Consider the following 65,425-nt stretch of genomic DNA (forward strand, 5'->3'; position numbering starts at 1 on the left):
TGTGACGAACGTTAGGTACAGTACCTACCGTGTATTAAGTCAACTCGTCATGCTCATAACATGAGTCGTACTTTCTGCAGTGACTTAACACTAAAGTCAAAGACAAGTACAGGTAGGTGTCCTACGTGGTTCACTGGAAGATACAGCAATATTCTTTTCTTTTGACATGATGTAAATAATGTGAAATAGCTCACTGCATGTTTATTTTTGTCTAACTTTATAAGTTTAATGTTGTAAATTTAAGTCGTCAAAAGCCGAATTAAGACTTTACCAAGATAATGGCAGGGCTGGCGCAGCGTTTTCAAAAGTGTGGGGGCCCATTTCCGGGTTTCATGAGCTAACAAGCAAAAAAAAAAAAAAAAAAACATGTTGGCTCATCTCTTCTCCCCGTCCACTTCCGGGTTTCTTCAGCTGACAAGCAAAAAAAAAAAAAAGAAAAAAAAAAAGGGGGGGTCTTCAGCCTATCTCTTCCGGTCCACTTCCGGGTTTCTTCAGCTGGCAAGCAAAAAAAAAAAAAAAAAAAATGGTCCTCACCTCATTCTCTCCCCTCCTACTATTTCCGGGTGTTATAAAAAAAAGGTCTTTAGAGAAAACACATAACCTTAACCCCCACGGCCCCCACGGCTGCGCCGGCCATGATATGACTGAGCGATCGAGGTAAATTCTGACCGTTCTACATCATGTACTGGTAAATTTACTAGACTATGTAGTTCTAATGTCAACACCTATTGGGTCGCCAGTTTTTGAAGGGTTTCTTAAAAATGACAAGTTCATTGTTTTACTTACATTGCAATGATATCTCCATGTGAAAATGATAATCCTTATCTTCTGTTTCCATGCAGTTTGAGAAGGAATTGTGATGGATTTTTTTTTTTTTTTTTTTTTTTGGGGGGGACCCTTCTTTTTAAATACTTCCGGCTGGCGACTCACCGAGCGTACTGCCATTGAGTCGCCACACGTGCGTGCAGTGAGCTGCACGCTTCCATGCACCCGTTTCATGCACCTGATGTACCTGTAAACACTGCCTGTGCATCATGGATGTGCCACGAGCTGAGCATTCCAGGAAAAGCTAGCCGTGAGTTGTGTAACACACACACACACACGCACACATCCCATCATGCAAAATATTACACACGTCATACTATTTCGCAATGATTAGTATAATTACAGTAGATTCGTGAACAGATTCCATTTTATCCTCCTAAGTCCTCTATTTATGATGTGTATTGGTAATGTGTTTGTATTTTTTTTGGTCAATACTTTGCTGAAAGTACAGCATAATTTCATTCTACCCATATACACTGTATTGATAACAATTGTCCTGATTTTCTAATATTTATTGTATCTTTCATTTGTTCTTTTAATTATGGAATCAAATAAAAGATCCTTGTAAACAAGCTTTGTTATTTATTGTGTTTACAGGCATGTATTGGCAAACTCAGTCTCACATTGATATGTCCGCAGCACACACACATACACACACACAAGCACATTAGAAACACATACACGCGCGCACACACACTCTCCATTGTAAGTAACGTCATGACATACCAGATGGACAAAAAAACTGCTTTTCAAGATGGAAGAATTATCTTTAACTCAGAAGTACCAGTATATTATAAGAATAAAAAACAATAATACACTGCAAATGATTGGAAGTGGCAAGCACAGAACGATGTCAGCTACATTTTGATGTCATTAGTCTGAACCACTATTCCCAAGGGGTACAATTAGGCATTACGATTGCAGGAAGAAGAAAATGACACTGATGGGGATCCCGCCCGTTCTGGATATTTAGTAAGTAAGAGGAGGAGGCATGTAGATAAACAACTGGACTGAGCTTTTCAAAATGGACTCGGATTCTGCTACGCAGGTAAGGATCAAAACACAGAAAATGTATGCTGCAAATGATTTGAAGTGGCAAGAACGATGCCAGCAACATTTTATTTCTTCAAATACAATTGTATAACAAATGTCTCAGAAATACAGATCATGAAAAATATGGACGAGCCGTTTCAAATGAAATAAAAATTGAATATTGTAAATTGAATATTTATACAGTAATTCTATTCTGCAGTTTGCACACATGTAACAATTGGCAACAAACAGGGCGATCACTCCGACAGTATATGAAATATTCAAGCTACAAATAATGCTAAAAAGTAGAGCACGATCATCTTTATGTATCAGAAATTCTCAGAATGTATTTATAAGTTGTGTGTAATATCTCTGAACTACACTGTACAATGTACAGTGCACTCCCATTACAACGAACACGGTTATAACGAAATTTCGTTATAACGAAGTAAATCTTCTGGTCCCAATATTATCACCATTAAAGACTATGGTGCAAAATTCGCTTATAACGAACACGGTTATAGCGAAATTTCCGTTATAACGAAGTCTTTTTCGAGCGCCACAGACAAAGAAAAACAAAAGAAATGTGCTCCGTTATAACGAAATACGAATTGCTTTCGAAAATACGTAGCGGAACAAGCATTTATACAGCGTCCCTGCATGGGTGAACGCTTCACATCACTGTGTGTTTGCTCCTTGTGTCACGCAGTTTCTGAGGGGAACTTGCGTTTGTTATTGTAATACAGTTATCCCATCACATTCCACATAGCTTTCCAGTGTATGATGAGTATTCAGCAAACAGAATATGATATATATACGTGGTTTCCTTGTTTTCGTTATATATTGTATTTGTTCGGTTATAACGAAATTTCGTTATAACAAAAGAAAACTGCCGGTCCCGAGCATTTCGTTATAACGGGAGTGCACTGTATATATACATTTACGCTTGTATTGTATGTATCTGTAAATTATTTGTTGGTATTCCATGATAAAGTAAAAATAAATCCATTCCTTGAAAGTACAATCACACATTTTCAACATCTCCATAAAGATCTAGAACTGCATGCCTTTTTTCAGAACATATTTACAAATGTTTGCAGTATAGATATCCACATATTATGCAACATACAAGTATACTTCCAAGTCAAATTGGATGCATCGGATAAAAGATAATTATAGGACTGTTCCTTCAATATTCCTTCAAAGTACAATCACATGTATTCATTGATCATTGATCATGATCATGTACAAATGTGCATTGTTACGTCATAATCACTAGCCACCGGACGACGCACTCTTACTTGCGCGCGTAGGCCTACCAATGGCCCAGTCTGACCGCGCCTAATATGCGTGCACTCCATATTTAAGGAAAAAATTGCCCTAACAAGATGGCGACGCAAGACAGTAATTTGGCTGCACGGTCTCGTGTATGTTGTTAATAGGGACACGCATTCCACTATGTTTTAGTTCGCTGGTTGTGGGGTGTGACTCGGATGGGTTAACTCCAAAATCTATTACAGGTATGTACTAAGAATGAAAATGTGTGATTTGTTATTCTCATGTAAAGTAGATATAGTATGAGATATAAAGGTATGAAATAATCATTTGAAAACACTTTAAATGTAGATCTGGAGGGGCTTTTTGTATAAAAACACTTAGAAAAGTAACTTCTTGACCTTTGCATTTTTACTATTTATGAATGATATAAAATGATTTGTTGACTGAATGTGTCTTTCATTAAAAAAAAGCTTTTATTGCAATTAGTCCAACACAAAAAATGGAGATGATTGAAATGAAAAAAAATGTACAATGCATAGATGAATGAAAGTAATTGAGTGTATGATAAGAATAAAAAATAACTGAAGTGTGTGGAATATTTCACATGAATCAAGAAAATATTTGAATTGCATTTAATATTTCACATGAATCAAAGAACTGCCCTTTATTGTAAAAAAACTAAAAAATAAAAATCTGCAGAAAAATCAACAGATGAACAACTACATTTAAGGACTACTAAAAATTACCCAAAATAATTCTATGCCAAAAAATAAAAATAAAAACCGTGAAAAATTAGTTACAAACATAACTGCATAAACCTACCAATGATAATTCTCAACTACACAACATAATATGCAAAAAAAAATTAAAAAATCTTTTTAAATCAATTGAAAACAGACTGAATAAAGATAACTCAATACTACACAAGATAAAAGATATAATTCTACTGTATGCCAAAAAGAGAAAAATTCTGCCGTAGAAAATAAATGAAAGAAAAACCTAATACAAAACAAAACAAAGCTCTATGCAGAAATTAAAATAAAAACAAATTTCTACCATAATATTTACAGTTATAAACAACTACTCAATACTTCCCAAACAATAATTCTACTTGCACAAAACAATAACACAAATGTGAACTATACACCGTTAAACGACACTGTCATCAAAATACATATCCCACAATTGCGTAAACTATAAAAAAATCTACAGTACTTGACAAGGGACGCCGAGGCAGCTAGTAATGATATAAAACTTATGATACATGAAATGATACACATGTGTATGGCAAGATGCATCCTGGTGTAAAAACATGTGACCATTTCCCCCCTCTATCGCTGTATCCTGTTAGATGAACTCTGAGAGAAGTTGCTGATGGCAGTAAACATATACAATGTATTGTAGTAAAGTTAAATGAGTTAAAGTACATTATGTTGTAGTTTGTAGCATGGAAAGCAATACAGAGTAGAAACAGATGGCAGTAGAACACTCTATGACTGCAGTTACACAAAATTAGATTGTTTAATACCACCATTTCATGGACATGTCTTCATAATCATGGTACATGTACAAACAACACAGAACCCAACTTCTTTGTTTAGTAAGTTAAAAAAAGACAGTTTGCATGTTGAATAATTCATTACACACGTACAGATAAATGAACACATTCATGAACCAATGTATAGTGGGAAGGATATTTTGTGCCTCAATGTCTTTTCTTTTTCTATAAAACTGCAAACATTTAGATTTTATGACTTTGTCCGAGCAGTAGATGTGTACATGTTACAGTAGTACCACTATCAGTACTCGGTGTTGGTAATATTTTATATACCAAGTCGGTGATTTGCAATATTCAACACAAATTATGAAATGTGTGGAGGGGAACAATTAAATCTGAATGTGTCTCTCAAAAGAAATAAAAATTAAAATTGTTTCTGAGTGTTTTAACTTGAATCTTTATTGGAACATTTAAATCTTCAGCAGTGGTATGCCTCTTCATTCTCTTACCAGAATGCACATTGCAGAAATAGTCCATTTCCTCTGCTTCATCTTCTTCATCATCTTCAACCTCTTCTTCGTCTTCTACCTCTTCTCCATCTTTTTCAGAGTTGACATTTACTTCAATGGGTCTCTTTTCTTGATTCTTCTTCAATTTCCCTCTTTCCTTTTTTTTCTTCTGCCTTTCGGCTTTCTTTCTCTGCTTCTCTTTGATCCTCTCTACTTCTCTCTCAAAGTCCTCCTTGGCCTCCTTGGCCGTGAGGACACAGGCCTTGCTCTTTCCTCTAGGTGCCCATTTTCTTCCGGGTGGGATCCACTCTTTTTCAGAGTTGACATTTACTTCAATGGGTCTCGTTTCTTGATTCTTCTTCAATTTCCCTCTTTCCTTTTTTTTCTTCTGTCTTTCGGCTCTCATTCTCTGCTTCTCTTTAATCCTTTCTACTTCTCTCTCATAGTCCTCCTTGGCCTCCTTGGCCGTGAGGACACGGGCCTTGCTCTTTCCTCTAGGTGCCCGTTTTCTTCCGGATGGGATCCACTCTAGTTGGGGGAGGAACACCTCAGCAACCTCTGGTGACACCACACCATACCTGACTAAAGGGTTATCCATCAATGCCTTGGAATACGATGTACTTGGCCTGTCTGGTGTCACAGCGTCTTCTGCTTCCGGCATTTCCTCAGTTTGGGGAGCCTCATGGACCTCTGCTGTTTGCTGATCTTGGGCTGTTACGGCATTGGTCCTGTCAGGCAGTGCAGCATCCTGCTCATTTGGGGGTTGGATGCTTGTCTGTGTAGCGGCATCAGCGTAGCGGTACTGTGGTGGAAGAGCCAGGTCGATATCAGTGGAAGGGATCATTCGTGATCTTACCAGTTGATGTTTGTCAATGGCGTTTGGGTCAAAGGGGTGGATTCCACATTTTCGGAAGCCTTGTTTGATGTTGTGGATTGTCATGGCTTTCTCGAACGGGGTCTTCAGTACTCGTGGGATTTCCGTCTTAGATACCCAGAGTGATCCTCTGATGGCTTGTCCTTCCTTGATATACCGGCCAATGTGGCTCTTCAGGCTCTTAAAGACGGAAACATCAAGAGGCTGACAAAGGTGTGTTGTGTGTGGAACTAACTGCAGAAGTATGACATTCTCTTGAATGGCCTCCAATATCAGCAAGGGGTCCAGATGTGACGCATGTCCGTCTTGTAGCAAGAGGACGGGGTTCTTCTCACTCCTGTCTTGGGAGCAGTACTTCAAGAAGACCTTCTTGAACCACTTTAGCATCAGCTCTCCATCTACAAATCCGCTGCTCGATTTGGAATAGAGGGCATTGTCTGGGCCTCCGACTGAATAATTCCCTCCAGGCATGCCTTTCTTGAAGATCAGGTTGGGAGGCATCACCGCCCCTGCAGCAGAAACGCAGCACAACAAGGAGATATGTTGTGAGTCCGCGACAGTGGCAGCATGGGCATGGCGCTGGTACGCAGGCACAACCACCTTCTGGGTTGATTTGTTTAGGTCAATCATAGTTTCATCTACATTGTAGATCCTGTCTGGATGATCATGAAGATTGTACCTATCCAGGACTCCTTTGAGAAGTTGAAAGTATTCTCTCAAATTGTCAACAGTCGAAGAAACTATCCTCGATCTATCGAGGCGATCTGGCCTACGGAGTTTCAGAGTCATGTCAGGATATGCCTTACGAAACCTCAGCCACCAGTTGTAGCTTGGCCCTTTCTCACCAAACTTGCTGTCTCCACATTTCCTGTCCAAGACCCACGCATACATCAGTATCTGGTTCACTGTGAGGGGCATGGCTTTAGCTGCCATATAATTGATGACAGTTAGGAGGTCCCTCTCAAGTTCTGTGGATAACTTTGTCATGGCACCAAGTTTTGCATTAAGGGGCACTTTACCATTGACACGGTCACCCAATGATCTCCTTGGCACACCATGGTCTCTGGCTGCGACGGATATTGGTACATGGTTATCTCTGACCTCATGGAACGCATTCTCCATATCCTCCTCAGACCACTGTCTGTACTTTACATTTCTTTCACCTGGCATGTCTGTAAAGTTTAAATGATATTACACCAACCAAGGGAAAATAAATCATGTAAATTATACAAAAAGGAAAGCAAAGTCTTAATATAAATATATAACAAAGAGTAATTCAAGAACAGAATACAATCATAATGAGATATGACAAACGGATTTGGGCATTTCTACGGTAAATGGGTACTTTTCAGGGGTGTCTCTTTATTTTCTATGTCCAATGTGCAGTACCTCTAAATACTATCCTATCTTCTAAAAAACTTAAGTGATAGATAACTTTGCCCTAAAATTGCTTCAAACAAGCAATTCATGAAAATTTATGCCATTGAAATGAAAAAAATTTGGGTGAGCACGTGTAATGCAGGACAGCAATTAATGTAAGTAAATGAAGCTCAAATTTTGGAAGGTCATTGAAACTTTGCACTGTTTTTCAATTGAATGGTTTAATTTTGATGAGAGAAGATAATAACAGCTGTAAGATTCTATTGAAAATTGTGTTTTATACCATTTCTAGACCTAGTGGTGAACGCATGTAAAATGGACAGACCATCTTGTCGCATTTTGGTCTGTCCTTGTTACGCGCGTTCACCACCAAGTCTAGAAATGGTATAGAACACAATTTTCAATAGAATTTTACAGCTGTTATTATCTTCTCATCAAAATTTAACCATTCAACTGAAAAACAGCAAAGTTTTTATGAGCATTCATAATTTGACCTTCATCTGTTTTAGTACCTATAGATTTCTGTCCTGCATTACAGTATTGTGTACATGCATTCACCCAAATTTTTCATTTTGGCATAAATTTTAAAAGATTGCTTGTTTGAAGCAATTTTGGAACAAAGTTATCTCTCGTTGAAGTGTTCTAGAAGATCAGATTGTATTTGGGGGTACTGCACACTAGAAACAGAAAATACAGAGACATCCCTGAAAAGTACCCATTTACTGTGGAAATGTTCATTTCAATACAGATGGATAGGTGGGAAAAGGCACAAATAAATCATAATATTCAAAACGAATTACATACCATACAAACCAAATACGTTATATACAGGGGACAAGAATGGAGAGAGAACAGGGAAGGATCTACATGTGAGTATTGAACAAGTCACATCATTTGATACTAGATTATATACAGTGTACACGTATGTATTTTTAATATTTTTAATATCTATACATACCATAAAGGCTATATTTTGAAGATTAAATTGTTTGCATGTAATAATTCTCCCACACGTTTTTTATTAACAGCTAGAGAAGAAATTAAACTTTGTTTCTTATACATGTATCACACAATTATTAAAAGACCGAGTCCTTGCAGTTCTAAGAATATTCCTTTAAGTTTAAGTGGGGCTATATCCCAGCTATACTGGGGGCTAGGATGGAGGCAAGGGGCCCGTTTATAAATATATTTGGGGGCGGATGCATATAATTCCTACTCGGACATATAGCACTTGCACGTGACTAAGACAGTACGAGTACAGGATGACCAAAAATAATGAGGTAAGGCAACAACCAGTGACCATCAAAGAAGGGAACCCTTGACGCCCCCACCCCCATTCCGCCAATATTAGTAAATAAAACTAACAAGTTAAAAGGTGAAAGTTTAAAGCAAATTTACACCAATAACAGGGCTGCCGACATTGGAAACTACGTTATACTTGTAGTTGAGAGTGAGACTCCCATGGGCTAATGCTATAATTTAGTACCGGGGTAGTCAAAATGAGTGAGATCAAGAGAAATGCAAGCAAATGATATAAAGTTTGAGAGTGAGAAAGGACCAAAATGAGCGAGTCTCACTCTCAATGAGTGAGAGTTGATTGGCAGCCCTGCAAAAAGTTGGGTGGTTCCTAAGCGTGACTCAGACAAAAGTAAGAGAAACTTTTTATCATCAATAGTATTCTTTTACTTAACAAGTCTCCGGGTCAGCGTCAGTCTACTTACCCTCCCCCCGCCGCCCCTATGCCTAGGCTATAAATACCTCCCCAGGTTGTTGACCCGTGTTGACTCCATACATCCACCCCGCATGCATTCGTGATAATGACAACAATTCAGGGCACACGCAAAAATCGTTATTTTTTTTTTTTTAAATTCCATGCCCACATGCACAGTGCACACTCTGATCGACATGAATTTTACCAGAAATAATAATGGACTGAAATGCTTCTCATTATCTCAAGGATCAAGCAGATCTTCATTTAATAGCATCTTTTTGTTCTCGTTCTTTTAACATGCTCAAACATGCAACCATTGATCATTCCAGACAATCCAGCAAGCGCTCCCATACCCATACGATACACGTACACATCGCACGCAATACACTACTCAGTATTCGCCAATACACTCGTTGAGTAGCCATCAAGCAGTCACGGTTCTATCGCGTATCGTTGAGCTGCCACTCTCACTTATTTTTTACTTTCCAAACACATCCAAGGTTCAGGCCAATGCTCTAAATTCCAAGGTTTAAACTGATACACTGTATAGTATAATCCTTCATAGTTTTAATAACTTACCGTCATAAACTCTTCTCCCCTCTACATGAAAGTCGACGATGCCATTGGTGTCGCGTGAACACCTTCAGTGCAGTAGTGTGTGTGTGTGTGTGTGTGTGTGTGTGTGTGTGTGTGTGTGTGTGTGTGTGTGTGTTGTGTGTGTGTGTGTGTGTGTGTGTGTGTGTGTGTGTGTGTGTGTGTGTGTGTGTTGTGTGTGTGTGTGTGTGTGTGTGTGTGTGTGTGTGTGTGTGTGTGTGTGTGTGTGTGTGTGTGTGTGTGTGTGTGTGTGTATGTATGTGCATGTATGTGCGTGTAATTCCTATACTTCTCACTCCATACATACAAACAACAGACATACACAAGAGTACAAGAGGAGAAAAGGGTAACAGGTTGCATGAATTTACAGGTGGCGAATCAACGATAATGGCGACTTACCGGTAGGTGACGATAGTCTTCATTCTACTGTAATATTAAAAGTTGGATTTCTTGACCTCCAATACTTTGACCCAAGTTTTAAAATATAACATTTAGAAAACCAAAAAATGGCAACTATTAAAGCATAGAACTATGTGAAAAGACAAAAACGGGCAGACAATTTCAGGTGTCTTAAAGGGATGACCGTAAGAGGACTAGCTGGCAGTAACTTGAGTAAGGGTCGTTAAGTAATTGGTTAATAGTGCAACTGCAAGGTTACAGAATGCATATGGAGCTGAGTGAATGTGCCCCCTCTTTATAGTTGGTTCAAATAAAAGAAATAATTAAAAAGGAGAAAAATGCCAATGGGGGGGGGGGGTTGCATGAACCCCCCCTTTAATTTTGCAAAGGAGCCTCCCCTTCATGGAATTCCTATGCTGTAGATCTGCCCTTGAGCTCCTTATGGAACATGAATTTTTACTGCAGGGCCAGTGGAGCGTTTTTAAAAGCGTGGGGGCCCACTTCCGGGTTTCATGAACTAACAAGCAAAAAAAAAAAAAAGAAAGGTCCTCACCTCCTCTCTCCCCTTCCATTTCCGGGTTTCTTCACCTAACAAGCAAAAAAAAAAAAAAGGTTTTCAGTGGAAAAACATAACCTTACCACGCTCACACTTCAAAATCTCTATAGGCCTATTTCTATTGAGTGCCGGTTATGTACTTCCGGGTTAAAAAAAGTGTGGGGGCCCAAAGTGATGACACCTTATGTATTTCTTTGTATCCGTGGTGCACAGCTCCGCCGGCCATGTACTGTGTTGTACAGTAGACTCCTGCTATAATGATCGAAGCAGGCCTACCGGTACTTGCGAATTGCCGTCTTATTTCGTTATATGGAAATTTTTTTATAACCCAACAAATAAAAAAAAAAAAGAGAGGATGAGGTTGCAACCTGAATTTATACTTCGTTTTAACCGGAATTTGGTTATATACTTGTTCGTTACTTAACGGGAGTGCACTGTATTGCATAGTCAATATAAAGACTTTGTCATGACCCTTTTTGACTCCAAAGACTTGTTTACATGTACCTTCTCTATTCATGTGTATTAAATGGTAATTGATATGATATGAACTGGCCTTATGGGGTTTCAAAATTTATCGTCTGAACTATGTTTTGCATATCATCCATGCCAAAAACCCAATCAAATATCGGTATAATGTATACGCCATATATCTAGCGAGGCAAAATTTTCGCAAATCTGGACTTTCCGACAATTTTGCTTGTGGTTAAATTTGCGATTGTGGAGTATTGTACTAAATGGGAAATGTAAGTGTGTCACATTCACATCGGAATCAGAATCATTATTTTCGCCTATCTTTAATTTGGTCAATAGCACCTGACTCGCAAAATTTGCGAAATATTCGGCATACGGTACTTACTAAATGACAGCACATTGACAGAGACAGGTGTCACACACAGGTGGGTGTAGGGATACATAACATCAGACTTGTCATGAAACAAACTTGTACACAGAACATTTGCTGATACCGACAGGACCATAGGATTTCTGAGGTAAAATTTACATGACTGTGGGCCAAGAAAGTCGGGGACATGAACTACGGTACAAGACCTTTAAGACCAAAGCGTGACTGCTGCTCAACAGTTTGGGACCACAGAAGCAGATCTTTATTTACAGACAGACTGGAAGCTGTACAAAACAGAGCAGCACAATTTGTTAAAGGGGGACCAACAATTTTACTCTAACAATTGATGTTACTCAAACAATAGACTATATGTCAACCTTTTTATTATTGGTACATTGTACATACACTGTAATGGATGTTACGCTAGCCATATCATGGTAACATGAGCAAAAGTTTCCCACGTATGTGAGCCCTAACCAAGTGGGCAAACTCTTTTGCTATTGTGTGATAGCGTGTATACAGTGTCTATCCAAAATCCCATTGACTTTTCTTTTAGTGGGCAAGAAACAATTATTTGGCGTGCATATTTTGTCTGTTTGTCAAAGTGGGGCAATCTATGCAAAAATTGATTGCTCTGATGTCCAAAGTAGTTTATTTTATTTTTCAGCATGTAATATACATTGGAACGTGCATTAAAAGTTGTAACTCAGCCAAGCTTGTGCTCAGTGCTCTGCTTGTGTATTGTCCTGAGACTGACTTTTTTATTTGTTTTTGCATCCCATTCTAGAAAGTTATGGTTAGTTTGTGTTCCACACTCTCTGCCATTTTTAGTAAAGAAGTAACAATGTGCAACTGATTGACAAATTGCCCTACATCAACGTATTTTTTTTTTTTTTTAAATCACATGTGGCTACTATTAAAACACTGATCAATTCAGTGAGCACTTATTTACGTCAATGTAGGGCAATTTGTCAATCAGTTGCAATGAAAACACCTTGATGGAAGAATTTCATGAATTTGAATAAGACATGACTTACCCTAAATAAGTGTCAGATCCTTATAAATTAACTTAAAGAAAAGGAGAGTACCGGTACAAAAGCCTTTGGAATTGATTGTGGCAGCAGTATTTTGTAACAATTTTAGGGATTCAGAATAGCACCCTGTGAATGAATTGATGTTGACTTACTGTATAATTGGACCATGTGACAGTAGCTTTGTCATGGAATTTAAATGAGACATTACTACACCTGCTTTGACTATTATTCTAGTCATTCTAATGGTTTGTTAAGTAGGCTATGGCATGTTTTTAATTTTTGCCTTTTTTCCCCAAGACTTCTCAGAGAACACACAAAGTGAGTGTCGTATTTATAGTGCTTTCCTAGCAAAAGTTGGTAGGTTCAATATCACTACATCGTACCAGAAGTTACACATTTTTTTTTTTTTTTTTTTGGGGGGGGGGGGGATAAATTTACTGGGTCCATGACAGGTGTACTTTTGACAATTGCTCCTATGAGATATCTGCATGCCAAACCAAACATAAAACCTACCAACAAACAAAACCCTAACCCTAAGTCCTTGGAGAAAGTAAGACTGGAGCAGTTGTTGCTTTAAGCAAATGTAGTGTCACCAAATTTACTAAACAATTCTACAGACATTACAAATTTGATGAATATTTGCCAAAGGTGAAAACAAATTTGATGATGGACTTGCAACTTAGGTGAAATACTTGGTATAATGAGAAAATGCTTCCAGTAATGCACTAGTAAACTTATATTATTGACCTGTGGGCCTTTAGACTCCAAGTTTATGATACACCCTGGGGAAAGAAAATGCTTATAAACAGAAACTACTTGTAGATTAGCAAAACTTTAGTTGCAATTATCAATCATGATGGTAATTTCCTGATTGCACATGAGTACAGCAATGTGAATCTGTTGTCTTGCTCTGCCAGTAATGATAAGCTTTGATTCATTCACATTAATTTCATCGAATAGCAAAGTGAAAATTTGTTTGATTATGTGAGTCAGCATTCACAGTACTAATCACTTTGATTCTAATATGTTTCAATACTTTCCTTTTTTATATACTTTTCCAGAACTGATCTCTAGTCTTTGAGCAGGCATTCCCAAGAATCAGCATGGCAGATAGTGGAATCTTCAACTGGAGACAGTGGAAACGGGGCCAGCCAAGACTGAGAGGGAGAGGAAGGGGGTTTGCAAGAGGTTACAGATGGAGCAGGGGCAGGGGTAGGGGTAGGGGTCAAAATCTCCAAAACGAAAAATGGGCCTCATTACATGTTGTTGGTCGTACAGATCAGAACCGTGGGGAGAAACCACCCATTCCAGCAGTCAAACAAAGTGTGCTCATGCAGCCTGATGAAGGTAGAAGTGATCACCATCATCTTCCAGATGATGCGCTAAGCCCCAGTTCTAGCTCTTCTTCCAAGCGTAGCTGTGCAGAAATTGAAGATGTCAGTGAAGATAGTGGAACTGCTCTGAAGAGGCGTTGCAGAAAGATCTTGTCAGGAAGTTTCCCTTCTTCCAGAGATGGAGACGGGATAGCGAGAGATAAACCAGTGCAGGATCTTGCTCAACCGAACCTCCAAGGGCACAGTGACAGTGTCGTCTGCAGTGAAAACTGGGATGAAGTAATCAATGATACAGAGCAGTCTACAAACGCGCGTGCTGTCAGCAGTTTAAAACAGGTCCAGGACTCATACCAGTCATGTGAAAGTACTGAAGAAGACCAAAATGACAGTGCAAGAAGGGAACAATCTAAAGTTTTGCAACCTCAGCAGCAAGAAGACAACAAACTGGTCAAGGATAATGTAGATGTGATACAACAAAGACAAAGGGATGCAGGTGTTGAACATCTTTCAAATGCCATCACAGAAAATTGTATTTGCACATCTGGTGAGGATGGAATGCGCCTTGCCTCAGAAAGGAAGACTCTGCTGTCGGTACCTGGACAGGAGCTTTCCAGTTTCAGCAGCCCAACGGCAGGATCGAGACAGCGACCTGGTATGCCAATAAAATCAAAATCAGATTCATGGATAAGTAAGGTGGATTGCTCAAAGAGAAGGGAGAAATTCAAGCGGAGACAGAGAAGTGCTGTGCTGAAGCTTGTAATGAGTAGCTCAGATGAGGACGGTGAAGTCAATGTGAAAGCTGTGAGCACTAAAGGGTCATCCCAGACGAAGCTTGGACAGACTGTAGGAACAACTGCTGCAAGTGATGGAAATGCCAATGACGGAAATGATCTAGCAAGTCCAGGCCAAATGACAAGCATTTCTAGGGAGCCCAACTGGGAAAGTGAGGAGTTTGATGGCGACGTTGATAGTAGCCCAAGCAGAGATGTACAAAGTGTAGATGACTCTCCAACAGATGATGAGCGCTGGGATTCAATTGTGCAAAAACTTTCTGCAGGAGGAGTGGATACAGAAGATGTCCCCTCTATTCAGACAAAACTCAATGAATTCAACAAAAAGAGTACTGCCGGAAAGAAAGCTGTTCCAACATCTACACTCGGGCCTCCACCCTATATCCCTGTCATCCCTCGTGAACGATACCAGTGGCAAGACCCTATGGATGCTCCTTTGCAGTTCCGTCCTGGCTTCCATGCAATGTACCCTCCGTTGCATACCTTTCCCTATCCCAAGCAGTACATGACCCCACCAGGGCAGCACTTTCCAACACCACAACACCCGTACATGTGGTCAATGAGAGATCCATATAGTTTCTATGGACATCCGCCAGGGATGAGACATCAAGAATATTTGCCTCCCTTTCCTGGAACATCACCACCACCACATTTACGGCAGCCTAATGTCTCATCAAGGTTCCAGAGATTCACAGGCACTTCCACTGATGCGATAGACACGATGGAACCTCAGAGCATGTTTCCCATGTCAAAATCTCTGTGTCCTTCTCTCGACGATACAAGTGACTGTCGCATGCATGAGGATGGACAGGGACTTGATGAAGAGAATTGGGTAGAAAGAGAAAACAGCTACCAGGGGGAAAACTGGTCTGGTGATTTTCATGTGGACAGGTACAAGGATTTGGACAGGTACGAGGGTTTGGACACTGGCACTGCAGCTGACTACACCATGGAAAACCCAGACAGTAGTATTGCAGCATCGTACTCCTCAGAGGAGGCAAAAGGCAGCTACCAGAATCATGACCAGCAGATCATTCCAGATGACCGTACAGAGGCGATGTGCCGTCCAGAGTCTGACCTTGCTCTGCATGGAGCTTTCATCCCAAGACAGGTTGCTATTAATTCATTCCGACAGCGAGGCAGTGACCAGAAGGAAGATCAGTCAGGAATGTTGCACGAGACTCTACATTTGGACAACCCAGACTGGCAACCAGCCAATGATCCTAGTAGTTCTCTATCTACCAAAGATAGTCAAATCCAGTACCTTGGGGAGACAGAAGGGGCAGAAGTACCGCAGGTGACAAGTTTTGCACCAGAACAAGATAGTGTGAGAGATCAACCTCAGCAGAACTGGTATGACGCCATGAATGTTGCTTCAGAAGAATTTGGACCCATTAGAAGGAAAAGTAAAGTCTGGGGACAGGGAGTGAAACCTCTGAAACACCAAGTTCCTAACTTGGAAGAGCAGCCCACTTCCAGGATCTCTTCTCTGAGAAGTAGTAAGGGGCCTCTTTCATATGCAGCTGTTGTGTCATCCAAGCAGCGAGCAGATGCTATGTCCATTTCTGAGAATGTTGGAAAGAGTACTCCAACATTAAATTTGTCAGCAACCAAAAGTTTTTGGCAGTGTGATACCCCTTCATTTGAGTATACTAGTCCAGCTGATGTGACGTTTGATAGGAACCAGAATACAGAGATGAGTAGACCGATGCAGGTAACAACACCACAGATGTCAGGTCCACACAGGTTTAGAAGCTGGTCTGCTGGGGCTCAAGGTTGGACCAAGAGCAGTGACATGCATGTCTTTCATCCGGACTCTGCCCCACCAAAAGCGAAGACTTTTGCAGAAGTCCTTCAACGTCCTCGACGCCTGACCCTTGAGGATGAGGTCAGAGCCGAGATGACTCCAAAACTGCCCTCATGGAGATCTTCATTAGAGTCCGATGATATTCTTGAAGTACAGTATCCATTCAGTGACGTTGACTACATCGATTCCCACTGCCATATTGATTTGTTGTACCAGAGGTACAACTACAAGGGAACCTTCAGCAAGTTCACTTCGACCAACAAGTTTCCAACAAACTTTGCGGGATGTGTTGCCATTTTCTGCTACCCTGTGAACTTTTCCAGTGGATATAATCTTGCCAATGACTTGTTAAGAGAACCCAATGTTTGGGGTTCCTTTGGATGTCATCCTCATCAAGTGAAGCACTATGATGGTGTAATGGAGCAGAGAATCATGGACTATATGAATCACCCCAAAACTGTTGCTTTAGGGGAGATCGGTCTGGATTATTCAAATAGGTGAGTTTCCTGCAAATGTTTTTCAAGCGTAGTAAAATCATGAGAGATAATCTACTCAACATTAAATTATGTTTGTATGTGACATCGTCGCTAAATTGAACAAAACATGTAACGGTACAGTTACAGTTTGCTTTCCACAATTTCAAAAATGGCGAAGACCAAAGTAGCATAGTGGTTTTTGGAATCCTGGGGTACCAAGTGAAAATCTACAGTTTTGTACAATAGTTATTAATTTATTTATTTTTGATGCTGTACCTTGGGTTGCCAAAAAATAGGTGGCAGCAATTTTAGTGCTTTATGGAGGATTGTTTTGTTGCAAAATGACCTCAGGTGTGCAGCAGCATTATAACATTAGTGCTGCACATCACACACACTACACCAATCTCTGTACTATGCATTACCAATCCACGGAAGACGTAAAAATAGTTATCATAGGACTACTCTAGTTTGGGGATTAAAATAATCTCATTCTGAATTACTTGTCATGATCGTAATAGCATATGAAAACATAAAAAGTTCATCTATTATTATCATTATTATTATCATTCTTGTCATCTTTATTCTCAGTACTGTTACTGTAAAAACTCCATTACAGGGCAGAATTGGTATTGGGATCATTATCGCTGAGTGCTAACTATTGGCCGCCATGATCGCATTGTGTAAATATACATCTTCTGAAAATGAGATGGTGCCATACAGTGCAGTGCTCAGGGGTACTGCTTGGTGCATCATTTGAACATTCAATGAACATAGTCTTCACTCTGAAATTACTGCAGCTTTTATATCCTAGTTTTGCAACATAAATTTTGCTCCCCTCCTCTCCACACTGTTCTGCCTTAGACCGATAGAGATGACGTCAGACCACGAGCTACAGAAAGTGATCTTCCGCCGCCAGCTCAGCCTAGCCCTAGAGGCAAAAAAGCCCCTAGTCATTCACTGCAGGGATGCTGAGGAAGATACACTAAGCATTATGATGGAAATGGTTCCCAGAAACCACAAAATTCATCGGCACTGCTTCACTGGTCCCCCTCAGGATGCTCTGTAAGTGGTTGTGACACGACATTTGCTCCTGCGACCATATTGCTGCGGTCTTATTTTCCCCAGGGACTGAGGTTTGGGGTTGTGAAAGGGTTTTAAGTTTAATGTGATATGAGGATTTATAGGAATATGGTTGGGGTTATGTTTGAGGGTAGAATTCAGTTTTGGCTTTGCGTGCAGATATTTCATGAGAGCAATTGTCATAGGAGCAAATGTCATTGAACCGTAAGTGGGGTAGCTTTCATCATTTCAGAAAAAAAAAAGAAGTATACAAAATTCTGAATGAATGAAGAATTGATGAAATGTTAGCTGACTTCATGATTACGTCTGCACTTCTCCTGCCAATGTTAGCATTGAATGCTAGTGAACCTCTTGTTCTGAAAGTGCTGAGTACCGGTAAGTAAATGATTCAATTATTGTCTGTCTGAAGAAAGATCTTATGATTCTGTCCGGTGAGGGAAGAACTTCCGCTTCAGCAATGATTTGATTTGCGTTGAAAGGTTGACTTGTCTTTAGGTTGTCATGATTTTGAGTATTTTTTTTTTTCAACTTCAAAGTAATCCTTCAGGTAACTACATCGTACCTGATTCATATTTAAGACATAAACTTTGAGTATTTAATCATGATAAAATACATATTCACAAACAAAAAGGATTCAGGGTAGGCAGCTCATTTTCAACGAATGTATTATTTCTTCTTGTGTTCTTTGCTCTGCTAAAGATCATAAGTTACAATCAAGATACACAAGATGAGAGTCTTTATGTTATATTTTGTGCCCTGTGCTAGGCAGTTCTATAATAGATAAATCCTTTATATGAGATAATGTGAATATAGTAGATGTAAAATGTATTTGGTATCAAATTTAGTAGAATATATATCAAACTCTTTCAGCAGTGACAACATACAATATGTCACCATCAGTTTGGCAGCAGCCAATCAAATGCATGTCTTCTAGTGGTTGTAGGTTTGTAAGGTTATTGCAATCATAGTGAGATATAGGAGCTTTTTTTATTTCTTCATCAAGATTGGACCAGTGTGACAGTGCTGCAATTTGATTGATGTTACGTTGAGGTTGCTTGTCCATGAAACATAGCCATATAGGAACTTGTCTTAATAGAACACAGCCAAAGAATGTTGGCAATGTGGTTATCTGTATGCAATATATATGTTTCTTGAGCAGATTTTCATTTGTTACAATGTAATGAAATGTTGATATTCCCATAGCACATTCCTGAAAGCATTCCCCAACTCCTTCATTGGATTGACTGCTCTCGTCACGTTTCCAACGGCAACCAACACACATCAGACAGCAAGAGCTATCCCCCTGAACCGCCTTCTTCTTGAGACAGACACACCCTACTTTGTACCCAAGAAGGTCAGTTTCTGTCATATCATCATGTTGTAAAATGTGTTTGCGTTAATCTTCAAAGCTTGTGCAGATAACATTAAGTTTATATTTCCTTGAATTGTGGTAAGGTTTTCCTTGTGGAATTATTTTTTCCCCTTTATTTTACTAGTAAAATGACACATACTTCCAGCCCTTTTTAAAGCATTAAAAGTTTACCATCATTTAAAAGCTACAGGACAGAAAAATCATTGTATTCTATACAATGAAGCAAACACTGCATGTTGGTTTTGTTTTTAGTTTTGAGATAATTTTTTAAAGTACAACAGATCCCTCATCTCTTAATGCTTTGCAGATTATGGAAATGGTCTTAATTTACATCAGTCTTCTCTAAATCAATCTCACCGGGGCCCTGTTACATAAAAGTTCAGATCAAACATAAGTCAGAAAATCAAACATAAGTCTATGAATATTCAATTTTGACTGTTTGATTGTTTGAGTTTCTGACTTTATGTTTGATTGCATCTCTTAATGCAACCGGGCCCTGAATTGGTAAATCATTTTTTCCTTTTTCCTTTTTTTTTTTAGGTGTAGACATATTTATGTGGATGAAATAATAAAAAAATTATGTTATACAATTCATAGTAAAAGGAAAAAGCAAGAGATGTGAAATTCTCTATGAATTAAATCGGGTTTTTCATTGGGCGATCCTGTTGACTTATCTTACCCATGCAGTTTTTCCTATCTCTTCCTTTTCTTCTCCATTCCCTTTTCCTGCCCTCTTGCTCTCCCTTTTGCATTTCTTTCACACTCACACCTCCTCTCCCCTCATACCCCTTCATGTCTGCCGTCTCTTTATGTATCTCTCCTTGTCACATTCTTTCTCTCAACATCAGGTACGTGGAATGAAGTGGTCTCACCCTGGCATGGCCATCCTGGTGGCAGAGCGCATCGCCCAGCTGAGGGGGATTCAGCTGGACAAAGTACTGGCAGCTGTCAGAGAGAACACCAAACTCATGTACGGCATATGAGAGAACACTGTGATTGATCTTTGGTCGTGAACACAGTATGTAATTTAAGCAGAGATGGCAGTTGCTATGGCAACATTCACTGTGCTCATACTTGTATCAATAGTTGGAACTTCATGAGTAGTGTGTGTATTAGGAACTGCTGCCATAGTGATTGGAACTATTCCAAGTTGCAGGTGGTGGAAGAGTCTCATGAAAGAAGGAGACAGACTTGCAGAGATTACAAAGCATGTGTGTTTCCAGTGATGGAGGTGCTAGCTTTTGAAGCAGCTCTTGTCCTGTAAGCTATGGTACTTGGGCCATCTCATTTGATACATGTAACCTGTCGTCATGACCTGATGTAGCTCTTAGGTCGATTTTGTAGAGATAATGTATCATACTTTGTTGAAACATACGTACTTCATTTAAACATACATACTTCATTTAAACATAGTCCACATAAAAATCACAAGTATTCAGCACTGGCACTGTCCAGAAATAAATGACTGCCAAAAGTATCTGTTAGATGAGTGATAGGCCGACAGGTATTGGTCTCGTGGGCCATCTGTAGAAGTGCTGAAATTTTTGCTGTATTATGTCCCGTATCGGCCTTTACCGGAAGCAAGAAAAGAAAAAAACAAAAACAATATTTAGACTTTATCAGGAGTAAGCAGTAATGACAACACCTAGTTATTATGTAATGCAAAAGTAGAATACTGATGAAGTTGCAGGTATTTTTGTGATGCAGAAATCTCTCCTTTGTGGATTTTTTTTTTAATGTAATGTAAGTATAAGTAGTTACCCATAAGTTGCATCATCAACACTGAACGCATTTAAAAATAAGACAACAAACAAACCAAAGAATTGAGAAATAGTGTAAATTGAACATTGCATCAAATTATTTGGAAAGACTGCACAATTTAAAGAAAAATAAACTTGTGTCAATTATTGACTTGTTGAGCATAGTATGTCATAGAATTGTTGTTTTGCATTGTGTTAGCACTTTTCCTCTAAGAACATCTGCAACATGCATGTGTAAACATTAGTGTGTGTTAGGTTGCAGTTCCAATTTTTCATCTGCACCTTTCATTCATTTTTGTTGTAATTAAAGCTCCAGAAAGATTTTTGTTAGCCTTTTAAGTCAATCCCTTCATTGAACTGCAATCCTTTCTATACTGTTAGATGGTTTGACCTGTAAATGTTGTATGTTTTACATTGTTCCAGAGTTAATAGGATTATAGTATAAAGCAGTTGGGCCTGCTTTGATGAACTGCTCATTTCAGAGAAGTATGTACTAGCTTTTACTACCTGAAATGAATTATTTGTTGTTGTTCATTTAGATACAAGTATGAGATAACAGTGATTTTAAGTGTGCATCTCAGAGCTTGGGAATCTTGTGAACAGCGCTTTTCCGTGATTCAAAGTTGTATATAACGTGGCACAGTTGTCTACCTACTTAAATTTTTGTGTGCCAAGTATGTGAAGGAATAGAATTTGATACTATTAGTTATTTTCTGCACAGTGTAGTCTTCATTCTGCAGGGAGGTCTCCTTGTGAATTGCGATCAAATAGCCCACTGCACGCACAGGTTCCAAGTTCTAAGTCCATTAATGCTTTGAGGAGTTGTGATTTTGTAAGAAGCAAGACTCCAGTGAGCCTCTGGTGCAAACCAAGATAGGCAGATGTGGTCCAATATCTCAGGAAATGTATGAATATAGCAGATCATATTTATGTTACGTATTTTGTGAGTATGCGAACTATCATTTTGGTTGTCAACTTGGCAGCTGTGTTTGATTTGATTATATCCCCTAAACAGAGTTTGGAGGATACTATGGATTTGACCTCATTTTGTAGTGTAAAGTTTTCTTCATTTTTTAAGATAGTGCCCATGAATATTCCATTGCACAATCAAAATGTCACTCCTGTGCATTTGACACATCAAAACTGAACAATGTGCAGACATACATGCATCATCTTATTGGCTATATTAAAGGTATTTACATTTACTATTCCTCTTTCTTTGCTGCAGTGATATGTACTGAGAAAGCAAGATTATCTTTTCTTCAGGAGAGGTGTACTAATGGAAGAAATTATTCATGCATTATTTTGATTATGATACTTTGACATCCATCTTTTTCAAATGTTTCTGCATTCCAGAAATTACTGCATTTCCCTTTCATACAACTGGTGTTGAGGATAGTGTGTCAACATGCTCTGTAGAGCTTCTTGATATTAATGAGGATACTACAAAGACAGGGGAAACTGGATGTAAACAAATACTGGACGCTAAAAGGAAATTCCTGCAGTCTGGACTTTTCTTCCATCCAAGTTAATGCACTATGCTAACTCTTGAAATAAGATCAGCTTCAATGAAACTACTGCTGTATCTAAACTAGCTGAATCTGTAATGCCCAAGCAGAACAGAATTGAACAGCTAACAGAACCATGTAGCAAGAAAAAAGAATATTTCTATGGCCTGCACATAATCATAACAAAGTGTTTAATAGAGTATAAGTTTTATGCCAAACATAAGAAAGATGAATTTGATTTGTCGTTATGAGCAAGACAGCTTCTGATGATTTTTTTTTTTTAATTGGTGAAAAAGTTATTTTCCAGATGTATTGTCACTTCACTGCAGACTTTATATTTTTGGCATGTCTATACATGTAATCCCATTCATATTAGCATAGATGTTTGTAAACAGTTAGTGCCCATTTATATTACAGAGTATCAACCATAACAAGGAAAATGGCTGGTTTGACGTGGTTATATTGCATTTTCCCCCGGAATGTTTAGAGTTTGATTAGTGTGTTAGTTTTGTATGGTGTGACAAGTACTATGCAACTCAAATTGAATTCAAGTGTACGAAAAGAGTAATGTTTTGTTTGACCAGTAGGGGAAAACACTGAACAAGCACACAGCTGTGGGAAGAGTACAGTAAAACTCATGTAGATTGACTTTCATGGAAGAAGAATAAATACTTTGACTTCCACAAAATGCTGACCTGTCACTCTCGTGGAGTTTGTTGCATCTCCAGTTAAATGTTGGTCAGCAATGAATATGTATGTGTGGTAGGATGACTGCTGGTGATGTCCTTGACCTTTGAGTCATCAATATTCATTTATTTATTATTTGCATCTCTTTCCCCTCTTTTTGTTTAGATAACTTTAATAGCCTTTTTTCTACACACACACACACACACACACATATTTTATATATATATATATATATATATATATATATATAACACAAAACCATATACACCACATATGTATATATTCTTATAAGTATTATATTTATTTGTATATCTTATATGTTGTGTAAAATAGAGTCTCTCACTTTTATATTTGCCATACTTGTGCACAAGCTTAAAGGCTTCAAATTAATGGAATGCTTAAATTGTTTTTATTGCAACTGATGCCCCACATCAACGTAAATGAGCACCAAATTAATCTATGTTTAGGTCTTTTGTTTGTAGCCACCCCCCCCCCATCTCTTCACTTATCCTGCCCCTGTTGTCACTCCTTTCCTACCCTTCTCCTCTTGTTTGATGTTGCCTCCCTATTCATCTTTGCTATGTAAAGTATATTTGTCGGCTCATTCGTTCACCTCATTTTTATATTTGCCACACTTGTACGCAAGCTTGAAGGCTTTCTTCAAATTAATGAAATTCTTCTGTTGAGTTCTTGCAATTGATTGACAAATTGCCCTTCATCAACGTAAATGAGCACCAAATTAATCAGTGTTTGGGGCTTTCTTTTTGTACCCCCCCCCCCCCCACACTCTTCACTTATCCTGTCCTTATGTCACCCCTTTCCTAGCCCTTCTCCATCTTGTTTGATGTTGCCTCCCTATTCATCTTCATCGTCCACAGGTTGCCTCCTATGATCCTTGGGATCATCACAAGGCCCTGCCTCTCCCTTTTGTTCACTCAGCTCTTCGCTTTAACCCCACCCCCCTTACCTCTTTGGCTCCCTGCTATTGACACCTTAACCTACCGCTTTTGTTTTCTTTTGTTTTCCCATGTCCCTAGCCCTTCCCAGAAAGTGCATGCATTGTCTGTAGTATTATGTGTCTGCTTGCCCCATTTGTTTGTTATTTTGCCTGCAAGGAAGATTCTGTTATATTACGATTGAAAGCTCAGACCACTTTTGACTCCAGATCTCCATTGCTCAGAATTTGCATAGCTAATTAAAGGGATAGTATAGTTTTGGTTGAAATGGGGGATTCAGATTTTAACTTTTCACAAGATTATTAGAAACCACTTATGAAATATTAAAGCATACGATTCAAAGAGTTATTCAAAGTTTTGATGAAAATTGGTTTGAAATGGCCGAGATATCAAAGAACAAAGAAAGACAAAGTGGTCTTTAAAGGTGAGTCTCACCTTTTCTCAGACCTTTTTGTTTCTGGATATCTCGGCCATTTCAAAACCAATTTCCATCAAATAAACTTTGAATTCCTCATAGACTTGTATGCTCTTCGTATTTTATACGAGATATCTCATTGGGGCCTATCCTACAACAAAGTTGGAAACCTGAAGCCCCATCTCGCCCAAAACTATACCATGACTTTAATGAGGTTGGCATCCTGTCCCATATGCATCCTTAAACGGGGTATCTATATATAAGAATCTGGAACGATCATATGTGTATGGTTGACTGCAGTTCATGAAGTCTGCAAATAAACTATTTTGAGCAAAACCTCTTACCACATTGCAAGGTTTTCCTTATGTTTCCATGTTCAAATAGAAATTAAGTAATACATATTTTGACAAGATAAGTAAATGGTTGAAAAAAAAGGAGATTACTCCCACATTTAATACCACATACAATGCATTGATATGCATATCAATAAATGACACAATGTCATACTTTCTTTGAACTGATTCCATCTTTGTTTTTTTCACACATTATCTTTTTCATAAAACTCGTCACATTTAGACATACAAGCTCATCTGCAATCTCAAAAAGTTCTATAGCATTCAGCATTCTGTAACTCAACGTGTCAGACCACTCCCCCACCCCCCCCCCCCCCCCCCAAAAAAAAAAAGAAGAAAAAAAGAGAGTACCTTGTTCATATCAAGTAAATCTTAATGCATTGCTGTTAACAGGAATCAATGAAATAATTTGGAAATTGAGTTACAGTTGAACCTCTCGCATCCGGACAAGTCGGGACCGGGGCTCATCCGGATATGGGATTTGGCCGGATACGGGAGACTCAATGCTTTATACATGTAATGATGTAGCCCATTGTAGTACCACATGTAGTACTGTAATGTGTATACTGCAACCTTTTCATTGTTATACTCAGTAACAGACCCCAAAATAGAGGTTCGTGTTTGCAAGAATGAAACCATTTTCTTTTATAAATTCTTGGGATGATTTACCTAAATAATTATTAAGAAATGTATCAAGTATATGTAATTCATTGTGTTTGTGTAGGAGATCTCAAGGAGTTGGGAATCCCCCTTTCCTCCCGTAATTATTAAAAAAAAAAAAAATCACGGCGAGATTGCGTCCGTTTGATAGAGAGATCCAGATAAAGGGAGGCCGGATAAGAGAGGTTCAACTGCAATTGGAGGAGACAGTTTTGTGGATTGAAATTAAAGGCATTTCTCACACTTTGGGTCAGCAATTCCTTTGCTTCCCAAGACATCAAATGTCACCAGTGACGCAAAGATATGTATCAATATACACTGCTGTATTTGCATTGTCACAATCAAGAACCAAGACTTTCATCCAGATATATCTGGCAGGAGACCACACAAAGAATAAAGAACATACCCATCATATGAGCTTAATTATGATATTACGGTGTTCATATTTTCAATATGTTTCTAGACAAGCTGAGACAAAACTAAACAAATATAATATCATTACACTGCAATTAACAAATTGTTGTGTACCAGTACACTGTGTGAAAGTTTTTTGTGCTAGTTATTTTTGCACTTGGTCAGGTTAAGATGAATTTCATTGGTTTTTAACTCTTAACGTGCCATGGTCGCCGAACGGCGACCTCAGTCCTGACGTGCCATGGTCGCCGATCGGCGACCAAAAAGAGCGAGAAAAGCATTGATCATTTAAGTTCTTGTGGTACCGTAATGTGTTACACCAAGAAACTGCCAATGATATGTTCTGGTAACTGATTAGCATAGCCATCGTTTCCACTAAAAATATGAGCATGCTTACATTGGAAAATTTTGAGCAAATACATGATTTTTCAGCTAGATGTATTTATTTCGCGTCGGGAAAATCCGCAGCGAGCGCACCCTCTGCGAGATGTGTATGGATCAAAAGTCTCATTGGTAAACCACGCGTGTGTATGCTATTGAATCTGCGTGTATTGTCTATGCCGTTCCACTCGCATTGTTCTGCTTGGATGCTGTCCTGCGGGAAGCTGCTTTCATTTTGTCCCTCAAAGAGGGTCAGCTTTCGTTTGTCGGTCAAGTCCCCACGCTAGCATAGGAACTGCGCGCGGACAAAGGCCTGCCGATTTCAATAGAGTACCTCCGCCCGCGGTCTGCTTAGACAAAAGAAGGATTAGTAGATTCTTCCTTCTCAAGTGGACAAAAGACACTCTTCCAGGGCCCGGGACAATTACTTTAGTTTCAAATACAGGATCTGGGACTAAAGGACTCAGATTTGGGAATAAATTACTGAGGCAGAAAGAGAAATTGCTAACACAAAACAAACTGCAAGTATCTTTGGAATCTTACAATTCTAGAAGGCAATTTTGTTATCATTTGAAAGAGGAAATGTTGCTCTAAAACTTTCTCACAGAGTCAAGGGAGCGTTCTATTGAAGAAAAAACACGACTGACTCCTTTTTTCCGTACTACAGAAAAATTTCTAATATTTTTTTTTTATGTATGAACTATTTCTGCAATATTTCAGGTTCAGATAGATATTATGGCAAACTGACTACATGACACGAAAGAACAGACATTTCTTGATATATGTTGTGTAGAACTCAATTCAAAACAGTCAATAGTTTCAGAGATATGGCGGTTTTAAATTTCATTGTCAGTCCAGTTTCGAAACGTTCTGGCGTTTGGTAAAAACCTCTGGCACGTTAGGGGTTTTGGGCCTGGCACATTAAGAGTTAATGTAAGATATAAATATATATAATAGTGTTCATATGACAAGCTAAAAATGCCGTACGCTTTAATTTTCATGCTTGTTTTTTTTTTGCACGAAATAATAATGATAATTAACAATACTTATATAGTGCATTATCACATAAACTCGTGTATAGATGTCTCTACGCGCTAAAAAAAAAGGAAGGTACAGAAATGCGCCAAAATTTTGACATTGCAAAAATTTCCACATACCAGTAAATATGAGTCTGACTGTCACTGCTAAAAATTTATCCTTTTCTGACGATACACAAAACAAATGAATATGCCGAAAAATGAATATACACACAATACTGAATGATTTTACATTTGGCATGATGTAACCAAAATCAAACATAACAAATGGTAAAATTCAAATGGCAGTGGTTTGGAAAATCTAAAATACATGTCTATCTAAAAATACATGCCTATCCTGATTTACTATCATTCATCACAAGATGAAATTTCACCAGACATGAAAATCTTTTCATGCATTCATGAAGGATTACTGTGTTTTACGACTCCATTACTCAGTCGGGGAAACTATCATTTCTGCTTTTTAAACGAAAGCTCTGGCCAACAATCTGACACATTTTCCACATCTGCATTACTGTGCGTAGTTTATTGCTGTAGACTTGCAATCCACACGTAAAGTGAAAAGAGTAACCAAAGGGCCTATATCACAGCAGACAGTCTGCTATTGTAAAGCTGCATTCTATAGCAGAGGTCTTTTATTTTGTGCAAGCTCTGGATTATAATATATATATATATCTATATATTTAAAAAAGATAAAACTATACATAGAATGCTTTAATAAAAGTCTTATTTTGTGATTTGTATGCAAAAAAAAAAAGAAAGAATATTGCAAGTGATCCAAGTGACATTCTGATATCGAGTTGAAAGTATAAACCCATTGAGGTGTCTAAAAGAGAAGTACAATGACAATGTATTGTTGAAGTAAAATGCGTGACATCAATATAAGACATTAAGGCACAGGCAAAATTTAAACAAAGCAGAAACATGTCGGTAATTTTTAGGTAACACAATTTTTCATACTCTACCATCTTCTTGATCTGTCATAATGGCTGGCTTCATCACTGATTTTTACAACATGATTAATAACAATAATAATGAGAAATAATCAGGTTCTCAATGCTTTTTCCTCTCCCAAATTGACAGCTGGGAGTTAATAGCACAATAAAACCTTTATTGTGCCCCCTGTAGCGACATGCATACAGTTAAGGCTTGGATGGCATGGTTCCATGACATTTGCTCCTGCGACAACTGCTTCCACAAAATATCTGCATGCTAAGCCAAACATAAAACTGACTAACAAACATAACCTTTACACTAACCCTAATCCTAACATCAAACTAAACCTAAAACCCTACCACAACCCTAACCCTAACCCTAAGTCCTTGGAGAAAATATGATCGGAGCAATTGTCGCAGGAGCAAGTGTCCTGTCACCAGATGGCACATGCATGGTGGATGCATGAATTCTCTTGAACACTTGTGAGGTGCCCTAGTGAAATTGCAAGAACAAAGTTTCAGGTGACGACCCCCTTGTTACTACTCCTCATTGCTGCTCCTTGTTACCATTCCTTTTTCCTATTTGTTAGTATTCCTTGCTTCCACTCCTTGTTCCTTTTCCTTGTCACTAATCCTTAGAACAACTTCTGGTCACCACTCCTTGTTTTCATTCCTTGCTACAATTTCTTGTTTCTACTCATTATTACTGCTCCTTTCAAACTTTCCTTGTTACAACTCCTTGTCCCTTTCCCCTTTAGAAGGAGCCTGAACTCCTTATTGCACATTGGCAATGGCCGGAATGATGGACTCATAGATGGCAATGCCTCGAAGAAAGACGTTCTCGTTGAGGAACTCGTTGTGGTCGTGAAGGAGGATCTTTGTGTTGTTGATGGGAGAGAATCCCAGGCAGGGGATGCCAAGGGCTCGGATGTAGCAGCTGTCTGTTGCCGCCGGGAAAATCTCTTTCTCAAGCTCCAGTTTTCTATAGTTGTAATTAAACAAAGAGAAATAAAATAAACAAAATACAGGTGGTCCCTGTTGTGACAAAGTCCTTGGGACCATGAGTTTTATTTACTTTATTACAATTCTGTTATAACCAAAGAAATAACATGAATAAAGATATATAGATAATAATTTTTGGGCCAGAATGTTTACTTTATTGTAACAGCAATTTTGTTATAACCAAACAAATAACAAGAATAAAGATATATAGATAATAATTTTGGGACTTGTATTTTTGTACTTCATTGTAACAGGAAGTTTGTTATAGCCATGTTCGTTATAACAAGAGTGCACTGTATAGAGAAATCTGCTTTGCTATTTCTGTAATAAAAGAAGTTCTGATGAGCAACTAGCTTTGAAGTAAAAACAGTGCGTCAGTATAACATTTTAACGCATGAGATGAGGTACATTATACACCTCATGCCATCTGATGTATCCTCCATTCTGATTGGCTGACATCGGGGGCATAACTTCAACTATCATCCTCAGCCTCATAGTTGCTAAACTGCACTGTCCATGGTGGCGCCTAAGTGTGAACTTGCTATTTGAATGTGATCACAATTGGCCTCAAACAATTTCTTTTCATTCCACTAAATTGCTATATAAAACAGATATAGACTGCTTTGTATTTGATTGCCAGCTTCATGCTATGACCCTCAGAGCAAGCCCCTCGGGTCGTAGCATGGAGTCAGAGATCCCGTGGGTGGGGCAATAATATCAACAATGTCCTGAAAAGCAGTAAATATCAGTATGATATACATGTACATTATCATGCTCTATCAACCCTGACACACTACCAGTACCTTTTTTTTTTTCAACCACAGTAGATGTCATTTCTACATAAATACTTACTCCTCATCGCATGCTTTCTTGAATGCCATCCACCAGGCATTGCTGTCTTCCAGTGGGGTTGTAAAGCACACTCCCTTCTGCAGTGGATGGAAAGCAATGTAGAAGTTATGAATTGCCCACGTCTCCTCCAATGTGCCATTTGGCCGTACCACATGTCCTTAACATCCATAACATTGATGAATCAATCAAAATTTGCTGAAAATCTAGACAAAAAGCATATTTCACAGGATCTAAAGCAAAAGGTTCTCATTAGGGCATTTGTAGATAACTCTCAAATGGTCATATTTGATCTGTGTGTCAACTGGAGTGATGCTACTAGAACTATTCCAGCACAAGGCTCTAATATACCAGGTACCTGCATTCACACCATACAGTGGATATTTGATCATCTGTAGTTTTGAGATACAAAAAAGTCTCACTTTTGAAGCTTGGTGTCAACATCTATTAACCACCCCCCCCAAAAAGAAAAAGAAAAAAAAAGAAGAACCAAACAAAAACAAACAAAAACACTTCAGAGAAATAAAAGACAACACGACAACAGGTGTGAGTTCAACAGAAATGAGGTAATAATTGCCAGCATTTCTAAAATGCTCAACCATCCAACCACTGCTGGTTTAGCAGAGTGAAAATATATCTTATGATTTATTTCAAGACAGTGATTTCATCTGTTTTCATCATTCTATATCTTACCCTGAGCCACTCGAAGCTCACGCCATCACCTCCGGCTGCCACCATCTCCTCTATCTTCTTCTCCAGGTACTGGTAGTCAACACAAAACGTAGATACAGTGGAACGTCATTATAACAGAATTGGATATAGTGAGATACCTGATATAACAGAGTTGGATATAGCAAGATACCTGATATAACAAGGTTGGATATATAGCAAGATTTCCGATATAACGAGGTTTGATATAGTGAGATACCTGATATAACACAGTTGGACATAGCGAGATACCTGATATAACGAGGTTGGACATAGCGAGATACCTGATATAACGAGGTTGGACATAGCGAGATACCTGATATAACGAGGGTGGATATATATATACAGCCCATATTTTATGAATAAGTCGAGAATAACAATTTATTGCGAAACACTGAAAATGTCAAAATAACTTGCTACAATAATTGCAAATTCAGCATTGCTAAAGGGATCGTACAATAATTGTTGAGGTGAGGCTTCAGCTGTTAATTTTTTGCAAGATATTTAGAAACCACTCCATGAAATGTTCAAGAGCAAACAATTCTAAGAGGAATTGAAAGTTATTTTGATGAAAATTGGTTTTGAAATGAATGAGATATCCAAAAACAAGGTAAAACAAAGAGATCCTAATAAAAGTTGTGGCCTGTCATATTTTACTAGGATCGCTTATTTGGATATCTCAGCCATTTCAAAACCAATTTTCATCAAATAAAATGTCAATTCCTCTACTAAAGGGTTACATGTTTTCATATTTCTCATTGTCTCACAAACACACACACACAAAATAGGTTGGAGACCCACAGCCCGATCTAAACCAACACAGCACCATCCCCTTTAAAGGTGTGCTTCAAAAAGCAGCAATGAATTCTTGACTGAACAGGTTTTGCTCTCACTCACCTCTGGTGTCTGCCAGGGGGAAAGCCTGAGGTCAAATCGCAGTCGCAGCTCTATGGGCACGACGTTGTTTGCCACACCGCCCTGAAAGCACATTTTGTGTGTATGACAAAGATATATTGAACCATGCACTCACAAGCCACCTGCTCTCAAGAATATAAACAGATGGTAACAATACAAATATTATGATGATTATTCTTCTTTTTTTTTTGGGGGGGGGGGGAGGGATTTAATCCTCCCATGGGCACAGATTGTTGGCTACACCTCCTCAAATGCAAGTGTTTGTTTGTTTGTTTTTCTCTCTCTCTCTCTTGACAAAGTACAATGCATCATGCACTTATCAGCTAATTACTCACATAAAACCTCATTCAGATGGTAACAATGCATTTTTTTTTTTTAATTTTAGTACACCTTTCTATATAAATACCCTCACAATAAACAAGTTATCAGATATATCAAATTGTCAAACATAGACAAATACCATCACATATTTTCAATTTTAACCTTAGCTGACTGCCTGATACAACTATTTCACTTTGAAAAGTGAATTTCTTAATACTCATTAGTCCTTGCAAATAATAGTATGAATTGATGAAATCAAAAAAAAAATGATATGTATGTTACATCAAGACTTTATTTTTCTATCTCTATACATAACTTTACTTCTTCACCAGGTGTGTGACATTTTTTTTTGAACACGAGTCATCTAACTTGATAAAGTATATTTTCACTTGAAGCTGAATTTGACAACAGTTAAATTACTGTAAACGTCAATATTTTCGCGCGATTAATTTTTCGCGCTGAGCGGCTCGAAAACATATTCGCGAGTTCTTGAATTCGCGCTCCGCAGCGGGTTAATACACAGTCGCTGTTTTCATCCAGCGATGCTAGCTTATGAAAGCGACGTAGCGAGCGCTAGCGGCGCGAGTGTGAGTGTACAAGCGCTCAACTACACTATGTACGTAGTACACTGTACACGTATTTTACTCGATACATGTACTGTAGTCGCGGAGATGTAGCACACCAATCGGCCATGGGCTCGGTGCGTGCGGCGCGTGCAATGATACTGCTATATGCGTAAACATGTCTGTACTACGGAGCAGTATCATCGACGAAAAAATGTGCATAGAAAATTGCGAAGATATATTCGCGCGTTTTTGAATTCGCGCTAGCCGAACGTAGCGCGAAATCCGCGAAAATTAATGTACCTCGAAAATTTCCACGTTTACAGTATTTCATTTGCATGCTACAGTACGTGTGATTTTTTTTTTTATAATAAATCATAATTATTTCATAGAGCTTTTGTTATTCATTGAATATGGTGTCTCTTTGTTTTGCTTTTTTTTTTGCAGTTAAAGTCTTCTCTCCCTTGATCAGGGGTGGTACCCCCCCCCCACCTTCCCCAGTCTAAACCCAACATGATAAAATTTGCAGAATTTGAATATTTTACAACAGAAGAACAGTGCACAACCCTAAAATGGGTAAATATTGACAAGCAATTGTCTTAAGAGTAGAAGCTCATCTGTATTGGAAATTCAACTATGACCCCCTTATCCACTAAGTGATCAAGGCGAAGGCGGGTCATTCTGCTGATGAAGGTTGTAGCATTGAGAGCTGCATACTTCGGAGGCAAATATTTTGTAGTGAGATCATAAGTAAAAAAACACTTCTCAAGTAACTGTCTTGAGGTGAAATAACTAGATATCTTAAGGGTTTTTTTCCCTGTATATTTTTTTTCTTTTGTTTATAAGGCTCTCTGGAGTGGATAGCATGCTGTTTTTATGCATCACTGCATAAATCTGACACTTACAGACATTCTTGTCAGGTTCACAGTTTGGATATCTCCCAGTTTCTCTGTTTTCAATCTGCAGTACAGAAAAATAAAACAAACAATATAACAAAATACATAATATCAATTTGCTGCTTACAAAAATAAAACCGTAGATTACAATATGTTATGTCTCCATGTTTATCTCCTTTCAATCTGCAAAGAACTAAAAGAATGCACTCGTGTGCTGCTAACAAAAACAAAAAAATAAAAGCACTCAACATTGTTATGTCTCCAAGACTGCTTTCAATCTAAAAAAAAACCCAAACAACACACAACAAAATAAAAAACAGACAAACAAACATGTCACTAATTACGAAAATGACAGACAACACTGTTATGTCTCGTAGATTCTCTGTTTTCAATCTCAATTGCTGTGCGATGCAAATTATTCTCAGCCATCTGAGCATTGATCAAAATTATGAAAAATTGATTCAGAGTTTGTTCTCAGATGTTTTATTTTGTATTCAAATGGAGAAGAGTGCAGTACTGCTTTAGCACTGTAATTTTGCTATCAAAGAGACTGACACCTCTACCAAATGATTAACAGACAGCTTAGTCATCTTTTTTCATTTTTCACGGTGAGGGGTGTCAAAAAGAAGATACTGTGATAATGCACTCACACTATGCAAAGGCAGCACTATGAACATGATTCTGTGATTGTAGATGTTTCACAAGCTCCTCTTTTCAGTAGATTACTCTATTCCATCACTATATTTACTTGTCACCATTGCATATTATGTATTGTTTCTGTCATTACATATTCATTCATTCATATATTTCATATCAAACTTCATGATTTGCATTTCTTATAAATTGTTAAAATTAAACAATATGATTTATGAAATATATACTCTGCATACAAGCACATATGAACAAGTGTATTACCTTTTGTTTGATGGAAATAAAGCACAATCGAATTGAATTGAATTGAATTGAATTAAATTGAACTGAATTGAACTGAACTGAATTGAATCAAATTAAATTGAACTGAATTAAACTGAATTGAAGTGAAGTGAACTGAATTGAACTGAATTCAATTGAACTGAACTGAATTGAATGGATTTTTACTCACCTCTTTTTCTCCTCATTTCTGAAATCAAGGAAGGCATCCATTACTCTGCGCTGAAAACCATGATGGATTTGGGATAAAGGTGAAAAAATCATGTACAACTTCAAATTAGAAACAACTACAAAAAACTGACAAACCACGGAAGCAGTGAAAGTCACTGATACAGATAAATCTTCATTCTTCATATAACTTTATGAATAAAGAATGTTAAGAAAGAAGGCAACAGTACTGATTTCACTATTACAAACATGTAGAACGAGTTTACAGTAAATGAAGCTAATCAGAATTTACACATCTTTCTATAAAAGAAATAGATATAATCAAAATTTTTGGCAGGTGGACACATAGATGTAATAACTGCCAGAGGAAATTTCAGTAGCAAGATTCTCTGCTTAAAATCTCTGATGAATAATATGCCAAACTAAAAAGTAGCTGTCCAATATAAACTGAATAAATCTTAGCTTCTGCCGTTTGAGGTGGGTAGAAATGCATATACAAGTAAAATTATACAAGTAAAATTATGCAAGAAAATTCTGGGAGTTAGACTCACAGCCTTGTCTGCAGCAGTGTTTTCAACAAACATGAGGGCATGACCAGGGTCTCCGGTGCATACAACATCAATCCCTATATTGAAACAAGAAAGTATTGTTCAAAGTCATTGTAGTCAACAAATCAATCAACAAAGGTCAACAAAGTCATCATTTATATCTTCTTGTCTATCAAGTATTCCAATCATGTGAATATTTTTTTTTAAAAATTCTAATTCATTTATCCATCACATTCTGTCTAACAATAACTGCTTTGGAAGAAAAAAAATCATGTTGGAAGCATTCATTCACACTTATAATCTAATATCAAGAAATCATTATCTGAAAGTATGAACTTTGAAACTTCACAACTACTAACTATTTATCATGAGCAGACTACAGCATGTGTAACTTGAGACAACATTTCATTGAACAATATGGTGATTGCCATGTTCTCTTCATGGTAAAGCTTGCAGCATGGCAATTTGTCACTAGTAGTCAAAAATATCCTTTCATCACACTCTATATCATGATGGATAGTATGTTTGTATGCACAAGTATGGCTGCAATTCTTTTTCAGATCTCTAATATGCAGGTAATCTCATTGTGCACCACTGGAGTTTGACTATTAGCCTACACAAAAGTATTCATAAAAGTATTCATTATAATATTTTCAAAGCAGAAATTTTTGGAGTGAGTAATTTTTGTACAATAAATTTTGTGTATTTTTGATTCTCCAGAATCAAAACATAAACTAGTATTACATACAATGAACAAAAGGTTTGCATCTTTCTATTTCTGTGTAAGATTCATGTTGCACAAAATGCATGAAAATCTCTACATCGCTAACACTTCACCATTTAAAGTTTTCCAGAAGTGATCATCAAGTCTCTCTGTGCTTAGATAAGTCCATCGAAGGAAAAGTAGATTGATGTAACAACTCATATGCATAATGAATATATTAACAAACAGCTTGTACTTTATTCAATCTCTTAATATCCCATAAAACTTCAATAGATATGTTCTTTACTTACACCAGGTAGCTCGTTCCCCATAGAATAAGGTGAACTTGTCTGTAGGATTTGCCAAACCTAACAAATGAATGAAGAATGAGTCAAGGAAGTGAGTCACAACATGACAAATAAAACAAATTGATGCAAGAATCATTAATTTGGATGAATATGCTGTATAAAGATGCACCTGAGCTCAAATCACCACAGGCACATGCCACAGCACGCTGCACAGCACATCCCTCTCCAGGACAGCATCTTCGCTTTTTGGGAGAGTACTCATTCAAGGTTTAAGGTTCAAGGTTCAAGGTTCAAGGTTCAAGGTACCTGCTGCTACAAGGGATTAGAACCATCACTGGCTATCAGGCAAAAGCTTGGTAGTCTAGTGGATATGACGCCTGACATATGATACATTGTAGATAAATACTTTAATATGTTCATACAAAAATATATGAGGTATAATCCTTAACACAGAACTTCTAAAGATTCTCATCCTTATCAAAAGCAAAATTGGTGTGCTATTCCCTCTTTTTGTGTATTATTCAAAGTAGGCAGAAACAAGAATGTTGACAGGCTAAGGGTTTCGAAAGCATCTACATGTATACATTCTCATGTTTTTTATTTTCTCATTCAATGTAAATATCAAAGTTTTTTTGGTTTTTTTTTCTGTTGCTAACCTTCATCCAAGCCAAAGCCCATATTGAGGGCTTTAAACTCCGGTGTCTTGACAAAAAGCTGCATGCCCAGGAAACCTCCAATCTCTTCATCTGCAGTGAAGTGAAAGCAAAGCTCCAGTCACCAAGTATAAAAACTCATACAAAGACACTGCATGGAGGATGTACACAAAAGTCAGTTTAAACCCCTCAAATGTGAATATTGTATTACTATAGAAGTGCTGGTACTAAAGTGCTGTATTGTGCCAATGTCATCGTGACCCAGACCCCCCCCCCCCCCCCAAACAACAGCAACGATTCCACAGAAAATAAGATCTAATTCTTAATGACTTTTTTTTCTGTAACTATTGTTATTTCTTCTTCTTCTTCTTCTTCTTCTTCTTCTTCTTCTTCTTCTTCTTCTTCTTCTTCTTCTTTTTGAAGGGGAAAGTATTCCCTTGGTCTGTCTGATTCCCTTTTCATATGTGAGACCTCTGGTTATACTTCTCTTTAAAATAATTTTCTACTGAATGAATATTGAATCTTTGTATAATAATCAAATCATAAGAGGACAACTTTTATATGATGAATTGTGTCCTGCAAGGTACAGGGGAAACTCGGTATAACGAACACTGCTATAACGAGATATCGGTTATAACGAGGAAATTTTCTCGGTCCCAAATTTCCTTCCACACAAGTCTATGTAAAATGCTACTCTTATAGCGAGATCGGCTATAACGAAATAACTGCTATAACGAGATAAATTTTGTGACTTCCAAACAAAGAAAAACATAGTAAATCAAACCTGCTATAGCGAGGTAAAGCAAAATGCCTTCGGTAAAGCTTTACTTCGCCTGTGCTATCATCTTCCGAGATTGTAAAGCTTGATGCGCCAAAAACTGTCTTGTACACACATAATCATTTTCTTCAATGCACTCCAGCTAGCACTGCATGTTGTACGTGTGAAGTGTGTGTGTGCACGCACACTGATACATGCAGAAAATGTGGTGGGACGGCCATATGTATACATGACATCGATCATGACGTTTAGCAGGTGTGAGGCAATCTGATGCTGTGATTGGCCTTCTACTTAGGGAATTCCCCGTCTTCACACACACGCAGTCATAATGTACAAACAGAATGTGTCACATACACACACAGCATTGTGCAGACCATATTCAAGCTTTCCACACAACACACACCCATACGATAACCATGCACATACCAATCCACAGACGATCTTGATACAATCGCAAGCTATATAAATTTACAAATTCAAACATCTACAATTAATAAGAAACACATTCTTGATATTGGATTTCCTTGGCAAAAACATCTTCTTACCCATAAAGGTGAGTAATTCCCTCACACACAATATCAAGTTTTCAGTATTGATTGAAATATGATGGGTAGTCCCACATGTGCAAATTAATGTCATTATTTTATGCCTTCTTTTATGCCTACTGATATAACGAGATATCGGCTATAACGAGGAAAATGACTCGGTCCCGTCCATCTCGTTATATCGAGTTTCCACTGTATATCAATAATATTTACAAATGAATTACAGACTGGAAATAATGTCATGAAAGACAGTTTCTGCCTTTAAGGTCTCTTTGATACCTGGTACAAATGTCATGTGAATAGTTCGCAGCAGTCGCACTCCTTTCTTGATCAGTCTTCTTATGGCTTCTATGTACCTAGGGAATTCCAGAGCAATGATTATGTATGTAATTTCAGTTTCTCCATTGTAAGATAAACCATAAAAGTCATGCAAATGCAACATGGAAGATCACTGTGGTGAAATACATAAAAAACAACTATATATTCAAATTGCTGGGAAAAAAGGACATACTGTATTCATTAAACATAATGATATTAAAATCCTATGATCCTTGAGTTTACTGCTGAGGCCTTTAATAAATAAATCAAACAGTCAAATTTTGTTTTATTGTTAAGTGTAAAAATCAACTGATTTCCAGACCATCTTCAAGATGGTAGTCACATGCAATCCTAACTAAAAACTACTGGCACTTTTTTTTTTTCAAAGATTAAATCATGATCATAATTACATACTCTAAGAAAGTATACTTAATTTGTGTTCATGCATTTATTTATACAGATATTCAATAAAATCATATTAACTGAGAGTAAAAATGTCGAAAATGATGCATGTACACCTACAGTCACACATTTCCAGCTGTTGCACCATGGGGATCAGGTCTGGTCAGCTGACAAGGGAGATGCTATATCTCTTGTTAACTGTAACCATTCTGCAATCCACGACTCTCTTCAACAGAAATAATCTATCACTCAAGTTTACAATCTATCATATCTTTGACTTGAACTTGGTCTATGAACAATTTGAGGGGATACGTAATCACCAGCCAAACCAGCAAACACATAACATTTTCAGAATGTTTCCTCAAATTTTTCTTTGAGGTTTCTTGAGGTACATCTTCGTCTAATATGGACGTTTTTAAAATGTACATATAGCGTCAAAGTTTGGACTTAGCATTTACTGCAAAGCACAGGTTTTTTGGAAAACGTTTTAAAAACGTCAGTGGACATTACAAAATGTTTTTATTATGTCTGCTACATGTTCATCATTTATGAACGTCCAAAAATAGTTTTTTATTAAGACTGCTATGTCTTCACCTTTAATGGATTAAAAAAGAATGTTTTTGTTAGGTCCACTATGTCTTCGTCATTGGTTCGATTTATGTCATGAATATTCAGGCATATTTATGGAAATTCACGTAAGAAAATCTAAAATTTGAAAACTAGTGAAAATAGATAAAGACACTGAAATCTAAAGATATATGTTGAGTTCAAACTTTTGAACTGTGTTAGAAATTGTAGTTATGTTATTGTTCAGTTATTCAAAATTTCAAAATCTGTTATGAAGAGGTATTTTCATATCATAGTAGGCCTAATTAAGGTATGTGTGATTCAATTTTAGTAACCATGTCTTCACGCATTACAACATTTTTGCTAGTATTTAAAAGAATGTGACACAAACACATCAACTGGGAATAGGATGTAGCAGGTATAGTTGGTAGGACATTAGGAACAGAGTACGATAAGATTATATAGGATTAGGATTAGGGTACATTAGTTTCAAGGTTGTGCCTGTATAAACGTATAACTCGTCGGGTGCCTGTGCATTGGCCGTTAACGCAATACAAATTGTATTGCATTAACGGCCAATGCACGGGCACCCGACGAACTATACTTTTTTTTAATGCCCAATAAAAAATACACATTAGATGTTCATACAAGGTTTTCTGAACGTTCTAGACGAATATGAAATGTTCTCTAAACATTCTGGAAAGGGTCATAAGACTTTTTAAAACCTCTATTAATAAAACTTTTTTTGAACATTCTAGGCAGTTTTTAAAGGTTTTCTGGTCATCCACAGAATGTCCACAGAACATTTTGAATATTCTTAAAAGCTTTTCTGACATCTATAATGTCCAAAAGGTTCTCAGCAGGTTCTTAAAAATGTTGAAAGGTTTTTTACTGTTTTTTCTTTTTAACATCCATTTGAACATTTCAAATACGTCAAAAACCTTCCACAAAAAGACATTCTGAAAATGTTTTGACAAACTGTCCAATTAATGAATCTGGAATGTTTCAAGAACGTTCAGAAAAACACCCAATTGTTAGCTGGGCAATCAGCTTCAAGAAGTTTGTATGCGTGGAGCTTATGAACTCACAGCACAAAGCCCTTGCTCAGGCTATGAAACCCAAATGGACAAGGCAAAAAAAAAAATGCCTTTGACAAATTATAATTCACACTTTTCTAGTATACACGTCTTGAAATTTTAGCTAATAGTAGACAAAATTCTAAAGATTCTACAGATTCTAAAGAACTAATGTTGAACTTTTCTTGGTACCTCGACTAAAATCTGATTTTTTCTGATTTTTTTCTGATTATGGTGCCAGTAATTTGTAGCTTCTTTTGACTTGAAGGGTCACAAATCTTATTTCAAGTCATGTATCAACTTATGTCTGTGGATATATTGTTTAGAACTTTGCTCAATAAATCTTATCAAATCAAAGCACAAAAAAAGTATGAAATATGATTTCCTGCCATGTAGTACTGTCAGAAACATAATTATGATTTTAAGTTATGAGAGTACCACTGCATTTCAGATAAGAACCATTTGATGACACTACTTTGGGAATATTAAAGTGCCATCACAAAGAAGTCAAGCTGTGAATATACTTACTGAATTCCAACACACTTCATATCCTGGGATGCAGAGGGGGAATGAAAAATACAATTTTTGCTGTTAGAACGAATCATTGAGTCTTCTGTTCTTACACCACTGACGAAGAAAAAAAAATAGTTATAAAAACTATTAACCCTTCTCAAATTGTCTTTTTTTTTTCATGCTGGTGACAAATTATGATACCTTTAGAACCAGTGATATTACTCAGGCATGCACACAACTACTCTACAAGGCCATTGAGACTCATCTGTGCTACAAGCTCAACCTCAAAAGGCTCATAAGCTCAAATCTCCTTGCCAGTTTCATCAATCAAATACTTTGATATCATACCCCTCATGTGCAATGTTTGGTATTATGATTGTACAGAGCATGAAAAAGGGAGGGTTTCACTAGAAATTTATGAGAGTGAGAGATGATATCCTTTTTGTCATAATATACTGGTAGTACATTTTGGAATCCAAGATTACCCCATGATCACTGATGCTGAAATCAATATCTACATTTCTTACACTTTTGCAGGGCGCTAGCATGCGCCGGCACAGCGCGCGAGCAATACAATCCAGCTCAATCGACAAAATGGCCGCTTCCAGTAGTGAGAGCGGTGAAATGGCTGACAACTATCCTCGTTTTGACCTACGAAATGTGGAAGAATTATTAAATTCAACAAAAGAAACGACAGGAAAAACACAGAGAAACTATTCAGATACAGGATTTCTGCATTCATGATTTTGTAAGGAAATAAAAGCCAAAGTTGATGATGACCTGGATAATAAAGCCCTATAGACCTCCTCTCACAGTTCTACACTGGAGCTCAGAACCAAAATGGTGAACACTACAGCAAGAAAACAATGCAGGATTTGTGAATTAGCCTACAAAGGCATTTCAGATGCTCATGAGGGATATACGACAAATATGTCTCTCTTCGCTCTAGGAAGCTATGAGCATTCAGAGGTATAAGTGGTAACTTATATTTCACTTTATCATTGTACGTTATAACAAATTGACTATACCATCGGCAAAGTCTCAGATATAGTAAGTAAACTTGTTGAAAACTTGCCCTCTGGAAAGTTACTATCTCTGCCTCTTCATTAACTAATGGTTTTTGCCAAACCCTCGAAAGGTCTTGTATTCGTATACTATCCACTGTTATCAATTTAATAAAGAAATCCTGCCTGTTATCTATCTATCTATCTATCTATCTATCTATCTATCTATCTATCTATCTATCTATCTATATCTACCTATCTATCTATATATGGGCAACAGCTGAATAGTGTACAATTTTGTTGGAGGTAATTTGAAAATGAAAGCATAAATCAGTTTCATGAAATTCAGGATTTCTTTTTAAGTTAGGTTTCAGAGTTTGCTCTATTTTCAACCCTCTGTACAAAATTTTTATTTTGCACAGGGGTCAATTGGTGTGTATGGGAGTGTGTGATTAACACCCAGACAATGGTCCTGAACAATGGCCAGGGTTTGAATGCTCTATTACATATTCATGAAAAATTTCACTATCACAGCTAGTCTATATTCATCCTGAAATGTAGTGTATGCAAGCACATGAAAACATGTGCTTACTTCTTTCATGTGCAATGTATGCATTTTACCCATCACCATGAATTCAGACTAGCAGTGCCCAGGGCAATCATTCATGAATTATTAATAAGGCATTCATGTGCCTTGGAGCAAGAAAACAGAAGCCTAGTCAGCAGAACTCTGAAAAGGTGGTATTCGTGGTATTCATGTCTATTATTCAGGGTCATTGTAAGCACACACTCACATACACATCATTGGTTCCTGTGTAAAGTTCAGTTTTTGTACAGAGGGTACAAATTTGGCCAAAATCTGGAACTTAACTTTAACATTAATCATGGATTTAATGAAACTGATTCACGCTCTCCTATTCAAAGCACCTCCAAAAAAACTGTACACTTCTCAGCAATTACTCATATCAATGATAATGTTATATGATATCTAGTTTTCGAATTATTAAGGATCAAAAGTGGGGAAATGTTTTTTTGTAACACCTAGTATAATTTATACCGGTATATATATGGGCCATGATACGAGAAAAGAGCCCTTAGAGCATAAAATACCGAAATTGAGTTTTTACCACCACATTGTAGAATGAATTTTGACGTATTTAGATATATATATGCAAACCGTTTTCTGAAATTCTACTCCTTAGTGCCTAAATTATGATGATTAAAAGAGGATGTTCTGCCCAAATACTGCCACTTTTGATGCTCCTATGCATTTGCACACAGCTAGCTACTCCTGTAAAAGTGGAAATTTTCGCGCATTTCGCGCAACCAGAAACTACCGCGAAAATAAAAGCACGCGAATATTTTTGCTAGCCATATGTTTCTGTGCGTCATGTCTTTATTCCGCGGAATTAAAAACACACGAAACTCTTCTTACCCGGCCAAGCGCGAAAAATTAGTTGCGCAAAAATATCCACTTTTGCAGAGTAGTTGATTTTTTTTTTTTTTGCGCACGTATTGGTTTGTCATGGCATTTGTGCGCTACAGCGCTAAGGGCCCTTTTCTCATGTCAGAGCCCATATATATATATATATATATATATATACATATATATATATATATATATATATATATATATATATATATGATATTCATGACATTATCACAATATGGAAGAGATTCATGTGACAGAAAAATGGCACACTCATGTGAAACCATGACTAGCCAAACAAACAAGACGGACCCAAGAGAAGACAGGACCTGGAAAATGAGTGATCTAAGGCTTCCCTCGAAACATCTGTTGTTGTAACACTGCACGGAGTGTTGGTTTTTGAATAGAAAGTAAAAAGAACATCTTTAGTTAGAGTTCATCATGGAGTCAGCTGCCCCAAACAATGGGGCTAACTGGCCCAGACTTTATCTTGGTTCCTATGCTGTTTGAACGGCAGCCCAGCACACATCCCCTTCTGAGATTGACGAGGTCATCCCACAGTCAGTCAATCCTCAGAGGCATAGACGAGACTGTCGCAGTTGCCCTCCTATGGCTTGGCAGAAGTACCCAATCTTTGATCTGAGTCACAAAGGTATCAGCAGGTCATGAAACTATTAAAGCATTATTTGCTTATACTAAATGTTGTTTGTTTTGCTTATTATGTTCGCCACAGTACTTGTTCCTGTATTTGAACTTTACCCACACAGTTTGAACAGCACTCACGCACATATGGTAGCCTTGGTATCAGTGCTCTGTTCACTGGGTTATTTGTCTTTTGCATAATAGGCAAATTCCTCCTTTTATTATAAAATAAGCAGCTACTTGCCCGACCATCTCACTAGGAATATAAAAGGGATACTGAATTCTGAAAAGTTTGGAAGCACTGCCTGAACCATTGATCTGTTTTATGATGGTTTCAGTAGATTTAAAAAAACAACAACAAAGTGCTACTGGGTACTTAAGGTGTAGGGAGCTAGTTCCTATGTTGAAACTTCACCCACAAAGTTTGAACAGCAATCAGCACATCCTTTCCCTGTGTACCAGGTCAGCCAATTGTAGGACGATCCTCTGAAGTTTAATGCAATAGAGCCAACAGTCAACATATTCTCACCAAAGAAAGTGAAAGAAATGTTGAGCTTTATGGCTTATAGCAGGATTAATCCACTCTTTGATCTGTATCAAGATAATATCAACAGTTTAAAAAAACCAGCATTGTGTATGTGCTTGCATGCAAGGAGCTTGTTCCTGTGTTTGATAATGCACTCATTATTTCCTGGTATACTAGGTAAGCCTAGTGGAGCATGGTGCACTATTGTGCAAAAGGGGCTCCTTGCTCTGATTGCTCATTTTCCCCATAGTTTGAACAGCAGTTAGGTGCAGAAGATTGAGCCTTCCCCAGTACACCAGGTCAGCCCACTGTAGGTCTATTCTCTGAGGTAAAAACAGGATAGTCGTGCCTCCATACCTCCCACGGAAGTCAGAGAATGTTGGTTTCCAAAGGCTTGGCAGACGTTCCCCATTCTTCCATGTGTTTCATGCTGATTATCAACAAGTTCATAAGTTTAGCACCATGCCCTTGCATGCCAGGGGCTCCTTCCTGTGTTCCACAGTTACACTTCATACTTGCCACCATTTTGGTTTCTGGTATGAGGCTGTTAGCTGCACTGACAATGTTATCAACATTAAGTGCACTATCCTCCCTTTAGATATCAAGGCAAAATAAAACTCAGTCTTCTCAAGGGGTAAGGTTATCAATAAATAACAAAAAAGCGATGGACAACAGATATTGACTGTCATGATCTTATCAACCCTGGCCTGACCTACAGTGCACAATACAATTAATCATTCAAATTTGATATTACAAATACGCATGCAAGTTTGGCCTTGAAAAGAAACTGGTAGAAGAGAAACTTGATGTAGATATGAATAATATAATCTTTATCAGAAGAGAGGATCCAAACATCTGTCTGTTTCAGTCTATGAAACATTTTCAGCCCTTGAAAATGCTGACACATAACAAATCCAATTCTATTCACTTGTATGATTACTGGGTCAATTCTCCTTGCAAGGGTGAGAGATGAGAGAATGAGGAAGATGTTGCACCAACTGTTTTGACACTATCTGAAGGGCCTATCCTACTGGAGGGGACATCGCCGTGACTCATGTGACTTGAAAAACCAACAAAATGGCTTGCGCTCTCACCAAGAAGGCGACTCCAAGGCCCCCACGAAAACTTGTTGTGAATAACAAGTTACAATAGTTGCCATAAGCTACTGAAATCCTTGCATCTGATTGACTAAGAGCAAATTTGTCATAAAAATGTGGCAGTTGTTACTGATAACAAGCTTTATGAAACAGGACCTTGGGCAGCTTCAGAGACATTTCCAAATCTATTCATCTGAAAGTCACAGAGACGTCGCCGCGACGTCTCCAAGAAATCTCTGGTAGGTAGCAAATGAGTCTCTGCAAAGTTGCAAAGACATCTCGGGACCACCCTGAGAAAATTAGTCTCCATGACTTGGGTGTGACTAAGGAGACATTGTGGAGATGTCTCCAAGACCAGCTGGAGACTGGAAAAAGTCTCTCACAAAAATCAAACATGTTTGATTCTCTCCGAACTCCCTGCAGACCAGGCTAGTCTCCAAGAGATGTCACAAAGACATCTCCGCGACTATTCCGTGAACAGCGAGACTCAAGTCACCACCAGGTTGCTACCTATAGTCTCTAAGCCAACAAGATACCCACTTTACACAGTAACATGAAAGGGACTGTACAGTACTGGTTGAGGTAAGGGATTCATGTTTTGAACATTTCTAAGTGAGATAATGAGAAACCTCGTATGAAATATGAAAGAGCATGTAATTTTAAGAAGGATTTAATGTTCATTTGATGAAAATCGGTTTTGAAATGGCTGAGATATCCAAAAAAGTGATAATAATAAAAGGCGACATGCCACAACTTTATTATGATCTCTTTGTTTCAGCTTGTTTTTTGATATCTCAGCCATTTCAAAACCGGTTTTCATCAAATAAACTTTTGATACCCTTTAGAATTACATGCTCTTTGACATCTCATAGAGTGGTTTCTGAATATCTCACAAAATGTTAAAAGCTAAATCCTCACCTCGACCAGAACTGTACACACCCTTGAAACACATAGCCTAGCATCTTTGAAGGATTGCCCCAACTGGTTGCTATGGTTACAGACATAGGAGACTCTCTACAGTGGCCCTTACCTGAGTTCCTCTGGCGACGATATCGCCATTTTCCAGTTTCTTCGCCTCAAATGGATCGCATATCCAGTGCTCCTGCAAGGTAAAAACAAGAATCCCCATATCACAATACATAAATGTGTATTTTAAACCCATTAAGTCCTTGGGGAATTTTGTTGCACAAATCATTGTCTTATCATATTAACTGTGCAACTACTGAGTTGCACCTTCAATTGGAGAAAGAATCAATAGATATGGACAATTGGTTATATCAGCACAAAATCAAAAGAAGTTTTTCTTTTATGGCATAGCAACATAAACTATAGCTTTCTAAAATATGTTTCTAGTTTTAGGATCAGTTTGAAAATTTTATGATTTTCTACAACTTAAATGAGCAATAGTATGAATATGACCAAAACAGGATTCCAATAAAAGAGAAGCTTCTACTCTACCTTACAGAATACTGGCGAAAAAACATACAATGATTATAATATAGATCCAAAACCAAACTACAGGAATATGGTTACTGGAATCTGATGGGTCAAAATCATATCGCTACACTGCTTGCAATAAACATGGTTCCTAATGAAAGAGAGTAAAAGTGTTATGTATCATGAAACTACTGCAGAACCAGAATTTTTCACATGCATGAAACTTTTGCAAATTTTGCACAGAGCTAAGACTCAGGAAACTGAAATGTGCACAAAAGTTTTTTGTCTGCATAATGCATGCTTATGTAGTATACCTGTAATTTTTTCATGGTCAGCAATTCATGAAAATTTCATGGTGAGTGAGTAATTTCCAATTTGCAAAAGTTTTATGCTGTAAATGTTTTTTGTTTTACAGTACTTTGGTGTACTCAATCACTGTAATTCTAACTCTAAATCTTGTTTTTGGCACATTACCATTCCAGAAAAATTGGCCACAAGACAAAAGGTCATACTTACCTGTAAATCACACAGAAAATTCAATTAAATTGTACTCTATGTTCAATGAAATGGTGCTTTGATAATTAGAAAAAAAAAATGCCCACGGAAATCAACTACCAATAAATCCATTGAAACAAAGGAACAAAGTCTGGACTGTTATGACCATGTATACACTTGGTCAGTCCTTGACTTGGAGGAGATCAACTCATACAGGTCAACTTATGACATCTTATCTACATCACATGGGTCAAAATGTTATCTCTTTGCAGGAAAAAAGACAATGACTCCCTACACACTGAGTATCACTCCTGACTGAAATATCAATAGGGTGACTCATAGGGCAACCATGATAACTCACACCAAAACAATTATAATAATATGTACTTATAATGGATTGTCATATCACAAAAAAGTGGGTGGGATTATTATGTTTCTGGGAATATCATCTTCAAGGGAATTTAAAATATATCATAATACCTTTAAGAGGTGATAGTAATCCATTTTAGAGTCTAATTTATTCTATGATGTGTGCACCTGCATGGTTGTATACATCTGTACTGGTTAAGGCATATCAATCACCTTGGCACACAGTTCTACACAGTACATCATAACTTGTCAATGGGCCCAGGCAAAACACTTTAAAATCCGTTGAGGAAGAGTCCCAAGTCTATTTGGGCAGGTGTCTATGGGAAATGCACGTTGTACTGACTTGTAGCAATATCAGCCCGTCATCACAGGGTTAAAGGTAATAGATTAAAAGAGTAGACATTGGCATTAGTTTATGACTTTGTTTTGAGGTTATTCTTCTTTAATCTCTTGTAATACCATTACTGTAAAAGTGGAAATTTTTGCAGTGTTGAAATTTTCGCTCATTTTGCACAACCAGAAGCTTGCGCGAAAATAAAAGCATGTGAAGATTTTTGCATGTCATATGTTCCAGTACATTGAAGTCTTGATTCCACGGAATTAAAAACATGCGAAACTCTTCTCACACGGCCAAGCGCAAAATTAGTCTCGTAAAAATATCCACTTTTTAATACAGTAAGTCATATTACCAGCAATATTGACTAATTCAGCCAATAAAAGTACATTCAATGTATTTAACCTTGCAAACAAAGGTCACACAAACAGTCTAAGTGTATCAAGGCCAGGTAGACATTGGCATGGCACAAAGTCAATGATCAAGACAAACCCACATCCTCCAAACATTTCTCCTTTACTCATAAAGTTGAACACACTTTCTATGTCATAGGATCATTCCCATGATAACCATCCGTCTTGTCAAAAGCTAAACAAAAGAATTTCAAATGAGACTTTATTTCCAATAGCACATTTCTAAAAGAAGGTGCAGAAAAAGAAGGGGAGAAAGAGAAGAAAGCTGGAGAAAGGAGAAGAAGATGGTGAAGACAAGATCCAAAAGAAGACAAAGAAGAAAAAGTAGAAGATGATGAAGGAAAAAAAAACAACAACATAGAAAATAAGAAGCAATGCAGATCGTAACCATGTCATCCCCATCCCCAGGAACTTCCATTAGTTCTTTGTTCAAACTTGATAGAACAATGTACTATGAAATAATTTTGTGACTCAGTAAACTCACAGGGAAGACAGGCACCACATCAATGTGAGAGTTGAGAACAATGCTCTTTAGGGATGGGTCTGTTCCTTCCCATGTTATGATGACAATTGTCTTGCCTGGATGAACCTGGATAATAGAGGTGAGATCATGTTATATGTAGATAGACTTCAACCTACAGTTGCATAGATGATAGGGATTATTACATACTTTCAATCATTCGCAGACACAACATTACTGGTATATTCCTTTGACACTCATACCTGTTGGAGTAGTGAAGGCAATGGGATAATGTAATACAAATGATACCTCAACATGTATTGCAGACTTATTCAGGGCTTACAATTGCAACCTCATGTCCTCTTGAAGGTGACTTGAATGGAAAGTCAATTAGATGATCAGAATAGAACAGATTTTATCAAAACTGAATACAATTTTTGACATGACATCAAAGATAATAAGCTCATGACAAATCAACTCAATCTTAAACTATTCTTAAAGCAATGGCTTTCATCGAGAATAAAGTGATGTACATTTGTAGTTGCCTATCATTATCTTCTAAACGAAAAAAAAAAAAGAAAGAATATATATATATATGTATATGAAGAGTTTGTTCGCAATAACCGATGAGTCCATTTTTGAAGATCTTGAAGTACGGTCTCTGTCATAAAGTACAAAATAATACCTTTTAAATGATATATTGGTCACTACATATAAAGGTACATTTTTGAAGTTATGGTCAAAAGAAGCAAAATTTTTCTTATTATTTTCTTTATTTTTCTTGACCTTTAAACACAAATATCTCCATTTGGCAAATATGGACTTATCGGTTTTTGCGAACAAACTCTTCATATACACATTCTGCAGGATTCGGTTCTGGGATATCTTCCTTTCTACCTAACAGTAAAAAATTATCATACAGTTGTATTACCATAACAACCTTTTGCCACCCACCTCAACAAACTGCACTGGAAGCCCCAGCTCTCCTGCCATCCGTTTAAGAAATGAATTCGCTCCATCTTCATTTGGGCAGAAAACAGAAAAGAAGTCAGAGAACTTTTAACCGAAGTCCTGAGTATACTCGGACAAGTGCCTAAGGGAAATGAGTGGTGTACATTATATATCAAAATCAAACCATCCTCAATGGGTTAAAAATTGCTGAATTATTTATGTCATCAACTCCTAATCCTATTCTTACCTAAATTATTTGACATACTGTATTCATGGCAATGATATTTTTCCATACATATAGGTTTCAGTATACAAATGTAATCTATCAGGATATAGTATGGGGATATTACATATTTGTACTATAGGGCCTACACATGCAAACTACCAAGTAGAGCTACACAGACATACAGGAAAATGAAAATTCATGAAGGTGGTACAATCTGGACAAAGACCGCAGTTATGTATGGGGCACCAAGTGTCGCATGGCCTATTTCGTTACAGAATCAGTCATTGTCAGTTTGTTACGAAATCAGACCCACACTAGAATATTGCAACTCGGTATGGTGTCCAATGTTTAAAAAAGATGAGGATTTGTTAGAGAAAGTGCAACAAAGAGCCACACGTCAACTTCCACATCTTCGCCACCTGGAATATCTAGACAGACTAAAAGCCCTGGGTTTGGAGACTATTGCGTACAGGAGACAAAGAACACAGGTTCTACAAATCTGTAAGATCATGAACGGGATTGACGACCTTGATGTACACGAATTTTTTCAATTGGTAGATAGCTCCGGAACCAGAGGCCACTGCATGAAAGTCAGAAAACCCAGATCCAAATATATGATGCGCCAAAAGACCTTCTCTGTTCGCAGTTGTGAAACAACTGGAACTCCCTGCCAGACGCAGCTGTCAGAGCAACAAGTGTTAATCAATTCAAATCTCTCCTTGAAAAACACTGGAACAGCCATCCCTAAAAGTACAGCCTTTATCAGAGGGATAGCAAAACCTGGAGGGGCAAATAAGCAACGCTTTAAGTCTCTACATCCAAGTAAATCCGAGTAAAGTAAATGATCATTTTGAAAAGGCCTTCATGAAAGGCTATCTTGACACCATGGGTAGGTCTACTACACAGATCCCTTCTATAAAGTCAATAAAAACAACATGGAATTTATACTATCCAGACCATTTAATTTTACAAAAAGATGTAGAGTATATCAGAGCTACCAAGTCTCACGCATTCTGCGTGAGACTCAAGCATTTAGGGTCTGTCTCACGATCTCACGCATGGCACCCATTTTTCTCACACATCTGGTGAAGTCTGCAATTTGGGCCAAAAATAAGGAGCATAGCTCAAAGGATTAGAGTGATAGTTGCAATTGAAGGTATATTTCCCTTTTGCCTTTCAAAATTAGTAAAAAATAGTCACTTAAGTATGCACCCGATCGCATCATTAAGAGCTAATAATTTAAAAAAGCTCCTTATCATGGGAGGGAGACACCCTCCTCGTTCACGTGCGCATGCGCGCGAGCGCCGAGACGCCGAGTCATAAAAATCTCACGCATAAAAGTTTTTTGAACTTGGCATCTCTGGTATATTGCTGAGTACATGATGTAGCTTGGCCTTTATCTGCTCGGTCCTGGGATCGTTCTTCATCAGCGGTGAGTTTGTTACTGTTGTAAGCCGGGTTAATGATGACGCTGACGATGCCAGTCTCCATGAGTTGAAATTGCAATGATTTATTGAGCAAATCAAATAGACAGTCTAAACTCCGCACTATCCTCAGCTACATGTCGAATACAGAGTGAATAACAGATACAGGCCTATTAACTATTCAACATAGCAGAGCTCATAGAGAATACATTTGTATGTCCATTCTCTCTCAAGTGAAAGTGAAGAATCAAGAATCAATCAAATCTGCGTCATTATATTCACATGAAAAATAAAAGTTGCGTTGTGCCCATGCCAACCACACGCACACTGCGCCATTGGCATGGACACAACGCGCCTCAACGCATTGACGCAACAATAACATACCGCATATTTCCATTTACCACAAACTTCCCCGCGATTATATAACACAACCATGTGTTATATAATCCCAATTACATCATATTATTTTCATACCATTACACACAATAATACATAACGAAAAATTCCCCGCTCTTCACATCAAATCATTACACTTTACAGCAATTCCACACAGAGCGGATTAACAGTAGATAATTACAAAAATATGTTTCAGGAAAGCGTGTGTTCCCCGCTTTTCCAGTCAAATATACAAACGCGGAAATACTACAAAATCGAACATTATTTTTGAAATCTGCCAAAAGCTGAAACTCTTGAACCTTCCAAATTTACAGTAAATCATACAAATTCAGATACATGGCATAAAGGTTCGGGCCAAGAGAATAACGCATCAATACGTCATCTTCAGTTCCGCTTCAATGTAAAGCTCAGTTGTTCCACATTGTCAGTTATGTACAGATTCTCCGAGAAAATGGTCTATATAAGCCCAGAATAACGTCAAACGTGCCGCAACAGAACATGTTCTGCGTCGTATATAAAACCATACATTAATGTCTATATCAATTAAGATTTATATCGAGGCACAACATAGACAGGTCTCTTAATACACTATGCAAATTGTACATACAACACGACAACTTCCCCGCGATTATATCATACGACCTGTATGATGATAATCTATTTTCTAAGAGTAATATTTCTCAATTACTCAATATAACACATATCAGGAAATGCAACAGTTAAAACAAAGTGAAGTCACGGAATGTTAGAATTCACTAATAACAAATATGAGCTTCCCCGCTTTAGCAAGCGAATGATAAAGATAACTTCCCCGCTTTATGTGTCATATCGTCACAGTCGACAATTTGCTCATTGACAAAATTTCACACAAATTAAGGGATCATTCAAAGCATGAATTTTTGACCAATTATTCTCATTATCAAAAGTTTCTGACTCACTGAACAACCACTAATATTGTCAGAATGCCATGTTGTTCAGTTGCCAAAAAAACAATTAAAACAATAGCTATTATAGTTCCTTCGTTTTTCCACGTAATAGTGATTTCAAATACTTTCATATCACTATTCCAATATCTCATTAAAAACTTCTTATCGATCACATATCAATTAAAACAACCATATTATATTGGGGCAAGTCCAAGATAAGGTCCCCTCAGAAGGCAAAATTTCATCTTTGCTCAATATTGACATATTTAGTATCATTTTGAAGCTTATGAGTTGAAGTTTTGATTTCCACGGAGGAAAAAATGATATAATGTAAATTTATGCAAATTTCAAGGGCTTCATTCGCATAAATGTCAAACACAGCGTTACGTATGGGACATTTATAAAAATTCATATTTATTCAAAAGAAAGCAAATGATATTTGATTAATATGTGGACATAAGAAGTTCATCAAATAGTTTAACTTGGTATGAAAATTTAGGGATTATGCAAATGATTATGTAAATCAGCTCGTGTCCTATCATGAGATGTCCCATACGTAACAAAATGAGGTCATTTTTTTAGGTTTTTTCTGAAATTGCTAAGGTTATTTGAATGCCCTTTTGGAAAGTTCTAATTTATTGTTTAGAGAAATTAAATACCATAGAAAAAAGAAAAAAACAGTAAAAGAAGTATTTTTTATTAGGCATTGAAATAATGTTACGTATGGGACAAATGTGTTACGTATGGGACATCCTCATAATATTGCATGTAAATGCATGTAGCTGGCTGAGAAGGTCTCTCAGTACACAAATGGTCAATCATCCTGAAGAAAGCATCCCATCTTTGTAGCTACTTTTTGAGGTATAGACACTTGAAACAATACATGTACTTGAATGAACAATTTTCAGAAAGGGGGAAGGGAAGATGGCAAAATACACTTATGAAAATCAGCATTAAAGGGATGGTATAGTTTTTGTAGAAATGGGGATTCAGTTTTCAACATTTTATGAGATGACTGGAAACCAATAATATGAATTACTAAAGAGCATACAATTCTAAGACTAGAGGAATTCAAAGTTAATTTGATGGAGATCCAATTTGAAACGGTTGAGATATCCAAAAAAAAAAAAAGTAAAATGATTTTATTTTTATTGCAAGTGATACACAAATTGTCCTTATCAGTTTTCAATAGTAGCCACAACAAAATTCATGGGTATACATACTGAGGTGTGACTCAAATCAATGACCTGACTGCTAGACAGACATCATACATCTACTCGATTATTAGAATTCCACGCATCAGGTATTGCTTATCTATTAAAATTAATATTTCTTGTGTCAAGTTATTTTTTTATTGAAACTAAATGGCAAACTGCCCTTCATCAATGGAAGTAAACACTTTAAACTATTCAATTTTTTAGTAGTAACTATCCTGATAAAAATAGGGCATACATACTCAGGTTGGTCATGAAAAATATAGAATATGATTGAATATGATAATGATGGTAAATATTTGGGGGATATTGTTCCCTTGACAATCTGGATCAGTATATGAGTAATTTCAACTGATTCCATCTCGATAATTATGCAAAAAATTTGTTTATGGGTATTTTGCAAAATTATTTTGCAAAATACCCATAAACATGGTTCTCCACACACTAAACGAATGGGGGACAAAGGGCATGCATACTCAGGTTGGTCATAAAAATATAAAAATATGATTGAATATGACTATGATGGTGAATATTTTGGGAACATTGTTTCCTTGACAATTTGGATCAATATTTGAGTAGTTTCAACTGATTTTACTTCAATAATTATGCAAAATACCCAATAACATGGTTCTCCACACACTAAATGAATGGAAGACAAAGTGTCCCATACGTAACTGTCCCATACGTAACACGTCATGTCTGCCTTTAATTAGAACCTGTAATTAGAGCTTTTTGCCTAATGACATGAAACTTACCTGTGATAATCTTGAGTGTTGTGACTCTCATCACAGTGAGTTACAAGTTGTAGAATGAAATACTTTCAGAGAGTTTTGAGGTTGAAAAAAATGTTCAAAAAAACAAAATTTTTCTGGTCCCATACGTAACGGCACATATTTTCTCTTCTAGAATATGATTGTCAAGGTCATTTTTCTCAATTTTTTACATGATTATACTTCTCCTAGATATCAATCACCATGATAAATTTCAATATGATCAAAGGCCATTAACACTATTTTTCAGGTCATAAAAGTCTCTGAATGTCCCATACGTAACGCGCGTGTTATCTTGGACTTGCCCATTGATAATCATTTCTCGCATTGATATTGCATCTCTAAATGCGCATAGTTCCTAATTCCATTGCTACTTGAGATGGTACACAATTAGTTTCAGCTGCAGTCATGAACGTATACACTGTAAGTGAATCAACTCACAACAAATTCCATGAACGGACAGCGAATTTCTAACCTGCAGCGACCAACCCTAAATCCGGTCTCCAATTTGACTCCCAGGGCCCCCATACCGTTCCCTGAACATGACATCCATGCTTCCACATGTTACAGTTGGGTATGCATGCCTCCCTTGTTGTTACATTATTGACAACAATGTCACCATGAGAAATATTCTCCCCTTTTGGAATTGACCGCTCCTTTGGCGCTACGTTAGTTCTTTGTGGCTGCACTTTTGCATGCTTCTGGACATCCTGACCTTCATGTGATAATTCGGGACCCCTCTTGGTACCCTCTCCAACAGGTTTTGCAATTAGAAGCACCCCAGCATCTAAATCCTTTGCATCAACCTGTTCATCACATGACTCATGTCCATGTCCCCCAGCATCAATTTCTACACCACTCTCATCTACCTCAACGCAACCCAGAATCTGCGATCCCCCATTCAAAAGAGTAGATATGGCATCCTCCTTCTCCTGTCCAGCTGTATCTGAGGAAAGATCTAGCTGCTGAGCAACCGGGTCAGTGAACACTCCTTGTGTTCCAGTATCAGCACTCCCAGTTTTCAGCCCATCTCCCTCAAGCATACAGTCTTCACGGAGAACTAACAATGCTTCTCTCCTAAGCACTTCAAATCGGTCTCCCCTATTTCTCATGTGCAAACGCCTTAACAAAATTCGTTCTCTCTCATCCCGTGTTCCACTGACAAACTGATTTGACAGAGCTTCATCCCTAAGCTGCCTCAGAGCCGCAGCTTCCTTCTCATCGTCTGCAGCATCTACCAATTTGGCATAAAGACGCATGAGAGCCCTACTGAAGTCTGCCAAGTCTTCACTATCATGTTGAACACGATTATAGAACAAGCATCGCAAATAGTGAGAATTCTCTCGACTAAAACACAGACGGAGAGCTTTTACAATCTCTGTGAAACTCCTCCGCTTCTCGTCAGACAATAAAGAATCTCCTCTCTTGCTGACCCCGTAAGGTTGCTCACCAAAACCCAAGCCTTCTCCTCATCATTGAAATGGAAAGGTTCAATAATAAAATTGAATCCTTCCATCCAGTTAGAAAAAGGTGTTTCAGTGCCATCTTCACAATACCCACTAAACTTTTCAATCTGAGCATGGCCTAGAGCGAGATTTACACACAACCCTATTGCCTGTCGATATGATGACGAAGAGCAATTATCACTTTGCACATCCTTATAAACAAACTGTTCACACATGACTAATTACGCAGTTAAACTGACCAATTAAGACACATCATTTTCAAACATGAAACGTAATGCCCAAATGGCATCATAGGTCAAAATCTGCCTGAAGTCCAATCGGTTTAAACGAAAGTTATCAAATACTTGTTCAGTGCGTGAGATGCCAGCTCCAACCGTCACATCCTGATCGATGTCCTGCTGCTCCTGTGGTACACTCGCGCTGATAGACATCTACGGCAAACTCTCGATGCACCATTTGCTCCAGTCTTCAATCTGCTACCGACGAGCCTGATCATCTTGAAGTTGCCTCACAGAGTAGCGTTGCTCTACCAGAGCTGATCAACGTACACCATCAAGATCACTCCTGCATACTCCTGTCTGCTACCAAAGTGTCGTCAAAACAGCAGGTCTCCTCGGAGCGAAACGCGGATCGTTCTTCCGTCATACTCGAGGCTGTTATTCGTTGATCAGGGTTCTTCAACTCGATGAACCGTCAGAACGTCGCAATCCGCCAGGCTGTCATCATCCCACTCCTGACACCATTTGTTGTAAGCCGGGTTAATGATGACGCTGACGATGCCAGTCTCCATGAGTTGAAATTGCAATGATTTATTGAGCAAATCAAATAGACAGTCTAAACTCCGCACTATCCTCAGCTACATGTCGAATACAGAGTGAATAACAGATACAGGCCTATTAACTATTCAACATAGCAGAGCTCATAGAGAATACATTTGTATGTCCATTCTCTCTCAAGTGAAAGTGAAGAATCAAGAATCAATCAAATCTGCGTCATTATATTCACATGAAAAATAAAAGTTGCGTTGTGCCCATGCCAACCACACGCACACTGCGCCATTGGCATGGACACAACGCGCCTCAACGCATTGACGCAACAATAACATACAGCATATTTCCATTTACCACATTACTAATGTTACTTGTTAGCTCAGTCAGTAGCGTGTCTGCCTCACGATCTAAGGGACCCAGGTTCGATTCCCGAGTCCCACTGCACTGAGCAATGTTATGTTGTGTGTATATCATACCTTCCCCTCTAACATGTTATTTCTTGATAGTAAATTTAAAGAGGCAAAACACTCTGTCCCTCGATCGGATCATCATGATCATAGAACATTAAATGGAGGTCCTGTGTGGCCATGGCATACTAGTATTCATGCACGTAAAAGCTTCCGCTTCATTTATTCATAGCATCAGAGCAGGGTATTTGACCCGTTGTATGAAGTGGTCCATGTTGAACCCACATTAAAAAACGCCCACAAATGTAAAAATACATCGCCCACATCCAAATGGACCCCATGCATGGCATGGAAGACCAGTTATTGTGCAGCTGAATATGGGCTATCCAGCCACCGGCCTTCTCAGATGGAGATGAAACAAACAAGAAACGAACAGTTGTGACTATGATTGGTGAAGCAAAGAGAGCCAGGCCCGAGCAAATCAGAGCCCGTCTGTAATTCTTTAAATTCGTGAATTAGGCCTAACGTTACAGTCTATAAATTTACAGAGGGAAAATATGAAAGATATCAATATAATTTTAGGCCATAATTTTAAGGCTACACTAAGCGGTACGCGTACTAGATCTGTGTAAGACTTAAACAACTTACCGTAATCTGGATCGGGCTCGACAGTCTTGAAGCGGAGGTATTCTCTGAAGTTCGTAACTGCTGAGTTCTCACTTTCCTGGGCCATGATCACCAAATCGATGAGTATTTGTTGTTGGTTGGTGTACTAATGGTGCACTATCAGCAAGCTGCAGGCAGTATATACTACACGAGATTGCGCGACTGCGACGAGATACGAGGGGCGGGACTGCTACTACTATTCAGTAGTATACTGACTGGCGGCTGCTGAATCCTGTACTAGTAGTATACTGGTATCTGCTGAAGTTCAAGTGCTTGGCGACCGTAAGGTGACCTTATGGGCCCGGGTGCAAACTTCGATTAGACGATGGGCTCGCAGCGCAGCATTTTTACACAGTTATGTTATTCACTAGACAAGCCAGACAACAAGCTTTGTTTACAATCTGAACGTATGTCTGCGTGCCATCTGCTGGCGATCAATCAACAATCAATGGACCAAGGGTAAGGACAATAAAGGTTGGGCCATGGGCCAGCAGGGTGGGTGGGGGGCAACGGTGTATGCTGCATGCATCCACTCCTGATCAATAATTAAGACCAGGGGAAAATCCCGCGTTGTGCGCAAGCGCGTGCCTCGTCGTTCGTCCTCGACCTCCACACGTGCTCACACACACACGCACTGTTTCCGACCTGTTCCAAAGTGTGTAGATTTTCGGTGATGAGCAGAGGTGATCGAGTGGTGAGAGCTTTGAAACAGATTTGAGGATTCCATCTTGATATTTCTTATACAATATAAATGGCATACCGGTACTGCAGAAGTGACTTTCTTTCTACCATAAAAAAACCCGACGTATTCTTTGTGGTGTTTATATCCATTTTACTTGTTTCTATGGTATCAATTGTATTTTTGTCTTGTCCACCGGAGGTGCGGGGCCTCACGCTATGCGGTTTTTTCTTGCGACTGCTTGCGGTTTCGAGAAGTCGCACGCGGTTCTCGACCGCATGCGACTTCTCGCGACTTGCGGCTGCTGTCAAATTTTGAGCATGTTCAAAACCTTGCGATCGTCTGCGGTTGCCTCTGCGAACCCTTGCGACCGGCTTAAATTCCGCAAGCCTTGCGGTCGTTGCGCTCACACTATATGCGACTCGATGATCGCGATCTTGCAACCGCAACAGATCGCAAGCACCGCGATCGAAAAAAACGCATAGTACTGTGAGGCATCACCTGCGGCGTCTGACGGTATGTCGTCCGTCCGTCGTCCGTCCGTAACCCCACAAAAACTTGAATAACTCGATCTCTACTGAGGACTTCAATTTAAATCAAACTTGGAGGGAAGAGTGGTTATACAAATTTTACCAAACATGAAGATCACCTTAAGGTCAAGGGTCACAGGCAGGGGTCAATGAACGTTAGTGCCCAATATGTTGTTTCGATTATGGCTCATAGGCCCCCCAACATGGGTGATTCTTCACTAAGTATCTACTTTTATGTCCCGCTACTTTCAGGGTTTATAAGTGGATTTTTTTTTTCGATTTTAGTTTTTAGATTTCATCTCTTTCAGTGAAGAAGATGCTGTTCTGATTATCTGAGGTAAAAAAAAAAAAAAATGCTTCAAGTCGCTTTATTTTTCCCGCTCCTTATCGCCTGCAGCACCCCTCAAATCTGCATGCCCCGATGGGTACGCAATTTAGGAATTTCAAATCGTCATATTTTTACTCTGACGACATCTCTTTTTCATGGAAACACTCTTATAATGCTTTGTTTTCATGCACGCATCACTTTGGCATTCAAAAACTTTGAATGTCCGCAATGTAAATTGAGATTTTAGCTTTTCCCGATACCGATTTTTCTGTCCCGCCATTTGCGTCATATCCGTCACGCACTTTTATAGGGCCATTTATTAATAAATAAGCGTCTCGCACGACGCGTTTTCGGTTCATTGCAAATGCCAAGATACTGATGATCATCTCTACAAAAGTCCATGTCTTATAGCTGTGGAATATCCCCCCAAAAGCATGATCGTGCAGAATGGTAGGTGCGTATAACAACCGTCATATCGGAACGGCGTGGATTTCATTTATTCGTGTAATGATTTTTTTTTTTTTGGTTTCCTATGTGTGTATGATAAATGCTAGTATTGCAATGTACCTCCATACATGGAAACAATCGTGTCAGGGGTCGCCCCATCAGGATCACAGGACGAGACCATGATGGATTGAGAGCTTATATCGTCATATCCGTCACGGTCGTTTCCGTCACGAAATAGTGGAAATCCAAAGTGACGAATACGACCATAGTACACAAAAGGTATGGCGAACTAGACTTTCTATCATAATTTTGGATGTGTAGTTAGTTTTTAAAATCTTTTATTCAGATTCGATCTTGAATAGATTTAGCTCTAATGTAGATCAGAAAACTTTATTCTAATGGCATAAAAATGCTTTCAAGTTTCAACCTTGAAAATAGGTGCGTATATCTGTTCATTTTTAAATGCTAAAGTCATATCCGTCACGAGTGGTCATCTCCGTCACGGCTTGTCTTATCCGTCACATGCAAATTTATTCTTCATCATTAGAAAACTTATGCGGTAATGACCATAAAAGTTGAATTAAAATGGCAAATGAAATACATTCTATCATAATATAAATATACAATTCAAACAGCTTTAAGGTAAAAGGCTAAAAAGTAATGTGACAAATGTCATTTTTGGAAAAAAAAAATTCCATCGGCGGTGGATTATAAAGTGGATTAAAATCGTTTAATGATTGACCCAAAAAATCATTCTTGAAAGGTTTCATAAGAGGTTTTTTCTGTAGATTGATAAGCCAAAAAGTGTAAATTTCAATTAGTTATCTAATTCTTGTGTTTTGACTTATTATTCTGAAACGTGACAGATATGACAAAACGCAGTGAACAATGGCGGAAAATGGGCGGGAAAAGAAAATTAATCCTTGTAGAGATCGTGCCAAACCCATTTTCCCATTAGTAGAGATGTCTGCGCGTATCAAAAAGGAATGAGCACGTATTAAAAAAAAAAAAAAAAAAAATCGGAGTTGAAGGTCACCACAAGGTCAAAGATCACAGACAGGGGTCAACGAACTTTTAGGGCCCAATGCTAAGTTTTTATGGCACGTTTCGATTATGGCTCATAACTTTAAATGTGTAGTTGCGTTTGCTACCAAACTTGGATGGTAGATGTCCCTAAGGGATTTGAAGGTCACCACAAGGTCAAATGTCACAGACAGGGGTCAACAAACTTTCAGGGCTCAATGCTAAGTTTTTATGGCACGTTTCGATTATGGCTCATAATTTTTTATCCCTATATGTCCGTTTGTGACCAAACTTGGCTGGTGAATATCCCTTGGGAAGTTGAAGGTTAACATAAAGTCAAAGGTATTAGGCGGGGTCAATGAACTTCCGGAATTTAGAAAAAAACATTCATTTCTTCTAAGCGATGGGCGAGATACATTTTGGCACTTGCCTTTTGTATTCTCAGAATGTTGGACGGAAACTTGAACTCTTCCAGTAGGCCTATATGGGCCACAAACATGGGGGGGGGGTGTAATGCTAATGGTATATTCTAAAATGCAAGGGTACCGATGATTATAATAGCAAGGCCTTCATGACCACATGAAATTACTCAATAGACCACAAGTATTTCAATTTACTTACATAACTGCCTTGACCAGACTGTTTGGCCTTAAAGGAGTCCTCTGGATGATTTTCAGACTTTTACATTTGAACAACTATTATTAGTTATACTGAGGACAGAGTTTCAGAATTTGTGATAATTGGGATGAAGAATAAGAATATTTTCAAAATTTAGAACAAACTGTAATGAACAAGGATGATGACATGGCAGAGTCACCATAAGAATGCAAGAGTTAGGGCTCATGGAAGCAGAACAAAAGAAGAAGGCATGCATAGATTATACACAGGTGAACTCGCAAGCAAGCGGTATTGTAATGAAATTACACTGCTCAGTACATTTCTGAAATATGTGAACCTCCTATGTCATCATCCTTGTCCAGTGTAATTTGTTTAAGGTTTTTCGAAGTATTGTTTCTCTGCTCAAGAACCACAATAAATTCCACAAATCTATACATGGAGTTGTCGATTTATGTACTACATGATGTGAAATTATGAAAATCGTCTGGAATGTCCCTTTAATTCTGACACTAGCGCTGTATTTTGACTATTCAAACTGGTATTATCGTGTGTAAGACTTCTGCCTGATGCAATCACACACATACATCCTGGGTCTGCTACACAGCAGTGGGATGAGGGCCCCGTTTCCTGAAGAGTTATAATTGATTAATTTCTATATGGTAAGTCTATAGCAGCCTATGTAGTAAGGGAATCTATGATCGACTATATCTTTTGATAAATTGAGGCCCTGTTCTCTATTTCTTTAGTTTTGTATTTTTGGGCTGTTTGGTAATAATTGAGGGCGGGGAATTGCCAGATCACTTCTTCTCGATACTCTTAAAAAACATGGATAGAAACATTGTAAGTCATGGGCGTCACCAGGGGGGGGGGGGGGGGGTGCGTTGGGTGCGAACGCACCCCCCTTCAGACCCTTAGAAAAAAGAAAAAAAAAAAAAAAAACCTTCAGTCTGCGAGCGAGCTCAACGCCGGACCCTAAGTAATTATGATTCTTTTATCTAGTTTTGTTTTTAAATTTTGCATCGGGGACAAGAAAAAAAAGAAAATCGTGGGCAAAAACAATTCGCACCCCTGGTTCTGGCAGCACTGATTTTATACATATCTACTAGTACAAGTGTATTCTATACAGTGTTTACTATTTAGATAGATTTTGGACATCCTTCCAATGCTTGGTCACTTCGACGCCACCTCGCTGGTCATACCTCCCCCAGTCATGAACATAAAACGACACCCTTGACTACCAGTGACGGATCCAGGGGGAGAGGCGCACCGGGCGTCCCGCCCCCTCTTCATTTCCAAAGCGAAAAAGTATAGCTACAAACGGCAGTTTTTGGACTGTAAAATGTCAAAATTTTCAAGCTCGCTCGCTCCGCTCGCTCGCATTTTAATTCTCCTGATATTGCTGCATACCAGTAATTGCCAGCAGTTGCGCCCGGTGCGCCCCCCTTAATTTCGAAAGCAAAAAAGATATAGCTTCAAACGGCAGTTTTTGGACTGTAAAATGTCAAAATTTTCAAGCTCGCTCGCATTTAATCTTAATGCAATTCCTCTGATGTTACTGCCAGTAATTGTCTGCAGGTGCGCCCCCCCCCCCTTAATTTCCAAAGCGAAAAAATATAGCTACAAACGGCAGTTTTCCTACTGTAAAATGTCAAAAATTTTCAAAGCTCGCTCGCATTGAATCGTTATGCAATTCACCTGATGTTGCTACCAGTAATTGCCAGCAGTTGCGCCCGGTGGCGTGCGCTCCACCCCCCCCCCCCCTTTAATTTCCAAAGCGAAAAAATATGGCTAAGAACGGCAGTTTTTGGATTGTAAAATGTAAAATTTTCAAGGTCGCTCGCATTGAATCGTTATGCAATTCACCTGATGTTGCTGCCAGTAATTGCCGGCAGTTCCGCCCGGTGCGCCCCCTCCCTTAATTTCCAAAGCGAAAAAATATGGCTAAGAACGGCAATTTTTGGACTGTAAAATGTAAAATTTTTAAGCTCGCTCTCTTCGCTCGCTCGCATTTAATCGTTATGCAATTCACCTGATGGTGTTGCCAGTGATTGCCGGCAGTTGCGCCCGGTGGCATGCGCTCCATCCCCCTTAATTTCCCATGCGAAAAAGTATGGCTAAGAACTGCAGTTTTTGGACTGTAAAATGTAAAATTTTCAAGCTCGCTCACATTTAATCGTTATGCAATTCACCTGATGTTGCTGCAAGTAATTGCCGGCAGTTCCGCCCGGTGCGCCCCCCTCCCTTAATTTTCAAAGCGAAAAAATTATGGCTAAGAGCAGCAGTTTTTGGACTGTAAAATGTAAAATGTTCAAGCTCGCTCTCTTCGCTCGCTCGCATTTAATCGTTATGCAATTCACCTTATGTTGCTGCAAGTAATTGCCAGCAGTTCCGCCCGGTGCGCCCTCTCTCTTGATTTCCAAAGGGAAAAAATATGGCTAAGAACGGCAGCTTTTGGACTGTAAAATGTAAAATTTTCAAGCTCGCTCGCTCGCGCTCGCATGAATCGTTATGCTCTCCTGATATTGCTGCCAGTACTTGCTAGGAGTTGCGCCCGATGCGCCCCCTTAAATTCCAAAGGAAAAAAATACAGCTAACAAACGGCAGTTTTTTGGACTGTAAAATGTCAAAATATTCAAGTTCACTCGCTCCGCTCGCTCGCATTTAATTGTTATGCCTTTCTCCTGATGTTGCTGCCAGTAACTGCTGGCAGTTGCGCCCGATGCGCCCTCCCCCTTTTATTTCCAAGGCGAAAAAATATAGCTCCAAATGGTAGTTTTTTTTTACTGTGAAATGTCAAAATTTTTAAGCTCGCTCTCTTCGCTCACTCGCATTTAATCGTTATACCATTCACCTGATGTTGCTGCCAGTAATTGCCAGCAGTTGCGCCCGGTGCCCCCCCCCCCCCTTAATTTCCAAAGCAAAAAAATATGGCTACAAACGGCAGTTTTGGGACTGTAAAATGTCTAAATTTTCAAGCTCGCTCGCTCCGCTCGCTCGCATGTAATCGTTAAGCCATTCTCCCGATATTGCTGCCAGTATAATTTGTTGTTTCACACCGTCATTCCATAATCCATTTACAGGGGGACAACCCCCTCCCACAACCTCCCCCCTTGTTTGT

General features: G+C 38.2%; 3 protein-coding genes across 3 annotated transcripts; 1 reads left to right on the top strand and 2 right to left on the bottom strand.

Annotated features, from left to right (window-relative positions):
- Positions 1–5,041: 5,041 nt before the first annotated feature.
- On the bottom strand, positions 5,042–7,186 carry LOC139743808 (uncharacterized). The gene has a single exon (XM_071654265.1). It carries the CDS (start codon positions 7,184–7,186, stop codon positions 5,042–5,044), a length of 2,145 nt encoding a protein of 714 aa, XP_071510366.1.
- A 6,338-nt stretch (positions 7,187–13,524) lies between these two features.
- Positions 13,525–20,374, top strand: LOC139743810 (uncharacterized). The gene is made up of 4 exons (XM_071654267.1): positions 13,525–16,960; positions 17,801–18,001; positions 19,223–19,373; positions 20,240–20,374. Exons 1-4 carry the CDS (start codon positions 13,635–13,637, stop codon positions 20,372–20,374), a joined length of 3,813 nt encoding a protein of 1,270 aa, XP_071510368.1. The 5' UTR covers positions 13,525–13,634.
- Positions 20,375–28,338: 7,964 nt separating this feature from the next.
- On the bottom strand, positions 28,339–58,869 carry LOC139743813 (aminoacylase-1-like). The gene is made up of 15 exons (XM_071654269.1): positions 58,665–58,869; positions 50,421–50,485; positions 49,491–49,595; positions 46,989–47,060; positions 41,276–41,298; positions 38,664–38,740; positions 37,065–37,154; positions 36,412–36,468; positions 35,401–35,474; positions 34,854–34,903; positions 33,761–33,815; positions 31,954–32,034; positions 31,042–31,110; positions 30,352–30,428; positions 28,339–29,479 (listed from the first exon to the last, which is right to left on the bottom strand). Exons 1-15 carry the CDS (start codon positions 58,747–58,749, stop codon positions 29,272–29,274), a joined length of 1,188 nt encoding a protein of 395 aa, XP_071510370.1. The 5' UTR covers positions 58,750–58,869; the 3' UTR covers positions 28,339–29,271.
- Positions 58,870–65,425: the final 6,556 nt, after the last annotated feature.

This window comes from Diadema antillarum, unplaced genomic scaffold (assembly GCF_040938485.1).
Source record: "Diadema antillarum isolate AM-2024a unplaced genomic scaffold, OU_Dant_1.0 seq00001107_RagTag, whole genome shotgun sequence".
In the NCBI taxonomy this organism is placed as follows: Eukaryota; Metazoa; Echinodermata; class Echinoidea; order Diadematoida; family Diadematidae; genus Diadema; species Diadema antillarum.

Excerpts from the sequence above, each read along its gene's own strand:
- LOC139743808 (XM_071654265.1), bottom strand. The coding sequence starts at position 7,186 with ATGCCAGGTGAAAGAAATGTAAAGTACAGACAGTGGTCTGAGGAGGAT.
- LOC139743810 (XM_071654267.1), top strand. The coding sequence starts at position 13,635 with ATGGCAGATAGTGGAATCTTCAACTGGAGACAGTGGAAACGGGGCCAG. Across the intron at positions 16,961-17,800 it reads GGTCTGGATTATTCAAATAG|ACCGATAGAGATGACGTCAG; the intron begins GTGAGTTTCCTG and ends GTTCTGCCTTAG. Across the intron at positions 18,002-19,222 it reads GGTCCCCCTCAGGATGCTCT|CACATTCCTGAAAGCATTCC; the intron begins GTAAGTGGTTGT and ends ATATTCCCATAG.
- LOC139743813 (XM_071654269.1), bottom strand. The coding sequence starts at position 58,749 with ATGGCCCAGGAAAGTGAGAACTCAGCAGTTACGAACTTCAGAGAATAC. Across the intron at positions 38,741-41,275 it reads ATGAAGTGTGTTGGAATTCA|GTACATAGAAGCCATAAGAA; the intron begins GTAAGTATATTC and ends GGAATTCCCTAG. Across the intron at positions 36,469-37,064 it reads GGGCTTTGGCTTGGATGAAG|GTTTGGCAAATCCTACAGAC; the intron begins GTTAGCAACAGA and ends TTCATTTGTTAG.